General features: G+C 36.0%; 1 protein-coding gene across 1 annotated transcript; it reads right to left on the minus strand.

Annotated features, from left to right (window-relative positions):
* Window positions 1-14,579: 14,579 nt before the first annotated feature.
* Window positions 14,580-38,843, minus strand: LOC132273751 (disease resistance protein L6-like). The gene is made up of 8 exons (XM_059774803.1): window positions 38,323-38,843; window positions 38,133-38,192; window positions 37,461-38,032; window positions 30,664-31,914; window positions 20,949-22,044; window positions 20,555-20,848; window positions 18,105-20,470; window positions 14,580-14,910 (listed from the first exon to the last, which is right to left on the minus strand). Exons 3-7 carry the CDS (start codon window positions 38,000-38,002, stop codon window positions 18,206-18,208), a joined length of 5,448 nt encoding a protein of 1,815 aa, XP_059630786.1. The 5' UTR covers window positions 38,003-38,032; window positions 38,133-38,192; window positions 38,323-38,843; the 3' UTR covers window positions 14,580-14,910; window positions 18,105-18,205.
* Window positions 38,844-72,089: the final 33,246 nt, after the last annotated feature.

The raw sequence follows: 72,089 nt of genomic DNA on the forward strand, positions 1-72,089 counted from the left end.
TTGTCTTGTATTAAAATAAGAAATAAATGATGAATTGTAACTTGTATGTAATTCACTTTAGACTTGATAAATAACATGACCATGACTTGATTCATAACTTATGTTAATTTGAAGTCATTTAGAGTTGTTTTAAAATCTAGAGGGATTAATGAATTAATTTAATTAATTTTTATTTATATGCTCCTATGACTTAAATTAAGTTTTGAAGTGATTTATATAATAACCATGACATGTGCTACAACATATATTAAATTTGGGGCATTTGGATAAGAATTACAAATTTTATTTAATATTTATTTTTTGTGAAAGTTTAATTCACATGGTGATAGCAAGCATGAAATCATGATGTAATGTGATATTTGGATAGGCCTTGGCATGTTCTCTAATATAAATTAAATTGAGGGCATTTGGAATTGTTTAAAAATCTAGAGGGAATTAATTAATTAGTTTGATTAATTTTGTTTTAAGTGTTTTAATCACTTAAATTGTCATTTGATGTTATATATGTGATGACCATGACATGTCCTTCAATATATATTAAATTGAGGTTATTTGGGATTAACTTGGAATTTAGAGAATTTAATTATTTATATTTAATTAAATTTTACTTTATTACTCCATGGATTTAATTGTATTTTGGAAGTTGTTTTTATATTTAAATCATGGATTTGGATTTGGTATATGTTCACTTGATTACTTTTGAGCATTGGATAACATAGTTGTTACTTTTATATTCATGAGAATATGTTTTTCCTTATTGAATATATTATTGCTACGTGTAAGGAATTGCACACTTTGTATTTGACATCTTTCATGTCATAGTAGTTGTAGACTTTGAGCATGTATTGTATAAGTTTCCAAAATTGGATTGTGCTTGGTAAATAGTTGATATCTTGTATATACATGTTGACATATATACGTTGTTGCACAATTTGTTGATTTTGGAAACTTGGGGATGTCGTTGTTTGGCTACGGCTAGGACTTGGTTCTAGTAGGGGGGATTGTCCCTCTATATAGTCTAGTGCGCACATAGGGAGGTTACCCATGGGCTAGTAACCCTAAAGTAACCACATTGTCGGTTTGATCCGGCGTGACGTCCAAGTAACCACTTTAGTTTGATTTCGCATTTAAATTCCAAGTTGTTAACTTTGTGAAATTACATCCCATTGTATCATGTTGAAAGTTCTATTGTCACTTGATAGCATGAATTAATTGGTATTGGATTGTAACTTGGTACAAAGATAAACCCATGCATTCCCTACGAGTAAACTTGTTTACTCACCCCTAAGTTAATGGGTGTTTTGCAGGTAAAAAAGCCTTAGTGTGGGATGCACAGCATTCTTAGACTTACTAGAGTTCTTGAAGTATTTTGATGACATAGAATATGCATATGTTAACATATCTTGTCCTACTTTTGCTTACTTTGATAAAACTTGTACTTATTGTCTAAGTTATGTAATGTGCACTTAAGTGCACCTTTTGACACTCTTAGAATGTGGTTGTAATGAGGCCAAGGGCCAAAGACACTTATGTGAAATGTATGCTAACTTTGAACTTCATTGTTGCCTATGGAAGATATGTGGATTAATGCATTGAAGGGTTCTATTTTGCATATGACATGCCATGAGGCCATAGGCTATTGCAACACATCTATTTTATCACATTAAATATGCTTGCATGCTCACTTTGGCAAACAACACCATCCTTGATGAAACAAAGACTCTAAGTAGCATTTTTAGGGAGTTTTACCCTATTCTGTTCCAAGGGCATTTCAGGTATTTCAAAATGCATTTTTTATTATTTTTCCATGCAAGTCACATAGAAAACACAATTTTGAGGGGGTTTTCTTCTTTGTGTTTTTCCATAAAATGCCATCTTGGCCCTTAAAAATCTATTTTTTTCCGAAAAATCATTGCTGCCAGGTTTTTGCCGACTTTAATGCAAATGTACTTGGTACTATTCATCAATTTTTTTTTTGAAAAGTGTGACGATCGATCCGAAACTTCCAGGGGTCTTGTGGGTGTATTTTTAGATTGCATTTTCAATTTAGGCAATTTAAAAACCTTCCGAAGCCCCATTTCCTTTCCTTAGGCAGCAGCTCGGAGAAATTTTTACCCCCTTGACCAGATTTTCTTGGGGGCATTCTGGGCATTTTACAATGCATTTTTTTTTTGTTTCCATTCGTAATCGGGGTAGGAAACTTGATTTTAGGGGGGGTTTCTTCTTTGACTTTTTCCAGAAAAGTCCGTTAAGATGCTCGTTTTTACTTTCAGTTGCTGCAGTAGTGTGCTGTCCTCGTCTGGCCGCCACGACATCATTTTTGTTTTTGACCTTTTTCCTTCGTCCGGACTCCGAATAATGAAATTCTTGAGTCCATTATGTTTAATTTTTCATTGTCTTCCCAATGGTGTACTCAATAGCACTTGAATCCACCTTTGCAAAATGACCATTTTGCCTCTAGGTTCCTTTTTGTCCGTTTTGAAACGATACTTCCGCATTTGTTTTCCTTTGGGTTCCATGACCTCATTGAGGGTCACATTGGTGTCTTAAAGACGTATTGTATCTCTAGAGACCGTTGTTTCACCTTTCGCTTTCGCATTTCGGATCCGTTATTAGGTCATCTTTTGGTCATCACTGACGCACCGGGTTTACAAAACTTGGGTCGTCACACCTTTGGTTTGGCTAATACACCAGCGGCTTTTATGGATCTAATGAACTGTGTCTTTCACGATTACTTAGACCAGTTTGTGGTAGTTGTTGTGAATGATATTCTTGTGCATTCATGGACTCGGGAGGAGCACAAGATCTATTTGAGTATTGCATTATTGATTTTGCAGGAGCATCGTATGCCAAATATGAAAAGTGTTAGTTTTGGCTACAGGAGGTGAAATTTTTGGGACACGTTGTCTCAGAAGGCGGAGTATCAGTGGATCCATTAAAGATAGAAGCAGTTTTGAATTAGGAGCCTTCTAAGAATGTTTTTGAGATCCAGAGTTTCCTTGGCCTAGCAGGTTATTATCATCGGTTTGTGAAGGACTTTTCCCGTTTGGCAGCACCTATAACTCACTTGACCGGGAAGGCGATCAAGTTTATCTGGAATGTGGCCTGTGAGTCTTCCTTTCAGGAGTTGAAGACAAGGTTGACTTTGGCTCCAGTGTTGGTGATACCTAAGCGTGGCTTGGGTTATATGATTTATTGTGATGCTTCACGTGACGGTTTGGGTTATGTGCTGATGTAGGGTGGTAGAGTAGTGGCTTATGGGTCTTGATAGTTGAGGACTCATGAGTACAACTACCCTACTCACGACTTGGAGTTGGCAATAGTTGTTTTTTCCTTGAAGTGTTGGAGACACTATTTGTATGGTGTGAGAATCGAGGTGTTCTCAGATCACAAGAGTCTCAAAAACCTTTTCTCCCAAAGGGACTTGAACAATAGACAGAGGCAATGGGTTGAGTTCTTAGAAGATTACAATCTTGACTTGCAGTATCATCTAGGCAAGGCAAATGTGATAGCAGATGCCTTAAACCGAAATCTCATGAAACTTTGGCCGGGTTAGCCATTCGAAAGTGGAAGATGCTTGAGGATCTGGCAGAGATAGGGTTATAGTGTTTCAATGATGGCTATAGCAGTGAGTTGGCATTCTTGTTTAGCCGTGTGGCTCAGCCTATTCTTGTTGGACGAGTGATTGAGTCACAGAGACAGGATCCAGATTTGGATGCCATTTATACCTTGATCTCCAGTGGGGAGATAGTGAAAGATTGGACCTTACATGTAGATGAAGGTCTTCGGTTCAAGGGTTTGTTGGTTGTTCCGACAGTTTGTCGTGAGGACATCTTACGGGAGTTTCACACTTCCCGCTTTGTAGTTCATTTAGGTGGTACCAAGATGTATCACAATTTGAGAAGCCAGTATTGGTGGAATGGGATGAAGAAGGATGTTGCATAGTTTATGGCTAGATGCCTTACTTGTCAGTAGGTGAAGACCGAGCACCAGAGACCAGCTGGTTTGTTGCAACCATTGCTGGTAGCGCAGTGGAAATGGGAGCAGATTGCTATGGATTTTGTGACAGGTCTTCCAAGGTTACAAAGGGAAAATGAGGCTGTATGAGTCATTATCGATAGATTGACCAAGACGACTCACTTTTTGCCTATTACGGTAACAGATGACGCAGAAGCTCTTGGCGCTTTATATGTGAAGGAAATTGTGAGGTTGTATGAAGTTCCAATTACTATTGTTTCGGATAGAGATGCCAAATTCACTTTAAAGTTCTAGGAAGGACTTCAAACAGTGTTTGGTTCATCGTTGCACCTTAATACGATATTTCATTCACAGACGGACGGCCAGTCGGAGCGTACCATCCAAATCTTGGAGGATATGCTTTAGGCCTGTGTGCTTGATTTGGGAGGTAGTTGGGAGGATCACCTTCCACTTATTGAGTTTGCTTATAACAACAGTTATCAAGCGAGCATTGAGATGGCTCCATTTGAGGCGTAGTATGGTAGATCTTGTAGGTCTCAGGTTTGTTGGACTGAGGTGGGCGAGACGGCCGCCTTAGGACCTGACATTGTAGTCAAGACTACTGAGAAGATTAAACTGATCAGACAGAGATTACTTACAGCTCAGAGCCGATAGAAGAGTTATGCGGATAAGCAGAGACGACCGCTATCTTTTGAGGTGGGAGACCACGTCTTTCTACGGGTTTCTCCACGGAAGGGTTTGATGAGATTCGGGAAGAGTGGCAAGTTGTCGCCACGATTCATGGGGCCGTTTGAGATCTTGGACCGCGTAAGAGAAATTGCCTACAGACTTGCCTTGCCACTGCAGATGGATAGAGTTCATAATGTTTTTCATATGTCGATGCTACGAAAGTATAAGCCATAAATGTCTCACATTTTAAGTTGGGTTTATGTGGTCATTGATGAGGATGTCTCCTATGAAGAGGGACCAGTTCAGATCCTTGACACACGATAGAAGGTGTTAAGGGATAAGACGATACCATTAGTGAAAGTTCTTTGGAGGCATCATGGAATTGAGGAGGCTACTTGGGAGCACGAACAAGAGGTTTGCTCCAAGTATCCAGCACTGTTTTCTTCCCCAGGTATGGCTTGATTTCGGGGACGAAATCCTTTTTAAGTTGGGGAGAATGTAATATTTCTGAATTTTGCCATTTTCCATTTTCTGGAAATTTCTTTAAGGGTATTTTAGTCTTTTCTCATTTTGCGTGTCGTGTGGGTCTCGATTTTTTTTTTTTTTTTTTTTTTTTTTTTTTTTTTCCGTTACCATGCATTTATCTATTTGTGAGTTAATGTATTAGTTGTGTATATGTATAAATATATATGTGTGTGTGTGTCATATGGGTGGAGATGGATATTTTGTGGCAATGGTGTTGTTTTAGTGAGTTTTTAAGGGCATTTATGGTATTTGAGTTTGGGTTGACTTTTGACCCATTTTAGACTACACATTTGAGGAGAAAATTGGCCAAGCTTAGACCACATTTTCATTTCATCTCCCTAATTTTCAGCCATACACTCTCTCTCTCTTCCATTTCATTTCCTCTTTCTAAAATCTCAAGCTTCTCTCTAAGATTTGAGCTAGCTAAGGAAGCTATTGGTGGGGAGAAAAAAGGAAAAGTTGTTCTATTCTTCATGATCTACATTTCTCAACCGGTCTTGCATGTATTTAAGGATTTTCGAGCTTGGGATTTAGGAGTTTTGGGTTGCATTCTTAAAGTAGGAATGTTTAAAGTACCATGCTTTATCTCTTGTTTGAGTTTCCTTTTTTGATTTCATGTTTTACTTGCTCTAAATGTTAAATTTTAAGTTGAAATGGTGTTGTATGTTGAATAAAAAAAAAAAAAGCATGTTTAAATGTGATGTTGATTATATGTATAATTCGGTTGCTATGACATTAAAAACATGAAGTTATTGACTTTTATAATGCATGATTTCATTCATGGCATGAGCATGGTTTGGGAATAGTGGTTGAAATGTTTTTAAAAGAAAGTGATTTGGGAATGGTTGAAAAAAAGTGATTTTATGAAAGGAACTGGTTTCGCGAGCCCGGGGCTAATTCGACCAAGAGGGAACACGTGCCGGATTTGGAGGTGTAACGTTGATTGCTAGGCCCAATTAGCTGCCGAATTTGAGACTAGAGATGGCTAATCAATCTCGCCTCAGTAAAGTCGGTTAGCGGTTTTCGATGTGCGTTGAGTTGGACCGGGAATGGTGGTCGGGAAAGCATAACATTTCATAGCATGATGGTATGTTTGTGTTGATTGTGGTTTATTGGTATTCCCACGCATGACCCTGATTTCTTTTAACTATTCCTTGTTTGTTAACTCTAGGGAGCCCAAAGTTAATGCTTTAGGCATCCCCTACTGAGCTGTCGTGCTCGCCTGTATTTATCATTTTCAGGACATGGCAAGGATATTGTAGACGACGCACCCTCACAAGCTTAGAAATGTAGAATGGACTTTTGATATCTTTTGAAATGGACTAGTATGGATAATGATTTTGCAATGTAATTATATTCTTTTGTGAGTTTCAAGAGAAGCTTTTAATTATGGCCATGGAGGCCTCATCATCTTGTAAACATAATCTTTGCACTGGTATAAATGTTTCAAAGATGTATGATTGATGATATTTGTAAATTTTATGAAACATTTAATGGTTAATGATGTTCATGGAACTTTAATTTCAGGTTTAGGTGTTTGGAGATTGCATTTGATTAGGTTTTAGGAAGCAGGAATTTTCGTTAGATTCATCTGTGGGCATTATCTAACCGGTTAAATAAGAACACCTAATTGGTTAGATGAAAGGGGGCAGTGTGTTGGTTTGATGGGCTTTTCCCATCTAACCGGTTAGGAGCGGTTTTCCTAACCAGTTAGATAGTTTTTGGGTGTTCTACTACCCGAGTAGGAGATTTTTCGTACTTGGTTAGATGTATGGGGTAGAGAAGGGGTTGGATAATTTTCATTATCTAACCGGTTAGATAGGGTTTCCTAATCGGTTAGACATTTATTTATTTATTTTTTAATTTTTTTTTTATGATTTCTTTTCCACTGGACCATTCATGTACTCGGTTAGGAGAAATCTCCTAACCGGTTACATGTGATCTGATGGCTTGCAAGCTTACTGGATCTCCTAATCGGTTAGATGAACTGATATTTGCATAAAGACTTCATATTTTAATATAATTACCCAATGACCCCAGACCCCAGCCAAAGTACAGAATGACCCTAGAAAATGACAGAATTACCCCTGAAGGGTATGAATGTTGTATTTTGACCAAAAAATGACTCTTTTGCCCCTGAAGGTTTTTATATCACTATTTCAATACAGAAAAAGTCTATTTTACCCTTTTGGGTTTATTATTATTATTTGACCATGCAAAAAGACCATTATACCCCTATGAACTCTAGGAGCACTAGAATGACGTGGTATGACTACGAGGCCCCCAAACCTCATTTAATTCATGGAATGACTCAAGTAAATGACAGTTTTACCGTTAGTGCTCCTTAAATCATTAAATTAATGTGAAATGACTATAGTACCCTTGTGTCACCTCGGGTCAGGGTAAGGACCCGGTTAGCGATCCAGATCCCTGGATTTAGGTCGTTACATTGCATGATATTGATTTTTTAATTGCTAAAATAACGGAAGTTAAAAATACACAAGATCTATTTTTAAAATAATCAAAACTGTCTAAACATTCCGCTGCATACGACTCATAAATTGGTATAAGAGCCAATCTTTATACATTGAGTTGATCCTTGTTGGAAAATTTTGTTTTGATTTCAAAAATTGATTTTTAATTATGTCATATGCGTTGAAAGAAGGTGGTTCTAATCAACATAGTTCCTTGTTTGAAGGAGATAATTACAATTTTTGGAAATGAAAGATAAGAGCCTATTTGCAAAATTCTGGTGGTAAAAACTTAGGCAATAGTTGAATCTGGCTATACACCACCTATAGTAGATAAAACTGTGAATGGTAAAGAAGTCAATGAGTTAAAAGATGCTTTTGCTTTTACTGCTATTGAAACTGAGCGTAATGATGCTAATGGAAAAGCTTTATATGCAATTATTAATTCTGTTGTTTCATCTGAATATGCTAGAATTTCTTATTGTAAAACTGTTAAAGAAGCTTGGGATGTTTTGCAGGTTACTCATGAAGGGATTTCAAAAGTAAAGTCATCCAAAATTCAGATGCTTTCTCATAACTTTGGGAACATTGTGATGACAGAAGATGAATCTTTTTCTGATTTTTTATTCTATTCTTTTTGAAATAATTTCTGAATTACGTCACTTAGGAAAAAGGGTCAGTGATAAGAAAATCTGTGAGAAAATCTTAAGGTCATTACCTAAAAGATTTCAGATTAGGGTTAAAACCATCACTGAACATTGGGATTTAACTTCTTATAAAGTTGATGAAGTTGTAGGTTCATTGAAAACCTTTGAGATACAGAACTTCGATTTAAATCAGAAAGAGAAAAATCTTGTTTTAAAATCAACACAGGTTGAGAATTCTGTGGATGATAACTCTGATGATGATTTTGCTTTTTTGTCAAGGCAATTCTCTCAGATCTTGCAAAGACAACAGAGGTGAAGGAATGACAACATGGCTAATCCTCAAAATTCTGACAAGATGTCGAAATTTAGCTTTAATGAAAAGAAAGTAGAAGAATAAAAAGAAACTGAATTCACTTGCTGGAATTGTGGTGGTAAAGGTCATAGATCTAATGTTTGTCCTAGCCCTAGGAAAGAACAAAATGATAGGAATAAAGGAAAAACAATGAAAGTTTCTATGTCTGAAAATTCTGCTTTAAGTGATAATGATTCTCCTCATAACGATACTAATGATTTTTCTTATGTCGCTTTTCTTGAAAGAGTCCTCATGTCGTTACTTTATCTGACTCTGATATTTCAGATAATGAAGACAATGAAGTTTATGATGAACAGGTCCAAGAGGCTGAAAATGACGATGAAAGATTGAAGAAGATAGTCAAAGAAACCATAGAAGTACAGGTAATCAATAAGCTAGCAAAGGAGCTTATTCAAGCAAAAGGAGAGAATGAAGATTTAAGGAAACAGATTGATGAAGGCAAGAGGGAAGTTTTTGAAAGTAATTCTATCATCACTGAGCTTGAGAAGAAGATCATCATTCTTGAAGGAATGTTTTGCTTTAAAAAATGATTATCTTGAAATTGAATTGAAATCTGAATAAGATAAACTGAAAGGATTCAATATGATTCAAAACAGTTTGAATAAGATAATCAATATGGGAAAGGATGTAAATGATAAAATTGGGTTAGGATTTATTTGAGGTTCATCTAGTGGTCAAGGTAAAACAATTTTTGTTAAACCTGTTGATCTGCCTAAACCATGTTTGTTTGATTCATTGTATTCTGATATATCTTATATGCATAAATTGTTGCATTGCACTTTCTGTAGTAAGACTGGAGGTAAGTATCACTTATGTTTTTAAAGGAAAAAGAAAAAGTTTTTAAAAATTCATTCTCAGAATATTCAAGCTAAGAAAAAGGTGTTTTCTAAAAAGAAAAAGAATTTTATGCCACCTAAGTTTTCTTAAGCTGTAAATTTGCCAAAGAAAGAGGTAAAGAATGAAAGAGAATTTCAAAAAGTGAGAATTAAGACTGTGTCGAACAAAAAGACTGATTTAATTAATTTTGTGCCTGTTGAGTCCATGGAACTAGATTCCAAAAGGACTCCACCTTCAAACTAAGTCCTATAAAATTCAGTGATCATGGCTTGTGCTTAAAAGAATTTATTTTTATTTATTTTTTATTTTTTTCATTGGATCACTTGTAAGGGTTTGGTTAGGGTTTTGAATTTCTGATCATAATCTTCTTGATATACATGTGAAAATTCTTTTAAGGAATTTATGATCTATCTTTGAATGCAAATTGAGACACATGATTATTTGGATAAAAATAGATTCTTGGTCTGTAATCTATACAATAAAAGATGATTTGCATTGATTAGGGAATTTTTAAATTTGAATCTCTTAAGTTCATAGACTTTTGTGCACTAGTCCATCTGTGATAAATTTGGTTGAAAATCTTTTGATTTATTGACTAGGGTTTATTTTTCACAAAAGTTATAAAGGTTATTGTCTAAAAAACAAATAGGAGCTTAAAAAAATTGAAAAATATTCAGCTTGAAAAGAAAGAAAAATTTGAAAGTTGCTGAATACTTTGTTAAGGAAAAGACTACCTATTCAGATTTGATCGAAAGCTCCCATTAGACTGTGAATTGAAGCTAAAAGTGGAGATATGTTGAGTTGGGGAATTGCTGATTACTCTCTAGAGTTAAAGCCACTTTGTTTAGAAAAATTGTTCAAAACAATTTATCTTGATACTTTTCGAGCAATAAGGTTAGACAATGATCTGTTGAAATTCATCGGGAGATGGATTAGATTGGATTTCACACATACAGATGAACTTGCTAGATTAATTTCTAAATTTTTCAGTGAAATTTCAAGTTTAATTTTATGTTGTGATTACTTTTCTGAGATTTAAAATTATTTGAAAAGTCTGTGGAGTCAAAAATTTGTTCTCTTAGATACTTTTAAAATTCTCTGAAAGAGTTTTGAATCATGTGTTGACTGGATGATTTTAATGATTGATGATTTGTTGTTTTAATTTTTTTATTTTTTAAAAATAAATAAAAAATTGAAAAAATTGGAAAATTCAATAAGATTTTTGATTTTTAAGTTTTTATATTTTTCTTTGTGGATTTTTATCACCGATGTGTTAGAAATTTTTTTGGGAAAAATAGAAAAAGTTTTTTTTTTTTTTTTTTTTTTTTTTCAAAACAACACTATGTTTCAAGACTGTGGCTCTTGAATTGGTTCCACATGGCTGAACCGGTTCAAGGTTTGTGTACCATTACACACTGCCCTTTTTGAACCGGTTCAAGAGGGCTGAACCGGTTCAATGGCGCAGGTTTTGGGATTTTTAACCTGTTTGCTTGCTTCATTGTTTCCATATTAACTCTCTCTCTACATGCTCCATAGCTCACACACATACATATATATACATCATCCATAATATATCTTTTTTATCACTCCATGCTATAACATTGATCATTACATGATAATTGGAGATTGAAGACAAGGATTGAAGAAGTTGTGTGAAGAATTGAAATTCAAAAATGGGTTTAAGTTTGAAATTGGAGTATGGGATTGAAATTAAAGAGGATTGGTTAAGAAATTGATCTATGGGAAATTGAAGCTTCTTGTTTGCTTGTTGGGATTACTCTATTGTTTTGGGTTGTTGATTTTGTGGAAATTGGAGATCAAAACAAGTTAATTCTATAACGCTTTGGGGGTTGCACACCAAGTGTTTGATATAATTCCTAAGATAGGTTGAAGGCTTCAAAGTGAAAATTTTTGTAGAACGTGGCACCAAAATTATCTAAAGAAGCCAAAGGTAAAGGAATTGAGGTTCCGGAAGCTCCCAAGCAAGCTAGAACTGGTATTGTCGTCATGATGCATGAATAATATAAAAAATGTATGCGGAGTCTGATGAGAATGATGATATCCTTCTAACATTATTTTTGAGATACTGATGCCTGATATTTTGTCTTACATCATGACATCATACACCTGTTAACATGGTCATTATTTTTTGATATTCTTGGTATATGCTTTAATACATGTTTGGCTGTTTTATTTGCTTATCTTATTTGTCTCTATACTTTGTCAATTTGTTACAAAAAGGGGGAGAACTAATGTGATGTTAAGGGGGAGAATAATTTTTTTTTGGATTTTTTACTTAAAGGGGAGTTTCTATAAATTTTTATTCATTGAACTTCACTGGTAGTTGTTGCTTGATATTGTGCAGGAATTTAGGTTAAATCATATATCCAAGAAGAGAAGAGAACAGTGATATTCCGTGTTTTATCTTTAAACCAATTTGTAATTTACTTTTCTGCTTTGGTTAGATTATTCAAATTGTTTTTAGAGTTTTATTACGAAATTGCCAAAGGGGGAGATTGTAAAATATTATTTTATTTGGCAATTATCGTAAACAAAACAAGTTCAAGTTGAGTTGTAATTCAAGTTACTTGTAATGCAAGTTAATAAGATCGACGGTGGTTATGGAATTGGAAGGTTGTTCAAAGATGCCATAACTGAGATCATCACAGAAAGGAAAGAACAACACTTTAGGAAGAAATCTAAAAAAGTTAGGACACGTTTCATACTTGGTATATTTTTCAAATATTCAAATTAATGTTTTTACTAAGTTTTAGTCTTAGGATTCAAGTCTGGCAGACTTAAACCGGTTCAAACTTTTTAGAACCGGTTCAAGCATCTTCAAAGTTGCTTCTATTTTGCACTGCCACACTTGAACCAGTTCCCATATTCCTAAACTAGTTCAAGCTCTTTAGCTTTGCCGTTGAATTAATTCTGCCATACTTGAACCGGTTCCCACATTCCTAAACCGGTTCAAGAGTCCTGATAGCTTATGGAAAGCTCAGTTTCCTATTTCTGATTTCTTTCCTATGCACGAATTTTACCATATTTTCTGAAGGACTAGGACATTCTAAAACTCTATATAAACGTTATAATACTAATAGGTTTATTTACAGCTTTTGAATTATCAGTTTATTATTCTTGAAAAGCCTTAGGAAGATTTTTGTTTTAGAAATTTTTAAAAAATTGTCTGTTTGTCTTTCTAGAACACATACACATAAACACATAGTGAGTTTAGAGTTTTAGGGTTCAAATCCTGATTGTGATCATTCAATTGCATCTACATCGATAAGACAAAAGAAGATCTACTTCTACATCAAATCCATAAGTTGAAGAACAGAAGTAAAAGCGATCATACTTTGAAAAGGTTGGAATATTCGAGGAGTGTTGTCTGATCTACTTGCTACTCATTTACAGATTAAGCATAAGCCTGAGTTCAAGTTGCTGTTGGATGGAGAGTCGCAAAACCGAGGACTGTCAGCAATTGGTGTTTAGTAGAATGATAGGGTGTGAGCTAGAGTTAAAGTTTAGTGTACTTTGTTTCAAGCATAGGGTTTACTTTGGACTGCATAGTCCATGAGGTTTTTCCCACTCAAATAGTTGACGTATTTTATCAACTGGAGTTTCCTCACTAAAAATCCTAGTGTCATCTCTAACTTTACTTTGCGTTATTTTATATTACATGATATTGATTTATTAATTGCTAAAATAAAGAAAGTTAGAAAAACACAAGATCTGTTTTTAAAATAATCAAAACTTTCTAAATATTTTGCCGTGTACGACTCACAATCTGTTGTGTATGGAAGATCTGGTATTGGTTTCAATGAGGTGCACTTTGACACGTTCAATACTTCAAGGATTTTAAAGCCTTAAGGCTTTCAATCTTACACAATACTTTCAATGATTTTAAAGCTTCAAGGCTCTTAATCTCACGCAAGTTCTCGCAACCTGTCACGTTCAATACTTCTAAAGATTTTAAAGCCTGAAGGCCCTTAATCTCATGCAAGTTCTTGCAACCTGACACGTCCAATACTTCCAAAGATTTTAAATCTTGAAGGCTCTCAATTGTACCCAATTTCATACAATGTGACATTTTCAAAACTTTCAAAGATCTTAAATCCTCAAGGCCCTTAATCGTACGCAATTTCATACAACGTGACACGTTCAATACTTCCAAAGATTTTAAAGTCTAAGGCGGGCAATCTCACACAAGTTCTCGGAACCTAACATGTCCAATACTTTCAAAATTTTTAAATCCTCAAGGCCCTCAATCATACGTAATTTCATACAACGTGACACATTCAATACTTCTAAAGATTTTAAAGCCTGAAGTTGGGCAATCTCACACAAGTTCTCACAACTTGACATGTCCAATACTTTTAAAAATTTTAAATCCTCAAGGCCCTCAATCATTTGCAATTTCATACAACGTGACGTGTTTAATTCCTCCAAAGATTTTAAACCCTGAAGGCCGGCAATCTCACGCAAGTTCTCGTAACCTGACATGTCCAATACTTTCAAAAATTTTATTCACCTTACTATGTGTCAAGAGTCATAATGAAGTTTTAATGGTCATTCCTAACCTTATCGGACCATGCTAGAGTGATAATACTGACTTCGAGTTCGCGCTGGAACCCTAGGTATTACAAGGGTAAAACAATCATTTTAATCATAATAATGAAATGAGACTAGAACAAATGGAAAGAGGACTCAAAATCCTACAATCTAGGCTCAAGAACGACCGTATTCAGGTTACAAATGAATGAGTTATGATTGTTTCAAGTTCAGAGGCAAATTCTAAAAAAATGAAAAATGGGGGATCGATCGCCCACCCACCTGGCAGAATGCCTAATTTGATCTGGACGGGATGATCGAGCGCCCATGATAGGTGATCGATCACCCGTTTAATTTCATTTTTGAAAAATGAGGGTTATTGCCCCTTTCGAATAGTTCTTATTTCCGAGCTTGAATTTGGTCATTTTGATCATCGAACACCTATCCCAACTCACTAATATACACAAATAAGCGATCTACGTCATCATACATAGATTTATAAAATATAAGTACATCATTATACATCAATTTACATGCATTCATTTATACAAAATTAATCAAATTAGATACATAAGTCCAAATCTACGTCCTCCTTAATCATTCATCATTATCAATAAACAAAATGACACCATCATAAATATATACACTTCCCAAAATATACATGAATGAGCCCCAAAAGAATAAAGTTACAAGGTTGAGGCTTTTGTGGACATAATTACAATGCCTTTCGATCATGTTGACAAATCAAGTCACTTTACAAAACAATCATCATTGGAGTAAGCATTGATACAAAAACCAGAGTACTTCACCTACAACTACATTTGTGGAGATGCGTCGTCTACTATATCCTTGCCATGACCTGAAAAATGTTAAAGGGAATGGGTGAGCGCAAAGGCTTTGGACTCCCTTGAGTCAAACAACTAATGAAAAGGGTTAAGGAGTAATCTGGGTCATGTATTGGGGATTTCATAACACCCAAACAATAAATTAATTTCAATAACATTCCTTATACAATCGAAACATATGTACATATATGAAAAATGCCGTGAATGCATGACCATCCCAACTCTGACCTTAACCGACATAACTCATATCGAAAACCATTAACTGACTTTACCGATGCGAGATTAATTAACTATTCTTGGCCTCAAATCCGAAGACCATTTGGGGCCTAGTTAATTCAATGTTACACGTCCAATCCGGCACGCACTCTCTCTAGGTCGTATTAGCTCCATACTCGCGAAATCTGATTCGTTTATAAAAATCATTTCATAATTCCTTAAAATTTATTCATATTTGACAAACCAACTCACTTTCCCCCACAACCACTCCAATGCTATGCCATTCCATGCAACGAGTATGGAAGTAAAATCTACAGTTAAAACCTTCCTTCAAGAATCATTAAAACATGCCATTTCGTCTAACTAGCTCATGCATTTATCATTGGCAACATAACCATGGTAAACAAAATGACAGTATATGTTATCTACTCAACATTGGCACGCTTGGCAACTTCATAAATTAATTCAACATACACTTAATCAACAATAATCATCATAGCTACACACGTCATTCTAAAGTGGAAATCTCTACACATAATAGGCAAGTTGGCACCCAATTACATAAAGCATCGTCACATTTAAGCATAGTTTTCTCATCAAAGTGCACAACTAACATTTCTACTCAAATATTTCCATTGAGAACATGCTTAAGGAGAAATCAAAGCAAGATACTCGATAAAAGGCAAAGGTTAAGGATTTAAACATCCCTACCTCAATAGATATTAACCAAGCCCTAGCCTCAAATTCAAAATCCACCAAAAGCCCTCAAGATTGGTCTCAAAAGATTGCTATTGCCAAGTGGAACAAACTTTCCTTGCTCCAAACCAAATTCACACCCTAAAGTCCTCAAATCAAAGGTTGAAAGGTTGTATATATGTGTATAGAGAGAGAATGTGTGATATATAAAGACATAGAGTTGCTGGCCGGATCAATGGAGGAGAAGAAATGAAAAAAAATATGATTTTTGTGCCTTTGTACTAGTCGTGGTCAAAATTGGTCCAACTCCTTGTACTAAATTGCAAAAGTGACCCCAAACTTTGATACATCTACTTTTCTGCCCCACACAACATGTAATCACATTTATACACACATAAATACACATAATTATATCCACTTAACGAAATGATGAAATGAAATTCGGAAAAGTCCCCGAACACAAAAATCTGGTCCCGGCCCTACACGGATCCTATTGGATCCGCAAACTAAAAAATAACGAAATGCACTAAAATATTTTTATAAGAATTTTAAACTTGAAGAAGTGTCCCCGGCACTCACGTGACACGCAAACGAAGCACAAAAATAATAATTACAAAAATAAAGAAAAAGCACCAAAAAAATCCAGAAAAAGTCCGAGACCTTACCAAAAAAGATAAATTTCCAGGACATTACATAGCATCATTAGCACATCAAAGAGAGGAACTTCATGAATAATAGTGTGATTATATCCCATATAAATGATACCTATTACGTAGATTTTCATACTAAACCCATTTCTACAATTCTAAAGTAGAAACCCTCAATTTATCTTATAGAACATATCATTTCTACATATACCTCATGTGTACATCATATATAACATGAAGAAATCACAAACAATCCATGCTTTACACACACTCACACGCCTACATAGATTAAAGAGTATTAGTATACCCCTTAACTCAAATGGAAGAAAATGCAAAAACCCACCAAAAATGAAAGTCACCCAATCAAGGATTGAAGGAGATGGTCTTGTAGCTTTCAACGAGCCCAACACTTTTTTCATTTTTACTGTCGCCGGAATCAAAATCGAAGGAGCTTAAAAGAAGAGAGAAAATGGATCTGAATGGTGAACTCAGAGAAAAAGAGAAGATGGAGAGAGCATGAGTGCATTGAGTGGCCGGCCAAGAGGGGGAGGAATTGTGGCTTTTCTTTGCACAACAAGCCTATATATATACTCTCTCTCTCATGGTTAAAGACATCCTTACCTAAAAATATAGGTAGAAGGTAAATTAATTAGGCAGCATGTCAGGCTTCAACGACAAGTATTTTATTAAACCAAAAATGAAAAAAAAAAAAAAATTAAAATAACTAATTATCAAACAGAACCAACCTTTTCTTTGAACAGTCTAAAATTCATAGGTTTCACATAAACGTCTTTTTCGGTTTCAAACAATTTAAAATTTCTAATTTCTGATAAGCAACCTTATTCTTGCCTTGTACCATTTCCTCTCCTCTCCTCTAATAACTAACTCCTTACAATATATATATATATATATATATATATATATATATATATATTTTTTTAATTAGTACTTGGTACTCACACACATGCCTCTACTAAGACTCGAATCCCTCATCTCCCTTTAAAAAGTTGAGGCTTGATACCGCTAGATGACTGCCTGTTAATAAAACTAACTCCTAACATTCTTGTCATGGAAAAAATACAAGCAGCCTTGTAGGCCTCGAATATTCCATCTTTTAGTTTTGGATAACTTCGAAGTCGGTGTAAACAATCTAACTATTGACTTTGGAAAACTACTTAACTAATTCCAGAGTTTAGATATCTAACAGTTAATTTCAGACAATCACTTGGGACTTAAAATGTTTTTAACTTTTGGTTTTTTATAACCGTCAAAATTGGCTTGGAATCGTTTGATTATAAATAAACTCATTTGTATCATTGCCGACATTTCAGATCTGACATGTGGGTTAAGGTTCAAAGTAAACATGACGAAACCGGAGAGCAACAGGAGAATTAACATGGTCCTATGACCGATGGTCAATTGAGATATCATAATTTGACTTGCTTTTCAGTACTGATTATAAGTGACGTTGTTGAATATTTCATGAACTCAAACCATAACCAAAATGAGGTATATAACAAGAATATTATTACCAATCAAGAAAAAATACCTTTTGCAAAAATCTAACTAAAGGGGAATGGCATACCATCACATAGATTAATAAAAATATTATATCTTCATCCATGGCAATATTGGAAATTAATCCATACCTGTACACTGAATCAGCAGCATCGATCTCATTCTTGGGTCATGGAATATGTTGTGTATGGCAGATCTGGTATTGGTTTCAATGAGGTGTACTTTGACATGTTCAATACTTCAAAGATTTTAAAGCCTCAAGGCCCTCAATCTTACGCAATACTTTCAAAGATTTTAAAGCCTCAAGGCCCTCAATCCCACGCAAGTTCTCGCAACCTGTCACGTTCAATACTTCCAAAGATTTTAAATCCTGAAGGCCTTCAATATCATGCAAGTTCTCGCAACCTGACACGTTCAATTCTTTCAAAGATTTTAAAGCTGGAAGGCCCTCAATCTCACAAAAGTTCTTGCAACCTGACACGTCCAATACTTTCAAAGATTTTAAAGCTTGAAGGCCCTCAATCTCACACAAGTTCTCGCAACCTGACACATCCAATACTTCCAGAGATTTTAAATCCTGAAGGCCCTCAATCGTACGCAATGTCATACAACCTGACACGTTCAATACTTCCAAAGATTTTAAACCGTGAAGGCGGGCAATCTCATACAAGCTGTTGCAACTTGACATGTCCAATATTTTCAAAGATCTTAAATCCTCAAGGCCCTTAAACATACGGAATTTCATACAGCGTGACACGTTCAATTTTTCCAAAGATTTTAAAGCCTGAAGGCCGGCAGTCAAATACAAGTTCTTGCAACCTGACACGTCCAATACTTTCAATGATTTTAAATCCTCAAGGCCCTTAATCATACCCAATTTTATACAACATGACACGTTCAATTCTTCCAAAGATTTTAAACCCTGAAGGTCGGCAATTTCATTCAAGCTCTCGCAACTTGACATGTTCAATATTTTCAAAGATCTTAAATCCTCAAGGCCCTTAATTGTATGCACTTTTATACATCGTGACATGTTCAATTCTTCCAAATATTTTAAACCCTGCAGGCCGGCAATCCAACGCAAGCTCTCGCAACCCGACATGTTCAATACTTTCAAAAATTTTAAATCCTCAAGGTCTTCAATCATATGCAATTCCATACAATGTGACACGTTCAATTCTTCCAAAGATTTTAAACCCTGAAGGCCGGCAATCTTACGCAAGTTCTCGCAACCTGACATGTCCAATACTTTCAAAAATTTTAAATCTTCAAGGCCCTCAATCATATGCAATTCCATACAACGTGACACGTTCAATTCTTCCAAAGATTTTAAACCTTGAAGGCCGGCAATCTCACGCAAGTTCCCGCAACCTGACATGTCCAATACTTTCAAAAAATTTAAATCCTCAAGGCCCATAATCTCACGCAATTTCTCATTACTTGACACGTTCAATACTTCCAAAGATTTTATGCCCACAATCTCAATCCAACACAAGTTCTTCCAACATGACAGGTTCAAAACTTCCAAAGATTTTAAAGCCCCAAGCCCCTCAATCTCACGCAAGTTCTCATTCTCATAACCAATCAAATCCAAAAATTTCAGTGATTCCAATCCTTCAAGCCCTCGGATCTTATCAAGTCTCGAACAATTTCTAATATATAATATTTCCAACTTCTTTAAGCTTGACAAATCAAGCAAGTTTTTACTAGGTAGCTCCGGACAGTCATTTATGTACAAACTAGTCAAAATTTTCAAATTTGATAGATCTGGCAACGTAACCAATGACCGACAATATGCTAGAGATAAATCAACTAGACTTGAGGGTAGCACTGGTATACATTGGAGATGGTCACAGAACTTTAGATCAAGCGCTTTCAGCTGAGAAAGGAGACCGATATCTTCTGGTAGGGACCCAATTTTGGTATGACGCAACCTCAGTTTCTCCAATTTGGATAATTTCCCAATATCTCCGAGCATCCCCTTAAGATTATGGCACCTAAACAACTCCAATTCCTGTACATTAACCAGACTTGTAAGGTTAGGGATATATCCGACATTCAGAATCCTTAAACTTGAGGGAAGGTCTGGCTGCGGATGAAGCTCTGTGCAGCCTCCAATGTTAAGGGTTTGGAGTTGAGTGAGTCCCGAAATGTTAGCTGGCAGGCTTCGAATTCTGGAACGATAAAAGCTCAAGGATCTCAAAGACAAAAATCTTCCCATCTTACTAGGTATGTCCGCGTCCAGCATACTACAGTTTGTGAAATCCATCACTTCCAACATCTCCAACATCCAAATTTCATCTGGTAACTTCCGTATATCAGTATATGAAAGGTCGAGCTTTTTCAAATTCTTTAGATTGCCAATGGAAGGGTCAATATTTTCTAATTTTCCACAGCCTCGAAGAATCAATATCTCCAAAGGCGTATCTGATGAAAAGTTAGGAGTTCTCGTTAAAGCACAATTAGACACTTGTAGAACTTTTAACTTTTTGGCCATCTGTTGAAAAAAAAAGCAAATGATTAGTTTCAAATAAGTATGTGATGGGACACAAGGAATAAAAGTAGAGTTATTATAGAAGACCTGGATTTGTTTCCAACCCCCCCATTCCTCTGTGATGTCACTCTTTGATAGATCAAGAATGACTAGATTTTTCATATGAAAATTAGTTGGTTTGAAATCCGGAGGGCAACCACGCCAACTAAGCCATCTCAAGGACAACAAAACACGTTTAAAATCCCCAACAAGGTCTGCGCCATCCACTCGGAGATACCTTAGATTTACTAGTCTAGTGAATTGCTCACTTCCAAAGCAAGGCGGCTTCTCTTCAGACTCCAATTTAAAGCAAAGACTTAAGGCCTCAACCTGTTCAGTTCCCTGCCAATGAATAAAATATTTTAATAATGTATTGAGATCTCACAACCTACTATGCTTTATTCAAATAAAGGAAATAAAAGTCGGTTCATTCAGATCTTACCATCCGTTTCTTCAACAAACTTAGGGCTTCCTCATGTTTCCACAACCTACTACGGTTTCCCAAGAAATTTTCATCATTAACAATTTTCTTCCCAAGAGCAATAAGCTGATTGTGCATCCACAACTCATTAGCATCTCCCACTTTCACAAGAGACTTGAGATAAAGATCATTAAATTCTATCTTTGGATAATAGCCACAATCATCCCACATGTAAAATAGAGTTGTTTTATCCATTCCAACAAAAAGACATGCAATATCGAGAAATATCTGCTGTTGCATGCTATTTAATGCATCATAATCTACTCTCAACTTTTTCCGAACGTCATGCTTTGACATTTCTTCGAACCTCTTTGATGCAACTTCCCATTTCTCTAGATCCTTCACCCCAAATAGAGACGAACCTACACATTCAAGAGCTAGGGGAAGGCCTCCAGCAAAGGATGCAATCTTTCTAGAGATTCTATCATATTCGTCTGGAGGAAAGTCCATGTGGAAGGCATGCTTGCAGAATAGTTGAAGAGATTGCACATCATTCATAATTGGGATTTCATAAGTCCATTCAACTTTAAGGGCATTTAAAACACCTTTATTTTTGGTTGTAACTATGATCTTACTTCCATTACCAAAGCAACCAGGCTCTCCCACAAGACAATGAAATTGTGAAATGGAATTCACGTCATCAAGAACAATGAGAGCTTTCTTGTAACGAAATTTTTGCTTAATAATGGTTATTCCGCTGTCAACATTGGCAATCCCAGGGCGCCAATTTAGTGTGTCAGAGAGAAGCTGGTTTTGCAAACAAACAAGAGTACCGTGGCGTTCTTGTTCCATTTGAACATCTGCAACGAAACTACAACAATCAAAGTCCTCCTCCAAGAGTTTATTGTAGATGAATTTGGCAACAGTTGTCTTGCCAATACCATTCATGCCATGGATACCAACAATTTGAACATCGTCAGAGGCGCTCTGTAATAGATTCTTCATTTCATTTTCGTGATGATCCATTCCAACCAAGTTTCTAGTTACATCCATGAATTTAAACAACATTGACAGCACTGCTGGAACAATCTCCTCTGTTATTAGTTGTCCTTCATTCCTGATTAATGCCAAGGGGGTCAAATGAGACCAAATAATTCGTGACTATAAGGAAATTAAAGTAAACAATAAGGGAAAGAAAGGAAAATAAAGTATACAATAAGAGGGGGAAAAAAATTGATGATTTATTTTAGGACAAAGTACAAAAAAATCTCTCTCGACTTGTCTTTTTACAGTAAATTCCCTTTGTCTAATTTTTTATCAAAGAACTCCCTTTGACTTGTAGTCTTTTTCCAACAAATCTCCTTTGTCTAATTTTTTACCAAAGAGCCCCCCTCAACTATCTGAAAGGGGTAAAATAGTTAGTATTTGGACCAAAATACCCTTTTATTTAAATCTTAATTCTCTCGAATTTCAAAAAATTATATCTCACAAACCGTACATTTAAAAATTGTAAATAATATATGCATGGAAAGCTTATGAAATAAGGATTCTAGAAATGTAAGATTTGTACAACAAACCTTTTTAAATACAGAGAAATTGGCAATCTAAAAATCTACTCCAACAACCTTTTTATTCTTTTTTAGACTCACCATTTAAAAATAAATAAAAATGAATATTTGGCCTCTATTGGGGCTAATTTTTTTTATATGTTATGCTCCATATGAAAAATGAATAATTCTAATTTTATTTTATTTTATTTATTTATTTATTTATTTGCAAATAATCCAAATATTTTATAAAAAATAAAATAAAATAAGATTATTCTGTAGATTTTTAGATTATCTATTTCTCTCTGGTTTTGAAGTTTTGTTAAAGAAATCTTATATTTCTGGAATCCTTATTTTATAAGTTTTCCGTACATATATTATTTGCACTATTTGGATGTTCGGTTTGTGATATATGAATTGTTGACCTTAAGGATTTCATCCAATGACAATCTAGGTGTTTTGATGATAACAAACCATTAATGGTGTTTAAGGACTAATGTTTACATTGAGTGTTATATAGATTATTCACATTCAAAGAATGACCTCAATGAAGCACCAAAGATCATTCAAAGTATTCCATTACTCAAGATCACATAAAGGAAAGAAATGGATACAATGAAGACATGAAGTTGCAAGGAACAAAATGCAATGTCCAAAGGTAGCTTGGACTTCAATGAGCAAGAAAGCAACTCAAAGGAAGAAAGAAAGCAATACTACCTCAAGCCTAAACGATCATGAACAATGCATGAAGAAAAGGGGTAGATAGGATGGTGAGTGTTTTGGATTCAATGTCAAAGTATTTATGAATCCATTTGAAGCTCATCTCTATAGGACCATGCATATTATCATCATTCACATATTCCTATATCCTTAGTACTAGACTTTGCACTTCATTGATAGATATTGTCATATGAAGTCTTTGCTAAGAAAGGGTTAGTTCAAGCTTGTATAAGCTTTGAAAGAACTCACAACTTAAGCTAGAAATGCTAGGACCATGCACATTAATCATAAGATTTACTTTGGTGTCTAGAAAGAAAAGGAAAAGGCATTGAACTTAATATTTCATCTTTAAAGCCTTTGTTGTCATAATTTGGTAAATGACTCTAGGACACAATGCACTTGAAATTTATCATCTCCATATGTCCCTAGACTCTTAGAAATAGGTCTTGAACAAAATTGAATCATTCATCAAAGTCCTAGGTGCTAGAAAGATGGATATCTCAAAAGAAGCTATTTTCAGCCTAGAAAATTTCAGACCAGCTTGCACTAAAACTGCTATAATATTTGTGTAGTTGGAATTTTTACACAAGGCCAGTGGCATTGGAAAGCTGACTTCGAGCCCTTGAGTTTAGACTCAAATTTCACCTAAATTGGATTAAAAATGACTGAGATATGAGCTTCACAAAATACATGATTCTGCTCTGCGAAAATTCTGACCAGGTTGCACTTAAATAGCCATAACTTCTTCTGTGTTTGGAATTTTTGAGCAAGGCCAGTGGATTTAGAAAGCTGACTTCAAGGCAATAAATTTAGACTTAAATTTCACCTCATTTGGAGTTTCATGGACTGAGTTATGTCCATTTGAAGTCATGCCATTTTCTGTCAAAATCCAAAACAAGGTGTTGCCTCCATGAAAACTAAAGCAAGCACATTTTATCAATTGGAGCCGCCTCCCATTTTTATTGGAGCCGCCTCCCATTTATTGGAGCCGCCTCTTTGCACTCCAGTAGCCAAAACTTATGTCGTAGAATGCATTTCATGGATTGGAGCCGCCTCCCAGTTATTGGAGCCGCCTCCCATTTATTGGAGCCTCCTCTAATTTTTTGTAGAGCCGGCTCTTCTAAGATATTTGAATCTACAACGGCACTTTTCTGCATTTAAGTCTTCCAACTACTTCTAACAGACATATTAAGCTACGGCTGTCTATATAAGGAAGGCTCATTTTGCTGAAGCAAATAGACCACTATTTTTAAGAGACATAATATTACATTTCAAGAGAGCTTTTGTTCTCTCATCTTCTCATCTCTCTCATTCACTCTTATTCTATCTTGAGAGATTCTAGCAAAGATTAAAAGGGCTTTTGCTCTTGCTTTAATCTTCATAGAGTTTTTGCTCTATTATTCACTTGAGAGATTATAAAAGCTTACATTGTTCACTTATATCATCTTCTCTCATTCATATCATTTATAGAGTTTGAGCTTCACTTATATTCATATATATTCTAGTTGAGAGCTAAAGTTTGTACATCAATCTTTGAGAGATATTTCTTGTGAGCTTGCACTTGTATATCTATCTTGAGAGAGATTCATTCTTGTATTTCATTTACAAACTTTGCTACAAACTTGTAAGGGTTGGTGTGACCCAAAAGAAGCCTAGGAGAATGGTGTTCTCCTAGCAAGGAAAAGAAGCAAGGTCTTGCTTCATGTAAAGGTTTGCTCCCCACCCGCAAGGAGAAGCTATATTGGATTGGGAAGTCTCAAGAGGGATCTTGAGCCGAGGAGTAGGAGTTTCCGAACCTCGCAAAAATCGCCGTGTTGTAGTTTGCAATTTCTCTTCCCTTATCTCTCTTATAATTATGCTTTAATTGCTTATTCCATATCTTGATCTCACATCTTGATTATTGCATAATTACTTAAATTGTTGAATAGAAATTGTATTTCTATATATTGCGAAAATTATCCATTGTTTGGCATTGACTCTATTCACCCCCCCTCTAGAGTCAATTCTTGGGCAACATGAATTTTTAAAATTCGAAAAAATTAAGATTTAAATAAAAAGGCATTTTTGTCCAAATATCAACTCTTTTAACCCCTTAGATAGTTGAAGGGGTTCTTTGCTAAAAATTAGACAAGAAGTATTTATTGGAAATGGTTATAAGTCGAGAGTGATTCTTTGATAAAAAATTAGATGAGGAGGATTTACTGAAAAATGTTATAAGTCAAGGGAGTTTTCTGTATTTGACCCTTTATTTAATTTTGTTTTGGATTAGTTTTTCCCCTTAGGTTATTCATAAGCTCCTAACAAAGACCCACTAGTCTTAAGTTCCTCTAAACTGGACTTGCATCTTCAATCTTTCAAATATCATTTGAAAGGAGGAGATACAGGGTATAAGTTGAAGAGTACTGTATAAATTGGTGAAGTGCAAAAAAATAAAAAATAAAATAAAATAAAAATAAAAAGCTCTACTATTTTTAAATTTGCCCATAACTCTCTAAAATATATTTTGTGTATAATACATCCTGAACTATCATATTTTGTTGTAAATTACCTCCATACTTGGGCAATTTTTCATTAATTGACCATAATGCCATTTCTTATTGAATTACACTTAATTCATTTGCCTCATTAAAATAAATTATATAAAAAAATAAGTTATATAATTTGATGACATACTCACCATTAAATTTGTATAAATTTATTTTTAATTTTTTGAATTAATTGTTTAATAAATCTTAAGTAAATTTTTTAAAAAATAATTTAAGTAATTTATTAATTTTTCATGAATATATTATATAAAAAAGAAAGCATTTTTTAAGGTAAAAAAATTTAAACGTGTATAATAAGTTTATTATAAATAGTAAAGTTTTAATAATAAGTTAATTATATTAAAAAATGGTAGTTACAATTCTATTTATTTTTTCTAATTTTGATGATAAATTGATAATAATAATAAAATAAAGGTAAACGGTAGAATTAATATGTATATAAGAGAAAAGATACTAAAAATAATTTGATAAGAAATGAAAATTTTAATAAAAACGGATAAAATAGTTTTTTTGTGATAAATTTGTTCTTAGTTATAAGTTTGTAACAAATTAATAGTTAAGGGAGCAGTTTGTGATTCAAAATAGTTATTTATAAAAGGACAATAATGTAAGTACAAATTCATCACAAAAGACTATTGCTCTTTTCCTAATAAAAATGATGATTTCTGCTTAATCTGTTGATTTTAAGATCAGTGCTAGGGGTGACTGTCCTTTTACTCTTTCTATTGGTTGAAACAAATTATATTTAATATGCTATTTCCTATTTTGATGCACATTGAACATTTAATATTTTAGGACAATATCATCCTTTTAAATTATTACATCTTTCTTTTTTCTCCCCCATGTAATTGATAGTCTGTAATTAATACTTGTACTGATATCATTAACCATGCTAATATGCATACTATAGCTAACTTTCAAATTTTTTTTTTAATTGTCTACACACGCTCAACGTGGATGGACTCCTCACCATAAATGGACTCTTTCTTCCATATCATCTCGTTTGTGTATAGATAATATTGTTTTTTTTTTTTTTTTTTTTTTTTTTAAAAAAAAAAACTTCTGAAAATGTATTATTTCCTTTCCACTTTCTTTTCTTTTTTCTTTTTTCGCAATTCTTTCTTTTTCTTTGTTTACATATATATACCCATATTGTTTACAAAATTATCCCCATCTCTCTTTAACAAATTAACAAAAACTCAAACTACACAATTTTACTCTAACTAAAATTCAATTTCATAATTTTACCTTGATCAATTAAAATTTACAATAATGAAAACCCCATATTTAAAGAATATATATATATATATATCCGAAATCCATCCACCATCATAATGTTTGTCTAAAAAAGGTGGTCATTTTCAGGAGAATGGAAAAGGGTTTGCGAGCGTGCCAGGAACTGTTGTCGTTTCAAATAGGACTTCCAAACAATATTCCAGTTGGAGATTTTGGGATTAGACGATTGTATAAAGGACTGGAATGACCACCTTCAAAGGTTATTTTGCCTTGAAAAAAGACTTTGGGAGAGTTCTGTAGCTAGTGGAAAGGAAGACGAAATAGAAGGTGTAGGGCTTGCAATTGAAAGAATTGAAAATTGCTTACTGGAAAATAGGAAAAGAAAGTACTGGACTTGTATCAAATATAGTTGAAATACATTACTGGAATGTAAGGATACATGAAATTGAAATTGAATAGCAAAGCACTGTAATGATTTGTTGTGTGTGTTGAACAGGGTTTGCATGCTAGGCCTACGTGCTCTATTTATAGAGTCCTTCTTGCAGTAGTTGGAAATCGCAGTTCTACCAATAGTTGGAGATGTTTCCAAGTGGAACGTATAGATTATGCCATGTGTCCCATGTCTTCCCCAAATTTCTCATAGTATTGACATATGTAAAACCATGTGTTCCCATGATTTACAACTTATTAGGAGTGGTTTTCTGGTTGAATGCTTGTTACAAGCATTTACCCACATTCTGGAACTGCCAGATGGAAAGGCAGTGGTTCTAATAGCAGTTACACCTTTGACTTGGCTTGTCTCTGAACTATCAAGTGTCTCATAACTTGGTAGTTTTTCTCCATATTCGGGGTTTGTTATCAGAATTCCTCTTCTACATTATACCAAAGTTTCATCCACGTTATCCATGATCTCAAACAATTTCCAATAGTTGGCAACAGTAGTTGAATAGAGAAACTGAAAAATTACATCTGGTATGCTTGCATCCTGCCAGGTGTCCCATGATCTTAGTGTGGTGGGAAAATTTTGCTACCCAGTCAGAGTCAACCACCTCACCAAGGGGAATTTTGCACAACAATTCTTTTGAGCCTCCCGATTATAGAGGCCCAAGGAAGTGAGCCGAAGGCAAGGAAAGACTCTATTTCTCAACCCAACAAATGAATACGCCAACCCAATTGCCTATCTTCGGCCCAAGCCATAATCCACAATGAAAGAGGCCCACCTGTGATTCACCAACCACCAGAGTCGTGATTATAGTATGATTCCTATATGGAAGAGACTTAAAGAAGGAAATAATCAACTATGGAAGGATTGTGGGGGTCAAGCAATGCAAGCTCAACCCTAATCCTTCCACAAATCTGTATATAGTTATTACTGGCCTTATATGCGACTTCGCTCAGGAATGTCGATAGGAGAAGCTATAGTCAATCAATAGATGGAGTTAATGCTGAAGATGCGCGTGGAGTTCAAGCAACAGTTTAAGGCACTTCACCAAGCAAATGATGCCAGCACGACTCAAATTGCGCAGCTTCAGTTACGAAATGACGCTCTTCAATCAACTATAGAGCAGATCACGGCACAGCCGCCATGGAACCAAGCTAACCCACTGGATGAGGCTCAAGGAGACCTCCTTAAACTTGCCGCGCCTTGAGCTGCAGAAGCTCACGCCAGCGAGGTTCAAAGAGAGGGATGAGCAGGTCGAATCAAGCCGCAAACTTATGGTATGACCCAATGGCGTCCCGGACCATTTTAATGAAAGAAGGGTGTTGAGAGTACAAATACGGGAGAGGATGGCCAAAGCACATAATTCATCGCTAACGAAAACCCCCTTCATCGATGAAATTTACTACGTCGAGAGGCCAAAAAAGTTCACCATGCCAGTCTTCACACAGTTCGACGGAACCGGAGACCCTTCCCAACACCTAGACCATTATTCTCAAAAGATGGCCATGGACAATCACAACGACCCGCTTATGTGCAAGGCATTCCCTACTAGCCTAACAGGGATGGCATCAAAGTGGTTTAAGAACAGGCCACATAAGTCAATCTCGAACTATGAGACCCTCTGCACTATGTTCCTAGCCCAGTATTGCGGCAATAAGAAGCAGAAGAAGACGATCTCCAGCCGATTCACCATCAGGCAAAGAAGGGGAGAAAAACTACAAGATTTCTTAACTAGATACAACATAGAAGCTTAGGAGATACCGGACTGCCACCCTACAATAGCCATGAAGGCATTCAAGATCACCATAATCCAAGGCACTAAATTTCATACCTCTTTATTCAAGTACTCCCCTCCTGACATGCCTACCATGATTGCCATGGCACGGGTATACATCCGACTTGAGGAAAACATGGCTAATCGGGTTTAGCATGCTACCCTCATCTTAGTGGAGAACAAACCGAAGAAAAGAGCTTCGGGTTCCAAGAATCTGAGGAACTATCCTGGTTTGGCCTCAGTAATCCAAACTACAAAAAAGAGACAGACGACCGAAGAGAAGGTAACCCCCCTCAAAACGACACTAGCCAATAGTTCAAGGGGTTTTTTGCACTTTACCCAATAATATATATATATATAAGTGTACACACGTTTCTCACAATTTTTGGTAACTTCCAATAATCCCATCTCTCTTTAGACAATTTCCTATATTTTAGCAAAACACCCATTCTCTTTAGACAATTTCCTATATTTTAGCAAAACACCCCTAAAATCTCTCGTCTGTAATGTATTTGGACTTGATTCCTTCCATATACATTTCCTTTAACACTTAATAGCAGTTGCATGATATTTGAAGCAATTCCTATTTACATAGTAAGTGGGAGATGTACTAGGAGTGGATAGTTTACTTTAATGGCCGAGTCCACTTTTGGCATTCAATATATGTCATATCCGTTTGCATAATTCTTGAACAATTCTTATAAAATAGGAGATATTGTAGGAGTGGGGAGTTACCATTTTTGATGACTGAAACAAATGTACACATGGCTTTCCCGATGTTTGCCATGTGGCTATAATAGACCCATGTGCTCTTATGGTGAGCTTGTGTCTCACTAAATCCCTTCTACCTTTGATTCATTCTTTAGTGCCACGTGTCTAACGGTTCCATACTTCAAACTAGGGTGGCTAGGTGGATCTACCAACAGAGTAGCATTGTATTCCAGTTGTTGGAATAGTAATTTGGTGTGGCAAGTTGAACTCGCCACATGTCAACTTTCCATTTCTCCAAATTTGTGGTATTCACATACATTGAGCATTTATATATATATTTGTTTTTTTTTAAAAAAAGAAGAAAAAAAAGAAGAAAGAAAGACTGGAGGTTTGCAATATATGTATATATGTAGAGAGAGGGGGAGAGAGAGAGACCCCGTAGACAAGCAAGAGGGGGAGAAAGATATAATAATTTAAAAGGGTAAAATTATCCTAAAAGATTAAGTTTTCAATGTCCATAAAAATAGAAAATAGTATATTAAAAATATAATTTATTTCAACCAATAGAAAGAGCAACCGGAGAAAGACGGTCCTAGATAGAGTTATTTGTCTTGTACTTATTGCAGAAATTAAGACTGATTTGAAATAAAATTTTATGGGCACTAGTTGAAATAAATATACTGAATTCCAGCAAGTTTATAAATGTGTTATGTTATAAATTAAAATAAGAGGTTTTTTTTTAGCAAGAGTGAAGAATTACCCATCAGCGTCTCTCTTCAGATCCCAGCACCAACCCGTGATATTTCCAACCTCCCTCAGTGCATTCTTCCATTTCACAATAGTTTCAGATCCCAACCCAGATTTCTCGTGCTCCTTGAAGGCCTTACCGTAACTCCCAGTTTGATGTTTCACTTCGGAGGGTGAGACATCATAGAAGATGGGTAAAATCAATTGTTGGAACTCCAGCATCAGCTCTAGCTCCATAAGGCACCTTTTACTGGAAGCATAGTTTCTGGAGAATATAGGAATTGAGATCCTTGATTCCCTGATTGCTTTGTTGATCTGTTCTCCTCTGCGGAGATCAATATGGTCTCGAAAGGTGCGAACTCCATTTTTAGTGAGAGAATTGTAGAGGTAATCGGTGAAGCCGTAGCGAGTGTCTGGACCACTAAAACTCAAGAAGACTTTGTATTTGCCTCCTGCATCTGCCTCGGTGTCTATTAATGCTTCATAATCTACATCATCATTTTGCATGTCTTCAAACCTCTTTGATGCAGCTTCCCATTTCTCTAGATCCTTTACCCCAAATAGAGACGAACCTACAGTTTTGAGAGCTAGGGGAAGGCCTCCAGCAAAGGATGCAATCTTTCTAGAGATTCTAACATATTCTTCTGGAGGAAATTCCTTGTCGAAGGCATGCTTGCTGAATAGTTGAAGCGATTGCACAGCATTCATAATTGGGATTTCGTAAGTCCATTCAACTTCAAGGTCATTTAAAACACCTTTATTTTTGGTTGAAACTATAATCTTACTTCCTTTACCAAAGCAACCAGGCTCTCCTACAAGACAATGAAATTGTGAAATGGAATTCACGTCATCAAGAACAATGAGAACTTTCTTGTTACGAAGTCTTTGCTTAATAGTGGTTATTCCGATGTCAACATTGGCAATCCCAGGGCTCCAATTTAGTGTGTCAGAGAGAAGCTGGTTTTGCAAACTAACGAGAGTACCGTGGAGTTCTTGTTCCATTTGAACATTTGCAAGGAAACTACAACAGTCAAAGTCCTTCAAGAGTTTGTTGTAGATGAATTTGGCAACAGTTGTCTTGCCAATACCAACCATGCCGTGGATACCAACAATTTGAACGTCGTCAGAGGTTCTCTGTAATAGATTCATCATAGCATTTTCGTGATGATCCATTCCAACCAAGTTTCTAGTTTCATACATGAATTTAAACAACTCTGACAGCACTGCTGGAACAATCTTCTCTGTTATTAGTTGTCCTGCATTCCTGATTAATGCCAAAGGGGGCCAAATGAGACCAAATAATTAGTGACCATAAGGAAATTAAAGTAAACAATAAGAGAAAGAAAGGAAATTAAAGTATACAATAAGAGGGGGAAAAAATTGATGATTTATTTTATTTTGTTTTGCATTATTTTTTCCCCATAGGTTATTCAAAAGCTCCTAACAAAGACCCACTAGTCTTAAGTTCCTCTAAACTGGACTTGCCGACTTGAATCTTCAGTCTTTCAAATATCATTTGAAAGGGAGATATAGGGTATGAGTTGAAGAGTACTGTATAAATTGGTGAAGTGCCAAAAAAGAAAAAAAAATTAAAAATGTCTACTATGTTTAAATTTTCCCATAACTCCCTAAAATATATTTTGTGTATAATACTTCCTGAACTATCATATTTTGTTGCAAATTACCTCCATACTTTGGCAATTTTTAATTAATTGACCATAATGCCATTTCTTATTGAATTATACTTAATTCATTTGCCTCATTAAAATAAATTATATAAAAAAAATAAATTATACTAATTCGATGACATACTCACCATTAAATTTGCATTAATTTATCTTTAATTTTTGAAATTAATTGTTTAATAAATCTTAAGTAAATTTTTTAAAAACAATTTAAGTAATTTATTAATTTTTCATGAATATATTGCATGAAAAAGAAGCTGTTTTTTATTTAAGTAATTTATTAATTTTTCATGAATATGTTATGTAAAAAAGAAAGTATTTTTTAAGGTAAAAAAATTTAAAAGTGTATAATAAGTTTATTATAAATAGTAAAGTTTTAATAATAAGTTAATGATATTAAAAAATGGTAGTTACAATTCTATTTATTTTTTCTAATTTTTATGATAAATTGATACTAATAATAAAATAAAGGTAAATGGTAGAATTAATATGTATATAAGAGAAAAGATATTAAAAATAATTTGATAAGAAATAAAAATTTTAATAAAATTAGATAAAATAGTCTTTTGTTATAAATTTGTTCTTAGTGGTAACAAATCAATAATTAAGGAAGCAATTTGTGATTCAAAAAGGTTATTTATAAAAGGATAATAATGTAATTACAAATTCATCACAAAAGACTATTGCCCTTTTGATGATTTCTGCTTAATCTGTTGATTTTAAGATAAGTGCTAGGGGCGACTGTCCTTTTACACTTTCTATTGGTTGAAACAAATTATATTTAATATGCTATTTCCTATTTTGATGGACATTGAAAATTTAATATTTTTGGACAATATTATCCTTTTAAATTACTAAATCTTTCTTTTTCTCCCGCATGTAATTGATAGTCAAGGCATTGTAATTAATACTTGAGCTGTTATCATTAACCGTGCTAATATGCATACTGTAGCTAATTTTTAATTTTTTTTAAATTGTCTTTTAATTATATATACACAAGGTCAACGTGGATGGACTCCTCACCATAAATGGACTCTTTCTTCCATATCATCTCGTTTGTGTAAAGATAACCTTGTCTATGAAAAAAAAAAAAAAAACTTCTGAAAATATACTATTTCCTTTCCACTTTCTTTTTTTCTTTTTTCGCAATTCTTTCTTTTTCTTTGTTTATATGTTTTTATATATATATATATATATATATATATATATATATATATATATGATGCTAATGAATGAAAACCCATATTGTTTACAAAATTATCCTCATCTCTCTTTAACAAATTAACAAAAACTCAAACTGCACAATTTTACTCTAACTAAAATTCAATTTCATAATTTTACCTCAATCAATTAAAATTTACAATAATGAAAACCCCATATTTAAAGAATATATATATATATATATATATATATATATATATATATATATATATATATATCCGGAATCCATCCACCATCGTAATGTTTGTCTAAAAAAGGTGATCATTTTCGGGAGAATAGAAAGGGTTGCAAGCATGCCAGGAACTGTTGTCGTTCCAAATCGGAGTTCCAAACAATATTCCAGTTGGAGATTTTGGAATCAGGCGATTGTATGAAGAACTGGAATGACCACCTTCAAAGGTTATTTTGCCTTGAAAAAAGTCTTTGGGAGAGTTCTATAGCTAGGGGAAAGGAAGACGAAATAGAAAGTGTTGGACTTGCAATTGAAAGAATTGAAAATTACTTGTTGGAAAGTAGGAAAAGAAAGTACTGGACTTGTATTGAATATAGTTGAAATACATTACTGGAATGTAAGGATACATGAAATTGAAATTGAATAGCAAAGTACTGTAATGATTTGTTGTGTGTGTTGAACAGGGTTCTTGCAGTAGTTGGAAATCGCGGTTCTACCAACAATTGGAGATGCTTCCAAGTGGAACGTCCAGATTATGCCATGTGTCCCATGTCTTCCCCAGATTTCTCATAGTATTGACATGTGTAAAACCATAAGTTCTCATGATCTACAACTTATTAGGAGTGGTTTTCTATTGAATGCTTGTTACAAGCATTTACCCACATTCTGGAACTGCTAGATGGAAAGGCAGCGGTTCCAACAGTAGTTACATCTTTGACTTGGCTTGTCTTTGAACTGCCAAGTGTCTCATAACTTGGTAGTTTTTCTCCATATTCGGGGTTTCTTATTAGAATTCCTCTTGTGCATTATACCAAAGTTTCATCCACGTTATCCATGATCTCAAACAATTTCCAATAGTTAGCAACAGTAGTTGAATAGAGAAATTGAAAAATTACATCTGGCATGCTTGTATGCTACCAGGTGTCCCATGATCTTATTGGTTTCCTTTAATGTGCAGTGAGGTGGGAAAATTTTGCTACCCAGTCAGAGTCAACCACCTTATCAAAGGGAATTTTGCACAACAATTCTTTTGAGCCGCCCGATTATAGAGGCCAAGGAAGTGAGCCTAAGGCAAGGAAAAACTCCATTTCTCAACCCAACAAATGAATACGCCAACCCAACTGCCTATCTTCAGCCCAAGCCATAATCCACAATGAAAGAGGCCCATCTATGATTCACTAACCACTAGAGTTGTGATTATAGTATGATTCCGATATAAAAGAGACTTAGAGAAGGAAACAATCAACTACGGAAGGATTGTGGGGGTCAAGCAATGCAACCTCAACCCTAATCCTTCCACGAATCTATTTAAATAGAGACTTAGACCTCCAATAAAGATATATTAGAATCTCATTCTTTTTAGTCTATTGTTTTCATTGAGTGTGTAGCTATTATTCTTTGAGTTTTTAAAGTTGATTAATTTTTGCACCTGTACTTTGGTGCCGACTATAGGAATTATTCCTATAGAGATATACCCTCGAAAGTAGTTACTGGCCTTATATGCGACTTTGATCAGGATTGTCGACAGGAGAAGCCATAGTCAATCATGCTGAAGATGCGCGAGGGGTTCAAGTAACAGTTTAAGGCACTTCGCCAAGCAAATGATGCCAGCGCGACTCAAATTGCGCAGCTTCAGTTACGAAATGACGCTCTTCAAGCAATTATAGAGTAGATCACGGCACAGCTGCCACAGAACCAAGCTAACCCACTAGATGAGGCTCAGGGAGACCCCCCCAAACTTGCCGCACCTCGCAGCTGCAGAAGATCACGCCAGCGAGGTTCAAATAGAGGGAAGGGCGGGGACTGAAGCCGGAGCGTCAGAAAATCATCCCCACTAACAAGTACAAGACGAGCAAGTCGAATCAAGCCGCAAACTTATGGTATGACCCAATGGCATCCTGGGCCATTTTAATGAAAGAAGGGTGTTGATGGTACAAATATCGGGAGAGATGGCCAAAGCATATAATTCATCACTAACAAAGACCCCTTTCATTGATGAAATTTACTACGTCGAGAGGCCGAAAAAGTTCACCATGTCAGTCTTCACACAGTTCGATGGAACCGGAGACCCTTCCCAACACCTAGAACATTATTCTCAAAAGATGGCCATGGACAATCACAATGACCCGCTCATGTGCAAGGCATTCCCTACTAGCCTAAAGGGGCGGCATTAGAGTGGTTTAAGAATAGGCCACATAAGTCAATCTCGGACTATAAGACCCTCTACACTATGTTCTTAGCCCAGTATTGCGGCAATAAGAAGCAAAAAAAGACGATCTCCAGCCTATTCACCATCAGGCAAAGAAGGGGAGAAAAACTACAAGATTTTCTAACTAGATACAACATAGAAGCTTCGAAGATACTGGACTGGCACCCTACAACAGCCATGGAGGCATTCAAGATCACCATAATCCAAGGCACTAAATTTCATACCTCTTTATTCAAGTACTCCCCTTCTGACATGCCTACCCTGAATGCCATGGCACGGGAATACATCCGGCTCGAGGAGAACGTGGCTAATCGGGTTCAGCATGCCACCCTCATCTTAGTGGAGAACAAGCTGAAGGAAAGAGCTTCGGGTTCCAAGAATCCGAGGAACTATCCTAGTTCAGCCTCGGTAATCCAAACTACAAAAAAGAGACAAACCACCGAAGAGAAGGTAACCCCACTCAAAAAGACGCTAACCAATAGTTCAAAAGATTTTTTTGCACTTTACCGTATATATATATATATATATATATATATATAAGTGTACACACGTTTTCCACAATTTTTGGTAACTTCCCATAATCCCATCCCTATTTAACACTAACCACTAAAATATTTCTTCAGTAATGTATCTGGACTTGATTCCTTCTATATACATTTCCTTTAACACTTAATAGCAGTTGCATGATATTTAGAGCAATTCCTATTTACATGGTAAGTGGGAGATATACTAGGAGTGGGTAGTTTACTTTAATGACCGAGCCCACTTTTGGCATTCAATATATGTCATAACCGTTTGCATAATTCTGAAACAATTCCTATAAAATAGGAGATATTGTAGGAGTACGGAGTTACTATTCTTGATGACTAAAACAAATGAACACATGGCTTTCCCGATGTTTGCCATTTGGCAGTAATAGACCCATGTGCTCTTATGGTGAGCTTGTGTCTCACTAAATCCCTTCTACCTTTGATTCATTCTTTAGTGTCACGTGTTACACGGTTCTATACTTCAGACTTAGGTGACTAGGTGGAACTACCAACAGAGTAGCATTCTTTTCCAGTTGTCAACTTTCTATTTCTTCAAATTTGTGGTGTTAACACGCATTGAGCATTTATATATATATATATTTAAAAAAAAAAGAAGAAAAAAAGAAGAAAGAAAAAATGGAGGTTTACAAAATATATATATATATATATATATATAGAGAGAGAGAGAGAGAGAGATATATAATACTTTAAAAGGGTAAAATTGTCCTAAAAGATTAATTTTTCAAATTCCATAAAAATGGAAAATAGTATATTAAAAATATAATTTATTTCAACCAATAGAAAGAGCAACTGTAGAAAGACAGTCCTAGATAGAGTTATTTGTCTTACACTTATTGCAGAAATTAAGACTGATTTGAAATAAAATTTTATCGACACTAGTTGAAAAAAATATACTGAATTCCAACAAGTTTATAAATGTGTTATGCTATAAATTAAAATAAGAGGGTTTTTTTAGCAAGAGTGAAGAATTACCCATCAGCGTCTCTTTTCAGATACCAACCCGCGAGATTTCCAACCTTCTTCAGTGCATTCTTCCATTTCAAAATAGTTTCAGATCCCAACCCAGATTTCTCGTGCTCCTTGAAGGCCTTACCGTAACTCCCAGATTGATGTTTCACTTCGGAGGGTGAGACATCATAGAAGATGGGTAAAATCAATTGTTGGGACTCCACCATCAGCTCTAGCTCCATAAGGCACCTTTTACAGGAAGCATAGTTTCTGGAGAAGATAGGAATTGAGATCCTTGATTCCCTGATTGCTTTGTTGATGATTTTATTGATCTCTTCTCCTCTGTCAATCTCGCCTCGAAAGGTGCGAACTCCATTTTGAGTGAGAGAATTGTAGAGGTAATCGGTGAAACCGTAGCGAGTGTCTGGATCACTAAAACTCAAGAAGACTTGGTATTCGCCTCCCGGAAGTGATGTGGATGAAGAGTGCGAAGCACTATCTGCATCTGCCTTGGTGTCTATTACTGGTACAGTTCTGCTCTTACTTGGAGTTGCCTCACTCTCCATTTGAGATACAGTTGTCCCGTGTCTTTCCAGCTATCAGCAAAAATTTTAAGAAGCTAAATCTTTTCTGAATACTGAAAATAAAATTAAAAAAAAAAAAAAAAAATCTTATATGATTATTATGTATACCAACCCTATCAAATACAGGAAGGTCAGATTGATCTTTCTCTCTCTTCAGTTTTGGGCAATGGATCTGCAAATTGAAACATCCAAACAGACGACGAGTTATCTACCGAAGTTATGTCAAGAATACATAACAATTATCAAATAATAATAATAAATAAATAAGAAAAGAACAGCACATCTTATGATCGATCTTTTACCGGCAACCTGTATGCACAATCCCCTGTCTCTCGCTCTCCCAACAATATTATCAAGCTAAATCGATGAAGGTGTAGTGAGTAGTCTCTGGCCTCTGAAATTCAAAAACACTTTGTATTTGCGCCTGTGTCAATTCTCTGTGTATGGGCAGTTTAGGTGATCCATCTGGAAAGATTCGTTGGGAGAAGGAAAGTATGAACAGGTCAATACGTCTAACCAAACAAATTAGCTTTGCAGATACAAGACAAGTGATGAGTCCAACAGCAACAAGACGAGTGCTAAAGCAGCAACATTTTCCAAGCAATTACGCGATACTTAGAATAATGGGTAAATTACCCTCTCCAAAGGTTAACGTTTGAATTTGCTGAGGAAGCTATTTGAAAATTTCCAATTGCTCTCCATTTTAATAAACAAAATTATTTACGTCACACTGAATCATTAATGATAGGCCAAAGTGCCAAAAATCCCTCTTTCACCCGGTGAGTAAAATACTCGGGTACCATAAAAGTGAGCAAATTAGTATATGGAATTTTAAAAGTGAGCAACTTGACCCTTGATAGAGACATTCCAACCAATTGTTGCATCACCTGCGTTTAATTTTAGATAATATCAATATTGCCCTTTAATAGGAACATTTTACCCCTTTGCCTAAAGCTTCTTCCATTCATTTGAGCAACCCATCATCTTCTTCATTCTCATATATCTTCTCCCCTGTTTTCAGAAGGTCTGTTATATATATATATAAAAAAATATTACCAGTTCATTTATTAAGCTCTCTACAGTTCATTTATTGTTTTATGTGATTATCTTTTCTTTTTTTCATTACATGCACACAAAGAACAAGTATAAATTTAGTAAGGTTCATACTTGAAATTGACGGACCTACTTCTTATGATTGAATGAATTTATTGTTTTTGAATTCAGTTATGCAATTTTTACTATTGTAAGGTTCATGAAAATTTGAGATTGGAGCAGAGGATGTACATGGATGGATGCAGCTCCTCTCCACTAAAGTTTCCTCTACGGGCATCTATGAGCATAAATCAATGGACCATACAATGTCACGTCATCTTGTTAGACCAAGAGGGGGAGGGGGTGAAATGACCGACCTACGTTTTTTTTTTTTTTTTTTTCCATCTTTTTTCTTTTCTTAATTATCTTTAAAGTTCACTTACAAGATATCAATACATATGCAAACCACAACTCAAGTAAACTGCAAGTACACAAGATATACAAGAAAAACCCTCTCGATATGTAAAAACCTTGGTTTTTGGCCTCAGCCAATAAAATCTCTACTAGTTGTTGTATCCACTAGTTACACACTCACCTATCTCACACTCTGCACTCACCTTAGTACAAGTTGAAACACTAGTTTTCACAGCCTCTACATACACTATAGCTCCACTAAGTGCACACAACACTCCCCTGTCCATAACACCCTTGCTTGGACCTTCAATAGATCTCACAACTCACTCAATAAAAAATAAAGGTGTCAACATACCAAGTACATCAAATACAAGCTGTTACAAATAATAAGAGTGCAACCACAGCTTTATGATGTAATACAAATGAAACCCTAGAACACAAACCTCTACAAATGATAGGTTATCATAGTCAAACTTTAGTGCAGCTTCACAAGAAGCTCTTGCTAGGTTTCCACATCCTTATCTTATCCATATACACTTGCTTGAATGAAGTCCACAATTATATTAGCAAGGTAAAACAATATTAGTACTCAAAAGGCTTAAAACACAATTATGAAGGTATAATGGTCAGTTCACAATGCAGCTTCACCACAGACCCTTTCTTTGCTTCCTCAGCCTTGAAATCCCTAAATACACTTGCTCAAATGGTATATTCAATGAACACAGCAAGAGAAGGCATTAATAGCTTATAACAGGCTTCAAAACTGAATTATGTGGATAGAGGAGTAAATTCACAATGCAGCTTCACAATACATATGTTACTGACTTCCATAGCCTCTACTTAAACATATGAACTTTCTTAGATGAAGATCATAGCTAGAGCAACAAATTATCTCATTAACAGTGATCAAAAGGCCTTACATCAATACCGGAAAACCCTTATACAAAACTGCAAGAGTATTGCTTGTAAGGTCAAAGAGCTATGCAATACCAATTAGGGCTCAAAATAGGTTTCCACAGTATTTCCTCAACATATGAAACTTAAAATCAACAACACTCAGTGTATAGCAAGATAAAACAAACTTAGCTTGTAATAGCTCAATTCTGCAAAATTACTAAAGTATCACAAGTCTGAGGGTATAAATGGAATTCTGCAATATCTCTAGCCTGTACTGAGTTCTCACATTCTTGAATCATCAAAATACATGTGCTTAAATGTAACACACAATGATATAGGCATGATATATCAATTTCAGCTTCAAAACAGGCCTTAAACAATATTCTGTAGAAACATGTATAATAATGACAAAATTGGAATTTCAGAGCTGCACATGTCTGGACTTGATTCTCCCAGACTTGAATCAATCATATAAACTTGCTTGGATGAAGACGACACAGATATAGCAAGTTACTTCATACTTCACAAATCAAGCCTATCTTAGCTCAAAATCCTACTTTTCAAGGTTTTGAAAGCACAAAAAACGTGGTCATTTTTATGAGATGAATATGAAATTACAGTCTTAATTCATCATTATAAGCATGATCAAATGATAATCATCCATGTAAGAGCAAGGTGTATCAACAATAAGCTCAATGACAGTAGTTTTGCATCAAAAAATAAGATTTGAGTAGGTTTGAGATATGAAAAAGTATAGCAGCTCAAATATGCAAATATAAGCACCTTTTGCAGATGCAAAACAAGAAATTACACTTGTTTGAACCTTGTTCTAGTCCTAGAAATGACCACAGCAACTTTGGACCTCCTCAACCTCTCATTTGCACTAGAAATTAGTAATCTATCATCTCCATAAGATTTATCAAAAGTATAATCTTCAATACATGTATTCTGCGATAGATGTTAGGCTTCAATCAACAATTAAAACTCAAAAATACTTTGCTTATTCTTGACACTCAAAGCCCCTCACATTGCCGCTTATTTTTTAGCTCGAAAGGCTTATCTCAGGTGCACACTTTATCTAGCTGCTATAATAGTATATTTATACTGCAACCTTGTTTTCCTAGTATAGATAAGTGTGAGTCATCATCAACCAATCATTTTAGGGAAATATTCTGACATTCCTTGAGGTGAATAGACCATAGTACCCCTGCATAGCTTTCAAAATTTGTCCTTTTTGTGGACTACCTTACACACCATGTATAAGTATAATAGAAATCTAAATCCAAACCTGGTGCCAAGAATTGCAAAGCTGTCAACACTCTCTCTTACTCAAGGACCACAGAACAATGTGTCATGCAATGAAGAATCGCTTAGAAAGACCAAATTACCCCTCTTTGGAACACATGTCAAGCACACATTGAATTGAGCTCTTTCAACCTAAAGAACATATATTTAATACAATGTACCTTCCACAGTGTAATCCATACATTCACCGCGTATAGGATTGGCTATAATACCCTTGAGGATAAAATTAAATTTCTAAAATGCCCTCAAAGAAGACGTGTTGTTGTAACTTATATTTGTATATCAACCAAACTATGAGATATGTGGTGCAATGCAGCACCTCAAGGAAGTGTAATAAGATCATACACATTCACACACGTATAAAGACTGAAATACCCTTGTGAGTGATACCAATACCAGAATGCATAGCCTCAAACCTTTTAACTTGAATTTGACATTAAAAGAGCAAACCTCAAGATATGTGGCTTTGAGATGTTGAGACCAACAATCTCTATAATGTTTCCAGTTTTTACCGTTTTCCATTTTCTAAAATTTTTGAAGGCATTTTCGTGTTTTCTCGTTTTACGTACTGGACACCGTGGGGTGTGCCGGATGTGTCTGAGAATTGATTGGGGCATTTTCTTTGAGTTCAAAACTCTTAGAAATATAATGGTTGTCATTTTAGCATTTTTTTCATTTTTCGAGCCGGACGATCCCGGGAGGGATCCGCTACCGGAATTGTTGCATACGGGGATTTTATTTTGAGTTCATTGCATATTATAAACATTTATTTTATGAATAATTTAATGGGAATGTGTTATTTGTGTGGGTGTAACTTAATATACATATATATATATATATATATATATATATATATATATATATGTATTTAGTGGTGGAAAATTAAAAAGGGTTGATTCTTTTAAGTGGTGGGACCCACCACTTATTTTATTCTAGTGACCAAGAGGCCATTTTGGCCTCAAAATTCTCTTTCCCGTAAGTTCTCTTTCCCTCTCATTTTTTCATTTTTTTTTTTTTTTTTTTTTTTTTGGCCTTTTCAGATAAAAATTTCAAATCTTGATTACTGTAATGACCTGGTCATTTTTATTCCGTTCCTTTTTCTCAAATTTTACGGATAATTTTTTTTCGTTTAATTTTCTTTTCCGAGTTCTGTTTCTCGTCACAGGGTGTCGTCTCGAGTGCTTGGAAATAGTTTCCGAGACCCTTTCATTTGGATTGATAACTTTCTTTAAGGACCGAGTCATTTCCACATTTTCATTTTTTCGACACTATTAACTTTTCGTCCTTTTCCCTATTTCGTCTTTTCCCCATTTGTCACTTTTTGACACAACCTCACTTTTCGTGCTCGAAGTTGATTTCTGACTTCACATACCTTAATTCTAAGTGGTTTCCACGAAATCCGTATCTCTACTTTTGTAGAAAAGTACTCTAGTTGCTCCCGATGCCCATAGGGGCATGGATGCACAGTTCTTCAGAATTTTTTTCTTTTCTTGGGGTGTTTTTCATAAATATCTTTTGAAGATATTTTATTTTAGGAATTTTTAAGAAAATATTTTTGGAAGGTATTTTCATTCTAGGCTAGTTGTGTAGTTTTCACTTTTTGGAGGGCACATTATGCAATTAACGAAAGTTATTGCCAAATGCCTTGTTTTGAGCCTAGATCCTCGAATAGGATTCATTTTCACTTTTCATCGACTTGAGAACTCTTAGAATTTCCTCCCGGTCATTTTCCCCAGTTTTAGGGATTTCTAACCTCGGTTGCCGCTGAACTTGTTTGAGGCATATCTCTCTGCTCGGGACTCGGTTTTCGACTCCGTTTCTTCCGTTATTCATATTTTCTCATATTGGTTCTATTTGGTTCACAGAGTTTTGCCATTTGTCCTCGTTGGCTCAAATTCCACTTTTTCAGGCCCGACGAGACCCTTTTGGGGCACTTTTAGGGTTTTACTATAAATAGAATATCTTAAAGACAAAAATCAGATTTTTCATCATCTTCCTCCCTCTCTTGGCTGGAATCCATGGCAGTCATGGCTGCCACATTCTCTCTCCTCTTTTGAACCTCTTCCCTTGCGTAAAAAGTCGTAGTGCCTTAGTGTTTTTTGTTCACCTTGACATGCTCTACCTTTCCCCCTTATTAGAATATGTTTTTGGCCATTTTTTGAGTTCGGGTTTGAGGTCAAGTTAGGATTTTGGTATGTCCTCTTTGGAGTTTTATGATCACTGTGTTGTCCCTGACATAACCTAAGAGTATCGTCGAATTCAGAGCATTTTTTTTTCGGTGGGGATTTGAGATTTCATCTCAAATGGAGGTAAGGGGTGTTATAGTTTATAGTTTTGATGTATTGCATGCTATTGATGCTTATACAACTCATTTACATGTCTTTGTATAAAATCTAAAGATTTTATTATTTAATTTTCTTGTATGAGATTTGATTTTCCTGATTGGTTATAACTTGGTTTAAACATGTGGTATGGTATTATATTACACCATGATATATTCATTAATATATATTAAATTGAGAGCATTTGGACAAGTATTGAAGTTTTTATTTAATATTTATCTTGAATGAAAATTTAACTCATGTGGCCTTATCTAGCTTGAAATTAATAGGTGATGTCATATTACATTAGGCTCTAGCATGCTCTTCAACATAGGTGAATTTGAGAGAAATTGGAGACATTTTGAAATATAGAGATAATTAATTAATTTGATTAATTAATTTGTTCCACGTGCACTATTCACTTTATTGGAATTTCGACTTGATATTATTGATGTGCATGCCATATACTCTCACATATATTAAATCGGGAATATTTGATTTGGTTTTGAAACCCTTCATTTAATTGTTTTCTAGTGTTAAAGTTTAGTACTCGTGGCCGTATCTTGAATGGAATTCACTTGTATCATGTTTTTAATTCAAGTCTTGACATGTATAACATATATTAATTTGAGATCATTTGGATGAATTTCAAAACATAGAAATTTTAATTAAAAGAATTAATTAAAATTCATTCAATGGTTCCATGAGCTTGATTAAGTTTCTAACTTGGCATTCATGATTTTCTTGACAAGTTCCTTCGTGCATATCAAATTGAGAATAATCGGATAAGTTTTGAGGCTTACATTTATTTATGAACTTTGTATGGAATTTAGTTCACATGGTTGTGTCTTGTATGAAATGAACTTGTAACTTGTCATTAAAATTGTCCTTGGTATAATCCTTGACATATCTTGTTAGTAAAACATTTGGACCTGCCTTGTAATTTTGATAATTTAATTCCTTAATTTGATTAAATTCCCTTTTACGCTTCCATCAGGTTAATCATGCCTTGATATTGAACTCTTGTTAAACTTATGAATCAGACTTGTATTTCATTGACTTTTATCTTTTATCAAGTATCGTGACCCCTTGTGTCTTGGTTTCGTTAATGTACTTAGTGAACTTGCATAATTGTCTTGGAATGGTTTAATTACTCATGTGTTGTTTGGTAAATTATTAAATCATTAATATTATACTCGTGGTATATTAACATCAATGGATTACTTCTGTCTTAAATCCTAGGTTGTAGTCTATGTAGATGCATACTATGATTTCTTAACATTTCACATGCCATTATAGTTATGAACTTAGTGCATGACTTGTGTGTTCCAAAATCTTGGTTGTGCATGAAATGTGGTTTAATACATTTCTTGTATCTTGATACATTCTTGGTTGCACAACTTTTTAATTTTGGGACTTGGGATATCAATTAAGAATTGACATGGCTAGGACTTGGTTCTAGTACGGGAGATATAGAGCTCCCTATACTATAGTGCGCACTAGGGGAAGGTACCCATGGGTTAGTAGCCCTAAAGTGATCCCAAGATTACGGTTTTAATCCAGGCGATATCCGAGTATCTACATTGGTTGATTTCACCCTTTAAATTTCAAGTTGATATTCTTTGAAGATTTAAAACTTGTCGTGTTATGTGAAATGCTCCAATCTTGTTAATTGCATAGATATTATGCTTTGTCTTTGATTTCATGTATAATTCTTCTCGCATTAATTGGAATGTTCTAATCATGTTAATTGCATCGATAATGTAATCCTTGTATTTAAGTTTCACTCTTGTTGTGTTGTATGGATTATTTTAAACCTTGCTTAATTGTATTGATAATGTGATTCATGTTGATTTATAAACTTGTCGTGTTGCTTGGATTATCCCAACCTTGATTCGTTTCATATGTATATCATGATTCTCGTTGATTTACACTCTATGGTAGCTTAGGATGCTCCCTGAGTCTCATTTTGACATAGACGTTAGGTAGCATGAGCCCATTTGACATGTTTCACCTTAAAGTGATATAATTGTAAAACATTGGGTCTTTGCATGCTCATCTCCTATAAGTGGCTTTATGTTACTCACCCCAAAGTTACCGGGGGTATTTTTTAGGTATAGTATTTAAAATTTGGAGATTGCATTTGCCTTGGGTGATTTGTAGCTTCTTATGACAAAACTTGTATTTTGGTTCAACCTATGTAATGTGTAAGTAAGCGCACCTTTTGATATACTTTGGACGTGTGTGTAATGAGGCCAAGGGTCAAGCATGTTTAATTTAGCACTTGTACTCATTTGGTACCACATTTTGCTTTAAAAATGTATTTTAACCAACTTTGGAGGTTTGGCATATGAAATTCTTATAATTGATGTTTATGAGGCTGTAAGCCATTGTATTACATTCAAATATTCATATTATGCTTGTTGACATGTTCATATGCTCAATCTTCCTTAAAAAGAATCAGTTTTTAACCTATACATGTGGGTAGAATGAATCATATAGGTCCTATTGCAAATCTCACATGTTTAGTAGAGTTTTCAGCAGGATTCGAGGTGTTTCGGTCGTCCGAAATGCCATTTCGGTCGACCGATGCCTTATTTTGGTCTACCGAAGTGACCTCCCCTCAAAAAGATGCTTTTAGAAAAGTTTTTGTCTATTTCGATTGTCCTAAACTCCAGTTTGGTTGACCGAAATAGCTCTCATACACCAGCCTTCCAAATTTTGTTTTAACAATGTTGTTCCGATTTCAGACGGTCATAACTTTTTTTATTTCTAATCCAAATGGGGTGATTGTTGAGCCTATACTCATGAATTTTGAGTCAGCTTTCCAATGGTACCAATTTCATTCTTAGATTCAAATCAAAGTGAGATTTATTCATGTTTTAGTGAAGTAGTGTCAGGATTTGGTTCGAATTGAGATGGGGTTTCTTTTCCTTTGACTTCAAAACTTGATATATATGTTGTCCGAACTCCGAATCAAGTGATTCTTAAGTCTAATTTTGTTAATTTTTTGTTTTATTTCCAATGGTGTGCTCGGTAGCACCCACTTTTATTTTGGAAATGACCATTGTGCCCCTAGGTTCATTCTTGTCCGTTTTTGAAACGTCACTTCCGCATTTACTTTCTTTGGGGTCCATGACCTCATTGAGGGTCATATTGGTGTCTTAGAGGTGTGTTGTATCTCTAAAGACCGTTGTCTTGTGTTTCTTGCTTCCACATCTGGATCCGTTATCGGGTCAACTGTCGGGTCATCATTGAAGCAACGGGTTGAATAAAACCTGGGTCGTTACAGGTGGTATCAGAGCGTCCGGGTTCGAATACCTTGGACGACGGGTTTTAGGTGCATATCATGCTCACGTTGTTTTGCTTTGATATTTCATTTGTATCTTGATAATATGTCTTGTATGATAACATGTTCACATGTTCAGGTGTTTTGAGACATCTATTATTTGTTAATCATGCTTTATGTCTATATATGCTTCCTGATAACATGGTCTGGGTTGCTATCATGTCATGGTGTGATATCATGTCTGCGTGCTTATGTTAGCATGACCGTATGCGACGTATGTCGGCATACCTTATGCTTTTCATTCACGTGTATTGTCGTACCATGTACTTTTGTGCTTCTTAATAACTTGTTTTGATTTGATAACATGTCTGTTTACTTATGTGGCAACTTGTTTAGAAGCTTATTTTCACTATCTTAGCGTATGATATATGCTCATTTGCCTTAGCACATGGGGTATACTTGTTATTTTAGCATGTGGTATATGCTCGTCTGTCTGAGTACATTGTATATGCTTGTTCATCTTGACATGATAATATGCAACATATCATCGTGTTTTACGTTCTCCTGTATACACTGACATGATTTATGTGATCTTACTACTTGTGTGAGTAAATAGTACATTGCTATGTTGCATGTTAGCTGTTTACTTTTATGTCTGGTTTTGACATTATCAGTTAGGATTTGTCGCATCCCTTGGATGCATTCTTGTTTTACGAGTTTCTTCCTTGGATAAGAGAAATTCAATCCATAAGGACCCATGTCGAGAACCTACTTGTTTGTTTTGTTGGTTGGATGTTTCGAGACCTTAGTCTGACGGTTGATGCGAGTAAGGCTCATGTAAGTGTAGAATCGCAGTCCTTGTTTGGTGGAGTGAGACGCGAGCCAGGGAAGCCCCGTTTCATTTCCTTTTCTTTCGTGGCTTTGCGATGTGGTCAAGAAGTGTCAAGGGTGTTTTGCAATGTAGGAGCTGCTGGCTCTACTTATACTGAGGATTTAAGGCCTTAAGCGTAATGGTGCCTATGACATTGTTGTTAGAGTTTTGGGATTAGCTACCCCAACTCTCGCAGATGCCTAGTTCCTATAGTGCTTTTGGTAATGATCATTTTCGACATTGATGTCGTCCATATCGATAGGTTTTCCTGAGTTGACCTGGTTAGGGTAGGTTATGAACTAGTGCCTTATACTGTCATGCTACCTTACTGATGAGTAAGTGTGGGCGGGTTCTGGTCGTTGTTCGTACAACCTTGTCACTCTCTTCTTTTATCATGTTTCAACGTTTCGTTGTCTTGGGATTCTCTCGATGGTTGATGTTGAGTTAACGTGCCGATTCGTATGAGGTGTTGTCTTGGTTCGTGGTTTTGCGTTCCTTCAATTGATCTTGAGACTTCTGGGGTTGTCCTTTAGTGCCTTATGAACTGTCCTTGGTTTGACCTTTTGTTCAGTCCCTATTCTGTTCTTTTCCGGTACGTTCCTAATTTCGGGGATGAAATTCCTTTAAGGAAGGTAGGTTGTAATGACCAGGTCATTTTCCTTCATTTCATCTTTCTCAAATTTTACAGATAATTTTTTTTTCCGTATAATTTTCTTTTCCGAGTTCTGTTTTTTGTCACTAAGTGTCGTCTCGAGTGTTTGGAAATGGTTTCTGAGACCCTTTCATTTGGATTGATAACTTCCTTTAAGGATCGAGTCATTTCCACATTTTCATTTTTTCGACACTACTAAATTTTCATCCTTTTTCCCTATTCGTCTTTTCCCCGTTTGTCACTTTTTGACACAACCTCACTTTTCATGCTCGGAGTTGATTTCCGACTTCACATACCTTAATTCTAAGTGGTTTCCACGAAATTTGTATCTCTACTTTTGTAGAAAAGTACTCTGGTTGCTCCCGGTGTCCATAGAGGCATGGATGCACAGTTCTTCATAATTTTTTTCTTGGGGTGTTTTTCATAAATTTCTTTTGAAGATATTTTATTTCTGGGGATTTTAAGAAAATATTTTTGGAAGATATTTTCATTCTGGCCAGTTGTGTAGTTTTCACTTTTTAGAGGGCCCATTGTACAATTAACGAAAGTTATTGCTAAATGCCTTATTTTGAGCCTAGATCCTCGAACGGGATTCATTTTCACTTTTCATCGACTTGTGAACTCTTAGAATTTCCTCTCGGTCGTTTTCCCTAGTTTTAGGGATTTCTGACCCCGGTTGCCGCTAAACTTGTTTGAGGCATATCTCTCTGCTTGGGACTCGGTTTTTAACTCTGTTTCTTCCGTTGTTCATAATTTTTCATCTTGGTTCTTTTTCGTTCATAGAGTTTTGCCATTTGTCCTCGTCTGCTAAAATTCCAATTTTCCAGACCCGGCGGGACCCTTTCGGGGCACTTTTAGGGTTTTACTATAAATAGAATATCTTAAAGACAAAAATCAGATTTTTCATCATCTTCCTCCCTCTCTTGGCCGGAATCCATGGTAGCCATGGCTGCTACCTTCTCTCTCCTCTTTTGAACCTCTTCTCTTGCGTAAAAAGTCGTAGTGCCTTAGTGTTTTTTGCTCGCCTTGACGTGCTCTACCTTTCCCCCTTATTAGAATATGTTTTTGGCCATTTTTGGAGTTCGGGTTTGAGGTCAAGTTAGGATCTTGGTATGTCCTCTTTGGAGTTTTATGATCACCGTGTTGTCCCCGACATAACCTAAGATTATCGTCGGATTCGGAGCATTTTTATATTCTTGATGTAGTGTATGCTATTGATGCTTATACAACTCATTTATATGTCTTTGTATAAAATCTAGAGATTTTATTATTTAATTTTATTGTATGATATTTGATTTTTCTGGTTGGTTATAACTTGGTTTAAACATGTGGTATGGTATTATATTACACCTTAATATGTTCATTGACATATATTAAATTGAGAGTACTTGGACAAGTATTGAAGTTTCTATTTAATATTTATCTTGAATGAAAATTTAATTCATGTGACCTTATCTAACTTGAAATTAATATGTGATGTCATATTACATTAGGCCCTAGCATGCTCGTCAGCATAAGTAAATTTGAGAGTAATCGGATACATTTTGAAGTCTAGAGATAATTAATTAATTTGATTAATTAATTTGTTCCAAGTGCACTATTCACTTTATTGGAATTCTGACTTGATATTATTGATGTACATGCCATATACTCTCACATATATTAAATCAGGAATATTTGATTCGATTTTGAAACCTTTCATTTAATTGTTTTCTAGTATAAAGTTTAGTTCTCATTGCATGAAATTCACTTGTATCATGTTTCTAATTCAAGTCTTGACATGTTGTATAACATATATTAATTTGAGATCATTTGGATGAATTTCAAAACCTAGAGATTTTAATTAAAATAATTAATTTAAATCCATTCAATGGTTCCATGAGCTTGATTAAGTTTCTAACTTGGCATTCATGATTTTCTTGACAAGTTCCTTCGTGTATATCAAATTGAGAATAATCGGATAAGTTTTAAGGCTTATATTTATTTATTTTCTTTGTATGGAATTTAGTTCACATGGTTATGTCTTGAATAAAATGAACTTGTAATTTGACATTAAAATTGTCCTTGACATGATCCTTGACATATCTTGTTCGTAAAATATTTGAACTTGCCTTGTAATCTTGATAATTTAATCCCTTAAGTAGATTAAATTCCCTTTTATGCTTCCATCAAGTTAATCATGCCTTGATATTGAACTCTTGTTAAACTTATGAATCGGACTTGTATTTCATTAACTTTCATCTTTTATTAAGCATTGTGACCCCTTGTGTGTTGGTTTCGTTAATGTACTTAATGAACTTGCATAATTGTCTTGGAATGGTTTAATTACTCATGTATTGTTTGGTAAATGATTAAATCATTAATCTTATATTCGTGGTATATTGACATCAATGGATTCTTTGTGTTTTAAATCCTAGGTTGTTGTCTATGTAGATGCATACTATGATTTCTTGACATTTCACATGCCATTATGGTTGTGAACTTAGGGCATGACTTATGTGTTCCAAAATCTTGATTATGCATGGAATGTGGTTTAATGCATTTCTTGTATCTTGATACACTTTTGGTGCGGTTTTAATCTGGGCGATATCCGAGTATCCACATTGGTTGATTTCACCCTTTAAATTTCAAGTTGCTATTCCTTAAAGATTTAAAACTTATCGTGTTATGTGAAATGCTCCAATCTTGTTAATTGCATAGATATTTTGCCTTGTCCTTGATTTCATGGATAATTCTTCTCGCATTAATTGGAATGTTCTAATCGTGTTAATTGCATCAACAATGTAATCTTTGTATTCAAGTATCCCTCTTGTCGTGTTGTATGTGATTCATATTGATTTATAAACTTGTCGTGTTCCTTAGATTATCCCAACCTTGATTCATTTCATATATATATCATGATTCTCATTGATTTATACTCTATGGTAACTTAGGATGCTCCCTGAGTCTCATTTTGACTTAGACGTTAGGTGGCATGAGCCCCTTTGACATGTTTCACCTTAAAGTGATATAATTGTAAAACACTGGGTCTTTGCATGCTCATCTCCTACGAGTGGCTTTATGTTACTCACCCCAAAGTTACCATAGGTATTTTTCAGGTACAGGATTCAAGACTTGGAGATTTCATTTGCCTTGGGTGATTTGTAGCTTCTTATGACAAAACTTGTATTTTGGTTCAACCTATGTAATATGTACTTAAGCGTACCTTTTGATACACTTTGGACGTGTGTGTAATGAGGCCAAAGGCTAAGCATGTTTAATTTAGCACTTGTGCTCATTTGGTACCACATTTTGCTTTAAAAATGTATTTTAACTAACTTTAGAGGTTTGGCATATGAGATTCTTGTAATTGATGTGTATGAGGCCATGAGCCGTTGTATTACATTCAAATATTCATATTATACTTGTTGACATGTTCACATGCTTAATCTTCCTTAAAAAAAATCAATTTTTGACCTATGCATGTGGGTAGAATGAATCCTATAGGTCCTATTGCAAATTTCACATGTTTAGTAGAGCTTTCAGTAGGATTCGAGGTGTTTCGGTTATCCGAAATGCCATTTCGGTTGACCGATGCCTTATTTCGGTCTACCGAAGTGACCTCCCCTCAAAATCTAGCTTTCAAAAATGTTTCTGTCTATTTCGGTCGTCCAAAACTCCAGTTCGGTTAACCGAAATAGCTCTCATACACCAGCTTTCCAGATTTTGTTTCAGCAATGTGGTTCTGACTTCAAATGGTCATAACTTCTTCATTTCTAATCCAAATGGGGTGATTCTTGAGCCTAAACTCATGGATTTTGTGTCAAATTTTCTATGGTACTAATTTCATTCTCAGATTCAAATTACAGTGAGAGTTATTCATGTTTTAGTGAAGTAGTGTCAAGATTTGGTTCGAACCGGGATGGGGCTTCTTTTCTTTTGACTTCAAGACTTGATATCTTTGTCGTTCAAACTCCGAATCAAGTGATTCTTAAGTCTAACTTTGTTAATTTTTCATTTTCTTTCCAATGGTGTGCTTGGTAGCACCCACTTTGCTTTAGAAATGACCATTTTGCCCCTAGGTTCATTCTTGTCCGTTTTCGCTTCCGCATTTACTTTCATTGTGGTCCATGACCTCATTGAGGGTCACATTGGTGTCTTAGAGGTGTGTTGTATCTCTAAAGACCGTTATCTTGTTTCTTGCTTCCGCATTTAGATCCGTTATCGGGTCAACTTTCGGGTCATCATTGACGCACCAGGTTGAATAAAACCTAGGTCGTTACTATTACTCTCTCATCCTTTGAAATTTTTGGGTGCCGTTTGTAGTAAATCGAAGAGCTTATTGAGATCTATGCGTTGATAGGAGCAAACCACACTTTTGGCCACCCCAGGAATTTAAAATTTTGGGCATCAAATTGGGGTATTTCTTATTTTGGAGATAGGGGTCTCTAATCCATGCATTCTTATGCTTTTGTGAATTAATTCTATGTAATTTTTGTCAAGCATGCTTAATTTGTATTGATTATTCTTAAAATATTTTAATTGTGGTATATGAAGTTCATGACTATGCGTAGTAGTTGATTTATATGAAAAGTATGCTTAATTGATAATATTTTATGTCTATTATGTTTAGAATTTGCCAAATTTCATGATGTGAAAGCATGATATTTCCTTGAGATTTTTTTTTGTAAAATTATGCTATATGATTTGAGCTTAAATTGGATGTATAATAATGGGCATTGACATAACATGACGTGGAAGGGCATGATGCATTCATGCATAGCATTGGGCAAGGAACAATGGGAAAGAATTGTTTTGAAATGAAAAAGGGACTTTGGGAAAAATTTTGAAAAATGGTTTTGCGAAAAACCCGGACGTCAAGGGGGTACTGAGGGTTCGTGTTGTTAATATAACTTAGAGGGAACTAGGGAAATCACCCTAGCGTGGTTGAGTTATCTAGGCCCCAAATGACACCGTGGGGTTACCAAGGGTCAGGGACAGTAGCGAATCTTTCTCTCGTGTCGTTAAAGAATCACTGAGGGACGGGTTATGTTAACGGTTTAAAAAGTGATGGATTGGATTTTGGAAAAATGGGGAGCAATATACATGACATTGCATCTCATGGCATGAATTTTGTTTCATTATGACTTGAATTTGTATTGTATTTTCCCCTGCATAGCATGATCCCATTGCCTTTAGTTCTATTCGTTGTTTGGATTCACGGGGTCACAAAAGGTGTGTCTTAGGCACCACCTACTGAGCAATTTGCTCACCCCTTTATATTTAACATTTTCAAGTCACGGGAAGGAGGTGGTAAATGATAATCCACCACAAGTTTGAAGGGGAATAGAAGTCCATTTTGCTATCTTTTGTGTATTTTTGAGGTCATTCTTTTTAAAGCATCATTTTGCAATGTACTAAGTTGTGTAGCATGACCTTTGTGGTATAGTTACGATCATTAATACTATTTTGATGAAAATTTGATTAAATGTAAAGACTATGTATTATTTCGTAGTTGAATATGAAAAACAATGTTTTATCGTGTGAAATTATTGATGTTTATGACCATGTCATGTAGATTTATCATTTTTAAGTGCATTAGCGCATGTTTAAAGTAGATTACAAAGTTTCTACACAAGTCATTTATCACTTTCTCAACTTCAGCACTTCTAGTATAATTTCTCATTTCGTAGAGCCATTTTGGCCAACCGAACTGCCTATTTCGGCCGACTGAACCTCCTATTTCGACCGACCGAACAACTGTGCTGCCTTGTTCCATTTTGTTCCTTTCTTTGGTAGAATTCATCCTAAGTTGTAGGAAGTCGCATAGAACCTTTGTGAATCATGATTACAACTTAAGAATGATGTAATGACACTAGACTTGACGGGTTTTGTCTTAGGTGACCTCGGGTTCAGGTAAGGACCTAGTTAACGGTTCAGACCCACGGGTTCATGTTGTTACAGAGTTGGTATCAGAGTTTTAGGTTCGAAGACCTAAGGACGACGGGCAGGGTTGACCTAAGTGGGACTTGAGTTGATTTAGAAGTATTGCATATTAAAATGTTTATTGTTTTGAGAAGTATGTTTACTTGTCACTTGCTTATATGTTTACAGTTTTGGAGGCATGCCTATTTGCTAAGTGCTTACGTGTTTAAATACAAAAATTTATGTTACATGGCCATGCATGTGAAGTAGTTATATGATCCAACTATGAAAATGAAATGTGAAAATATTTGAAAGCATGTTATACGTGATGAGATGGCAAGCTGTGAGTATGGGTTATGACATGTAAGTGATGCATGAAAATGGACGATTTTTTAATTTCACATAATAATTTAATGGACTCATTGTTTAAACTAATATGATAGGACACGATCGTGTCAAGGGTTATGTTCCAGTTATTTTGTGTGTGTGTGTGTGTGTGTGTGTGTGTGTGTGTATATATATATATATATATATATATATATATATATAAGTATGTCATATATGTATGCCTATGTACTTTTATGCATCTGTGCAGTCGAGCATGGGATAGCTGCTAGTACGGTGAATTACTTGTCACGGCATGGAGGGTTATGTAAGTTTTGACTTGAGTAGGCGAGGAGCTCGATTGCTCTAGGGTTATTTGGGTGCCGGTTCTTATCAAACTAATGATGTGGGCTTCTAGCTCGTGGATTGAGCTACTTGGTGTGCATTCATTTTTGATCTTCTTGTTGTATTTAGTGAGGTGCTTAGAGTATGACTTTAGAACAGGTTCATATTTCATGGCATGGTGCCCTTATTGCGTGTGAGTTTCATGCATTGGTGTATAGGTTCTGGTGACCGTGGAGGTCAAGTGTGTAGGTGATGGTTTCGATATGACCTTAAGAGGTTAATGTTTGCAACTTAGGTCATGGTTTGGTGTGGAGGTTCTTTTCGAACCGGTCATGTTAGGTGTGACGGGGGTTGTTTGAGTCAAGAATTTAGTCTATGGATTGTAGGTGTGTATTGTGGGTGTTCTGGCATGGTCTAAGGAAATGTGTTGGTTATAATTGGTTGAAAGGTGATTCCCATTCCAGGGAAACTACGTATGGGTAATTGACACTCGGTGAGTTGGTTGCATAGCTCGGTTGTTGAGCGGGGGTTTGGGATGGCACGGCTGTCTAGAAGGTCTCGAGGTGGTGTATAATGGTTAGTTTTAGTTGTGTAAAGTAGGATTGCACTATAAGGCAAGTTGTTTGAGGTCATTATGGTGCTTGGTCGTTTATGGATGAAATGATTGATGATAAGTACTGTGTCGCCAAATGGATAGTGTTTTAGAAATTGAAAGTTGTGGACTAAAGTTGAATTTTATATTTTGCCTAGAGTATCAGGTGATAATGCTTGTTGCTTGAGGATTCAAAGAGGTAGACTGTCGTATGTAGATGATTGCATCAGGAAGAGTGGTTTGATTAGTCAGTTACATGTTAGTGATTGATTGCATTGTAGATGGTTTTAAGGAGACAATTGGGTGTTGAGCATTCTGATTTTGTGCTCATTTTGTTTTGAGGATTTGTCGGCATGGCATTGCTGTATGGAGGTTCTTTTCTAGTGGTTAATAGTGGTCGTTATAGGGAGTATCGAGAGTAATGCCTATTTTCTTGTTATGATGGTGTTGTCTTAAGGATGTTTGAGGAAGAATTGTTTGGTAGAGGTTTGATGGTCTGGAGGGATGATAGGTTTGAACTGTTGTTTAGAATGAGTGACAGTGAAGGTATAATAGGGTAATGTTTAGTATTGTTGAGCGGAACAATTTGAGGTATGATCTGAATGTGGTTTGGGGGTTTTGAGTTATTTGTTGTTTGTTGTTAGATAGTGGTGGGATTGTGCGCCAGTTGAGGCGATTGTGGTCGGCTTAGTCTTTAGAACCAGTGAGAACAGTGTTACTATATAGGCATCTTTTCTTTAAAGTGTCGCATTGAAGGGTGAAGGTGGAATGGGTGGTAAAGTGTTATTTTTCAGCTTAGAGGTTGTCATTTAGGAGTGACGGGTTCCAAATGGGACAGGATGTGGTGTCCGAAGGGCTATGATTGTTTCTAGTGATTGAGTATCGTGAGCATTTGTGCTCTTATCTGGTTGATTTTGGTTGGTATGAGTATCGCGGTGTAGCGTATGCAAGGTTCCGTGTTAGTATTTGACGGTCCGTCAGTGGCGAGGTCGCCTAGAATTTATGTTCGTAGTCTCGTATGTGTTCTAGTTGGTTTTCCTCCTTCTGTGTAAGGAGTTCATTTCATTTCAGGTGAGATTGGATGTTCACGGTTGGACGATTGGTGAGTAGCGTGTGACAAGGTGTCGGCTTCATCCAGGTATGAGTCGTCTGACACTGGTGAGAGTGGGGTTCGTTACCCTTTCCATTGTTTTAGTCCTGACAAGAACGTCGTTTGTAGTATGTTTTGTTCTCCATTTAGGAGTTGTGCTCATCTGTGGTTGGACGGACCTATGTGTGGTTTGTTATGTTATTAGAGTTCATCGACAAAGGTCCTGGTTGAGTAGGTCAACTCACTCTCATGAAGGGAGGTAGAGTTTTTGGTTTTTGTAGTGCTTGTTTTGAGTGAGGTTTTGGCAGGTGGTATGTGAGGCACGGGTTGCCGAATAGGGATTGTGTTTCCGGTGTTTGGTACTAGCGGTGATAGCTAGGGGATATGTCATGAACGGTAATTGAGGATGATTAGGTGATGTGATGTGAGTCATGTGTTCGGGTGTTTTTATTGATGTCTAATCCGAGTAGTGTTTTAAGGATAGGTGTTGGTATTGTTTGAACGTTATGTAACTAGAGAGTGAATGTGAGATTTCATTGAAGAATAATAGGAATGATTGACTCTGGTTTTGTTGTTTTAGGCATGAGACAGTCGTATTGTGTGTTTTGACGAGGTAAGAATTGAACTGAGTAATGTTATGAGTCGTTTACCTAGTGTGGGTGTTATGAGGAAATTAGAGATCTTTAGTGTTGGTTGATGATCGTGACGTTTGGTGCCGTGTTGTTTTTAGCCTATTACGAGTTGTGTGATTGAAGAATGATTGGGATTCATAGAGCTGGTATGTGATTGTATAGCCCTTATGGTTACGTAAAGCGATAGATGGGTAATGAGTGGATCTTATAATTATTTTATGGACAATATGGGATTGTGTTTGAGGTTTGGGCCTAAGGACAGGAATGACGTCTGTGTTGAGATCAGATCGATGATGAGAATGGCCTGGCCAACCATTTCTCCTGAATCAGTCCTTCTTTAGCACAATGTTGGGTCAAAGGTCCATGATTGTTTTGGTTTGTCAGGAATAGTGAGAGCACGGAATTGCGAGTTGTGTCGGTATGACAGTGTGGGTTCAGATTATTTATCTCGGGTGACGAGGGGTGTTAGATGGTGCTAAGTGTTCGATAAAGGGTTTGCGATATGATCATTGATTATTGAAGATCTTGTTTTGAGGGTTGTGAACTGGGTACAAGATAATTTGTTTTATTGTTTTGGTGACTCGTGATTGTATAGTTGTTGGGAGATTCGTTGTTTAGTCATCTTGGGATTGGTTAGTGTAGTGATTACCGAATGGTGCGATAGGTGGTCGTTGTACGGTTATGTAATGGTGTAGTTAAGTGTTAGATAGTGAGTCCGGACAGAGATATGTAAATTAGAGTTGAGCTTGATTATGTGATGGATGGGGTTCCTAGTTTGGGGTTTTGTGTGTCCTTTAAAGAACAAGTTATATCTAGATGTCGTTTTGTTCAGTGGTCTGACGACTGTTCTTTATCGGGCTTGGAAGCTGATCGGTTGATCAACTATACATCAACCTTCGCAATAGCACGAATCATTGTAAAATAGGGCTATTGGTCGGGTAAGTCGAACCACTGGGACTACGCTAGTCTATGGCAACCTAAGAGTCTAGATTACTTTTAGAATGATGAAGGGGTATATAGAGTTTTGTTGGTTTGTCACTTAGTCATTAGAATTGAAATGTGCATTAATGAAAAACTTGCAAGAATTTAAGAGATGAAAGATGAGCAAAGAAGACTAAGGAAGTGAATCCGCCTCCATCGCTATACACATGCTAGATTAGACCTAAATTAGGGGAAAAACAACATATGTTGGTCAAAAACTACATAGCAACACATACTTGCCATGTAAGTAATCAAGAGGTACATTAGGTCTCAAACAAGTATAATCCATCAAAAGGGTAAACATGTTGAGACTACCTAACTAAGGTGTAGCTTATACACGTTTACTTAAATGAAAGACTATCAAATTCTTGACAAAATGATGAAGCACATGGAGCTAGAGATTAAGCATACACCATCAAAGGATTTCCTAAGCAATGGTCTATCAAAGTCACCTATCAACATGCCATTAAATCATTTCATAACCTTGTTTCCATTCTCACCATGTAAACACAAGCAAAAAGATTAATACAAGACATCACCTAACATAAGATAATGAGCTTGAAGAAATCATCCATACTTATATAAACATTCATTACACCAAATGAAGTGCTCTTAGCTATGAAAAAGACCATAAATATACATTGCAATCCCCCAATATAGACTACCCTAGGACATGCTTACAAGGGAGGGACTTCATCACCTCCCTAGAGAAAGAGTTAGTTACCCATTGCTAAGCTAGAAGAAGGAAGAAGCTCCATCTTCATGGCCATTTTCGTGCAACCTTCTTGGAGCTTGAAGAACACACCTCTTTTACTCTCTTCTCTCTCCTCTAATCTTGTAGAAAATGTAGGATTAATGTATTGTGTGGCTTCCCTCTCTTATCTTCTAGAGATAAGGCTCAAAAAATCCCCACCAACCAACATCTCCAACCAACCATTAAAGAGGGAAATTAGAATTGAGGAACCCAAGATGCAAGTGGCTGAAAATGGGCCATTTACGGATGCAATTCTGCCCTGATTTCGAGCACTCGAAATAAGGGCTCGAGCACTCGAAATTGGAGCAGAATGCTCAATTCTTGCCTTGCTCCGCCCAGACCTACTTCAGTTAAACAGCCATAACTTTGCGCTCCGAACTCCGAATGACGAACCTTCTAAAGATTTAGAAAGCTAATTCAGAGCTCTAAATCTTTCATGTTATGATGGAAGTCTAGTTCTTGAGCTTTCTGGGTCAAAATGGCGAGCAAAGTCCTGACTCCACTGCTGATCTCGTGAAGCAATCTGCCCTAATTTCGAGCACTCGAAATAAGGCCTCGAGCACTCGAAAATTGGCCAGAATGCCCTATGCTTGGTTTGCTCTGCCCGGACCTACTTTGGTAAAACGGCCATAACTTTGCGTTCTGAACTCCAAATGATGAACCGTTTGAAGATTTGGGAAGGTAATTCAGAGATCTAAAAACTTCATGTTTTGGTGGAGATCCAATTCTCAAGGATGGTTTGTCAAAAATGAAGATCAAGGCAGAATTTCATTGCCGCCAGGCAGTTCTGCGCACCTCTGGTAACAAGGCCATAACTCTCTGCTCTGAGCTCCGAATTATGAACCATTTGAAGATTTAGAAATCTAATTCAGAGCTCTAAATATGTCATTTTATAATGGAAGTCCAGTTCTCGAGTTTGCATGGTCAAAATGGCGAACAAAGTTCGGGCTTCACTGCTGCCAGAATTTCAGAATTGGCACCTTTGATGTTCAAAACTCCACAAAGCATCCTTCTTGCTTCTTTTTGGCCAATGGACCTGAAAATGTGCAAAAACATACAATTGGAGATAATCTATATAAAATACACAAATAAAGAACTTAACTAATGCAATTTAGGGCGCTTGAATATACAAGATTCGGCGCTTATCACACCCCCAAACTTACATTTTGCTAGTCCCTTAGCAAAACCAAAATGTAAAACTCAATGGAATGACAAACATGGGACTGCTACTACAAAAATATCTACCATGGTAAAATAAAATAGATACATAGCTCAAATACAACTTGAAACAGACAAAAACTGGAGATGGGGTCATTGGGAAAACTACCTTGCATATATGAAGCATTGATACAAAAATTGGCTAAATACATTTCCACATACATGCATCAACATCAAAGTCTATATAATTAACTCAATTATCATCTCTTGAATGGAAATCAACTCTAGCTTCAGTGAAAGTGAATTGGATTCTCAACATGCGGCTTTTACTTGCTTTTCCAATTCCCAAGCACAAGTTTTCAAATCATTGAATTCCCCTTTAAATGAGGTCCCTAAGGCATGATTTTATTTACAAGACAACTTTTGTTGCTTGTTGACAATTTATTGCAACTCATAAGGGAAACATAGAATGGTTGTGCAATGCTAAAGTCCCTTAAGCTTTCTAACCAACCTATGTAGCAAGTGTTAGGCCAACAACTCCCAAACCAGATGGCTTAAGTGTAGAGACACTCCATAGGGCTTAATAGCTCAAGTTGGAAAGGTTACGAACTCCAACGAACCATGTTTATTACAATTTTTTTGAATGACCGTGCAATGTTTAAGTCCTTTAAGCTTTCTAACCAACCCTTATAGCAAGCGTTAGGCCAACAACTCCCAAACCAGATGGCTTTAGGGTGCTAAGTATATAGACACTCCTAGGGCTTAATAGCTCGAGTTGGAAAGGCTACGAACGTCAACTGGTCATCATTTTTTTTTCTTTCTTTCTCAGTTTTTTTTTTTTTTTTTTTTTTTTTTTTTTTTTTTACATTAGGTCCAACTTAAATCATGCCAAAGATATTCATCTATCAGGTTCATTAAATCAAATTAACTAGGCCAAGGTCAAGGTCAATCAAGTTGCATGCCTCACAGTTAAGTTTCCAATGTGCATCTGTGCATTGTGAAGCTTAAAAGAGTGTCAAATCCAGCGAGAATTTAATTGAGACATTTATACAGACTAATTTGAATCTACATGATCATTTCAACTCAAATTTTTCTTTATTTTCAAAAATGTCAATTGCTTCTATACACAAGGTATTAAACATATGCTTCATCTCCGACAAGTGTCAAGTTATACTATCATTGCTTAGCAAAAATTATGAAACCAAAAATGCATAAATGCACCCCCAAACTTGAATGTCACATTGTCCTCAATGTGAGAAGACAAGTAAATCAAAATAAGAGCAAAAAGGGGGGAAAGGAACAATAATACCAAGTAGAGTGACGACAACGTAGATGTTCAGCCATGTGAGTGCGCAACGGCGTCCCCCAAACTTGGATATGAAGACCTATCAAAACACAACTAATGTACACAGGTAAAAGCATAGGTCTCGTAAGAAAAACCAAAACAGAAATTAAAATACTAACCTAAATTTTAGTGCAAGATAAAAAATCCAAACAAAAGACAAATGCTGACATTAGCCACAAGCGTAAAATGCAAAACAAAATAATGCCAAAAAATTTATTTATTTATTTAGTATTATTATTATTATTAGTACTATTAAAATCTGTAGGAAGACAAATGGTGGAAGATGCCGAGAGATGTGTGCATGCAGGAGGGGTACCCGAGCATGGTGGTGTTGGGTTATGGGTTTGGTTGGTTGATGTTGTGGTTGAGAGGAAGAATGGTGGAAGAGAGAGAAGTTGGTTTGCATGGTTGGCTGCGAGAGGTTGGTTTGTGGTTGATGGGGTGGTGTTGAAATGCATGCATGGTTTATGGAGATGAGGTTGTGGGGTTGGTGTTTTGGGTTGCAGAGAGATATGCCGAGAGTGGTTGGTTTGGGGAATGGAGGTTGATGCAAGGTGGTGAGTGTGTAGAGAGAGGGGAGAGATGCCGAGAGCTAAGGAGGGTTGGTGCATGGAGTGAGTTTGCTTGGGTTAGGATGGTTTGGTTTTGTGAGTTACCGAGAGATAGAGAGAGGTTGGTTTGGTTGATTTTATGGTGGACATTTAGGTGTGGGTTTGTAGGTGGAGGGGTGGTTTGCTTGGATTTGCCGAGATGGGTGTGGTGATGGTGGTTGATTGTGGTGGTTGTTGGCTTGGGTGAGAAAGAGAGAGAGCATGGTGGAGGTTGGGGAGGTTAAAGGTGATGGAAGGTAATTGGGTTGGGTTGGTGAGATTCTATGCATGGCTGTGGAGGTTGTGAGTTGGTGTGGTGTAGTCAACAGGCTGGAGATTGCATGGTGCTGTGCAGGAGTAGGACTTGAAGTGGTTCGAGCACTCGAGCTAGGCGCGACGTGTGCTCGAAAAACAAGCAGAGGGCTCGGCTGTTGGGTGATGGTGTTGGTATGGTTGTTTTGAGAGGGGTAAGAGGGGCATGCATGGGGTGGCTGAGAGGGGTGGTGCCGAGAGGTAAGTTGGTTGTGAGATTGGGTTGTTGGTGCAAGCAATTTTGAGCAATCGAAATGGTATTGCGAGTGCCCGAGATTTTGGCAGAGAGTGAGGGTTGGTTGGTGCATGGAGTTCGAGAACTCAAACCAGAATTTAGAGTGCTCTAAAATGGCTCAGAAGGCTACGGAAGTTGGGCTGAAAATTTGGAGCAATCCAAATGGGAAGCTAGAGCGCTCCAAATACAAGTAGTACCCTCAGAATGATGGTGAGGAAGTTTGGAGCAATCCAAATGAGAGTTAGATTGCTCCAAATTTTGACAGTAGCATTCGAATTGATGGTGAAGACATTTTTTTGCAACTGCTGCACCTGATGCCAAGCAATACATAGATGGATTTTCAGACCTTGCATGCATTATTCCAAACCAATGCATGGATGGAAATCAAGAACTTGGCAACTTTATGCAATGCATGGAAAATTTGGAAAATTCTTCAAACTGGGCAAATTTTTTACAGCATGGAAAATTTTTAAAAATTTCAAATTCAGTCCATTCCAATGCATGGGTGGAATTTGGTCTCTTCAAATGCATGGATGAATGTAGGAAAATTTTTTAAACCTTACAAATTCATTCCATTCCAAAGCATGGATGAAAAATTTTGAAAACTTTTCAACTTCGTTCTAATGCATGGACAATTTTCAAACTTTTGAACTTCAATCCATTCTAATGCAAGGAGGGAAAATTGTCAAACTCTACACTTCATTGCAATGCATGGAAAATTTTGGGGAACCATGATCCAACAATGCGTTGAAAATGAGAGGTTGTGCACATGAGTTGCATGCCAAAGATCCTATGAAATTGCTCGAAAGCGATGGAAATTTTCGGGAATGAAAATTAGAGCTGAGAAGGTCTAAGAGGCCAGTCTAAAATTGCGAAACACAACTGAAGTCCACTTCAGAAAAATCAAATTTTTAGCTTACCGAAACCATTTCCCAGAAAATTTCAAGGCACGAGCAATTTAAGAAGGTAGAGAAGCTTGGAACATCGAAAGAATTTATTCCCTTGCTTTGCTAAATTTAATGTCGATAGCTAGACGAAGTTAGAGCAGGTACTAATCCTCAAAAATCTCGATAGCTAGACACACCGAGATCAGGTTAGTCCTCCTTACCCTATACCATGTCTCTCAAGAGATTCAAGCTTACCCAAATAGGATAATTCTTTTAAAAGCGAAGGAGGAAGAGCTTGAAGACAAAAGTGGAAAAGAGGTAGCGGAAAGACCTCAACCCACTCTTCATCCTCAATGAAGAACTTTGGATTATGGGGCTTATTTGGATTATAGGAAGATGGAGTAGGTGAGAGTGCACCTAGCAAAGGCTTTTGAAGGGTCATATTGAGCACGGGAATGCTCGACAACTTATCCTTCAAAATTTCAACATCCTCCTCACAATTATCCGGCGGTTCGAGCTCAACAACTTGAGACAACTCAAGTGAGGGAATGGGATGAGATGCAAGCTCCCAAGAAAGAGATACATTTGATGTTGACCAAGGAAGAGAATGAATAGGTGGATGAATATTAAGCAAAGAATTCACCTCCGAAATGGAATTGTCAACATTAAAATCCTCACAATTGAAATGAGCCAAACAAGCTTTTAGATGATCCTCCATTGAAGGAGGTGCATCAAGCAAAGGATTATATAGGGGCTGTTTTGGAGTAGGGTAGACAATCTCTACATCATTATTTTTCCCATTTTGAGCCACAATTGCTTCATTTTGATGTGGGGCAACAATTTGATCTTCCACCACCATTTCATCATTTTCACATGTAATAACCACTTGATCATTCTCATGATGAAAGTTACTAGGAGTAATCTCATCATTCATAGAATTTTCTTTTGGAATGGCCATAAATTCAAATGAAAATGTTTCCTCTTCTTCATGATTTTTAGCATTAATCCTTTGTTGAATTTGAGATATTTGGTCATCTATCATTGCACTAACTTGGGACTGGTGATATGGTACCACTTGATTGATAGACTCTACTGTGGATTGCATGCTAGCAAGGGAAGCCAATAGTTGATTGTTGGAGTCCATCATTTGCGTGTGCATAGACTCCATCATTTGTTTGTTAGCAATAATTAGCTCATCCAATGGAGATGGTGGAAAAGGAGAAGAGGGCGGGAAAGGATGATCATTGGGTTGAAAAGGTTGCATATGAGATTGTGGGGTTGAATTTCCTATGTCATGCCACAAGAAGTTTTGTTGGTCTCCCCAACTCGAGTTATAACCATTGAAGTATGGATCACTACCCGGTTCAAAGAAATTTTCATTTGGTTGCTCTAGATAGAAGTCCGAGAATTGTCTCGTTGGAAGACAATCTCTTGTATGATGTGTATTACTAGAGCAAAAAGCAGAAAACGCATGTGGTGTGTAGAATTGAGTTGGAAGATAACTACCCTCCATCTAGGACTTAAACATCAACAACACACAACATAATCAACACAACAATTCTTTATCATCAACTCCACATACGATGTTCCCTTTCTCCTCAATTATCAACAAGATAGGAAATAAATGGCCACGACAAGGACCGATGCTTGAACACGAAATTAAAACAATAATATAGCCTCAACAAGGGCTTGCAAATAAATTAACTACTTCTAAGCTTAACACATGCACAATATCCACAATTCGAAACTAGAAGTCACGAGACTTACATGGGGTCCTCTAGACTTACAATTTGCTAGCAATCCCACGGCGAGCTTCGAGTTTCTAGAATCTCACTTACAACACAAAGATGGTTAAACCACAAAAGAAATATTCACAAAACAAGTATTCACAATCAAACTAAATTTAACCCTAGAACTATGGTCGCTAAACTGTTTGCAAGGCCCCGGCAACGGCGCCAAAAATTGATCGGTTGATCAACTATACATCAACCTTCGCAATAGCACGAATCATTGTAAAATAGGGCTATTGGTCGGGTAAGTCGAACCACTGGGACTGCGCTAGTCTATGGCAACCTAAGAGTCTAGATTACTTTTAGAATGATGAGGGGGTATATAGAGTTTTGTTGGTCTGTCACTTAGTCACTAGAATTGAAATGTGCATTAATGAAAAACTTACAAGAATTTAAGAGATGAAAGATGAGCAAAGAAGACTAAGGAAGTGAATCCGCCTCTATCCCTATACACATGCTAGATTAGACCTAAATTAGGGGAAAAACAACATATGTTGGTCAAAAACTACATAGCAACACATACTTGCCATGTAAGTAATCAAGAGGTACATTAGGTCTCAAACAAGTATAATCCATCAAAAGGGTAAACATGTTGAGACTACCTAACTAAGGTGTAGCTTATACACGTTTACTTAAATGAAAGACTATCAAATTCTTGACAAAATGATGAAGCACATGGAGCTAGAGATTAAGCATACACCATCAAAGGATTTCCTAAGCAATGGTCTATCAAAGTCACCTATCAACATGCCATTAAATCATTTCATAACCTTGTTTCCATTCTCACCATGTAAACGCAAGCAAAAAGATTAATACAAGACATCACCTAACATAAGATAATGAGCTTGAAGAAATCATCCATACTTATATAAACATTCATTACACCAAATGAAGTGCTCTTAGCTATGAAAAAGACCATAAATATACATTGCAATCCCCCAATATAGACTACCCTAGGACATGCTTACAAGGGAGGGACTTCATCACCTCCCTAGAGAAAGAGTTAGTTACCCATTGCTAAGCTAGAAGAAGGAAGAAGCTCCATCTTCATGGCCATTTTCGTGCAACCTTCTTGGAGCTTGAAGAACACACCTCTTTTACTCTCTTCTCTCTCCTCTAATCTTGTAGAAAATGTAGGATTAATGTATTGTGTGGCTTCCCTCTCTTATCTTCTAGAGATAAGGCTCAAAAAATCCCCACCAACCAACATCTCCAACCAACCATTAAAGAGGGAAATTAGAATTGAGGAACCCAAGATGTAAGTGGCTGAAAATGGGCCATTTATGGATGCAATTCTGCCCTAATTTCGTGCACTCGAAATAAGGGCTCGAGCACTCGAAATTGGAGCAGAATGCTCAATTCTTGCCTTGTTCCGCCCAGACCTACTTCAGTTAAACAGCCATAACTTTGCGCTCCGAACTCCGAATGACGAACCTTCTAAAGATTTAGAAAGCTAATTCAGAGCTCTAAATCTTTCATGTTATGATGGAAGTCCAGTTCTCGAGCTTTCTGGGTCAAAATGGCGAGCAAAGTCCTGAGTCCACTGCTGATCTCGTGAAGCAATCTGCCCTAATTTCGAGCACTCGAAATAAGGCCTCGAGCACTCGAAAATTGGCCAGAATGCCCTATGCTTGGTTTGCTCCGCCCGGACCTACTTTGGTAAAACGGCCATAACTTTGCGCTCTGAACTCCAAATGATGAACCGTTTGAAGATTTGGAAAGGTAATTCAGAGATCTAAAAACTTCATGTTTTGGTGGAGATCCAATTCTCAAGGATGGTTGGTCCAAAATGAAGATCAAGGCAGAATTTCATTGCTGCCAGGCAGTTCTGCGCACCTCTGGTAACAAGGCCATAACTCTCTGCTCCGAGCTCTGAATGATGAACCGCTTGAAGATTTGGAAATCTAATTCAGAGCTCTAAATATGCCATTTTATAATGGAAGTCCAGTTCTCGAGTTTGCAAGGTCAAAATGGCGAACAAAGTTCGGGCTTCACTGCTGCCAGAATTTCAGAATTGGCACCTTTGATGTTCAAAACTCCACAAAGCATCCTTCTTGCTTCTTTTTGGCCAATGGACCTGAAAATGTGCAAAAACATACAATTGGAAATAATCTATATAAAATACACAAATAAAGAACTTAACTAATGCAATTTAGGGTGCTTGAATATACAAGATTCGACACTTATCAGAAGCCTTTCGTGGCAGTGTAGAGTGGATCGATGTCCGTTTTTCTGAGTATAGTGTAGAGCGTACCAGTTGGTTTTATGTTGCAAAGTTGTGAGAAATGAGTACTCTAATAGGATGGTGAACATTGTATTTTAATGGCAGTGGTTTCTAATTGCTTGGTGACGTTCGGTGTCAAAAGCAATAATGTTGGTGAGTTCGTGGTCACGTGGTTTTGTGAGGTGTTCTCGGGAAGGTTTGTGGATGTGAGCTTTCTTCTTTAAGGAGGGTAGATTTCGAGGACGAAATCTTTTAAGGAAGGTATAATGTAATGTTTCCTGTTTTTACCGTTTTGCATTTTCTGAAAATTTCGAGGGCATTTTTGTCTTTTCTCGTTTTGCGTACCGGACACCATGGGGTGTGCCGAGTGTGTCCGAGAATTGGTTAGGGCATTTCTTTGAGTTTAGAACTCTTAGAAATGCAATGGTTGTCATTTTAGCATTTTTTTCATTTTTCGGGTCGTACAATCCCGGGTGGGACCCGCTACCAAAATTGTTGTGTACGGGGATTTTATTTTGGGTTCATTGCATATTATGAACATTTATTTTATGCATAATTTAATGGCAATGTGTTATTTGTGTGGGTGTATCTTAATATACACATATATATGTATTTAGTGGTGGAAAATTAAAAAAATGTTAATTTTTTAAAGTAGTGGGACCCACCATTTACTTTTTTCTAGTGGCCAAGAGGCCATTTTGGCCTCAAAATTCTCTCTCTCCCGTAAGTTCTTCTCCTCCCTCTCATTTCTTGTTTTTTTTTTTTTTTTTTTTTTTTTTTTTTTCCTTTTCACATTAAAATTTCAAATCTTGATTACTCACTTATCCTATGGAATTTTTGGGTGCCGTTTGCGGCAAATCGAAGAGCTTATTGAGATATACGCGTTGATAGGAGCAAATCACACTTTTGATCACCTAAGGAATTTTGAAATTTGGGCATCAAATTAGGGTTTTTCTCATTTTGGAGGTAGGGGTCTCTAATCCATACATTCATGTGCTTTTGTGAATTAATTATATGTAAATTGTTATCAAGCGTGCTTAATTTGTATTGATTATTCTTAAAATGTTTTAATTGTGGTATATGAAGTTCATGACTATATGTAGTAGTTGATTTATATGAAAAGTATGTTTAATTGATAATATTTTATGTCTATTATGTTTAGAATTTGCCAAATTTCATGATGTGAAAGCATGATATTTCCTTAAGATTTTTTTTGTAAAATTATGCTATGTGATTTGAGCTTAAATTGGATGTATAATAATAGGCATTGACATGACATGACATGGAAGAGCATGATGCATTCATGTATAGCATTGGGTAAGGAACAATGGGAAAGAATTGTTTTGAAATGAAAAAGGGGCTTTGGGAAAAGTTTTGATAAGTGGTTTTGTGAAAAACCCAGACGCCGATGGGGTACCGAGGGTCCATGGCGTTAATATAACCTAGAGGGAATTAGGGAAATCACCCTAGCGTGGTTGAGCTATTTGGGCCCCAAATGACGCCGCGGGGTTATCAAGGGTCAGGGACAGTAGCCAATCCTTCTCTCGTGTCGCCAAGGAGTCACTGAGGGACGGGTTATGTTAACGGTTTGAAAAGTGATGGATTGGATTTTGGAAAAACGGGGAGCGACATACATGGCATTGCATCTCATGGCATAAATTTTGTTTCATTATGACTTGAATTTGTATTGTATTTTTTTCGGCATTGCATAATCCCGTTGCCTTTAGTTCTATTTGTTGTTTGGATTCACAGGGTCACAAGAGGTGTCTTAGGCACCACTTACTGAGCAATTTGCTCACCTCTTTATATTTAACATTTTTCAGGTCACGGGAAGGAGGTGGCGGATGATAATTCACCATAAGTTTGAAGGGGAATAGAAGTCCATTTTGCTATCTTTTGTGTATTTTTGAGGTCATTCTTTGTAAAGCATCATTTTACAATGTACTAAGTTGTGTAGCGTGACCCTTGTGATGTAGTTACGATCATTAATACTATTTTGATGTAAATTCGATTAAATGTAAAGACTATGTATTATTTCGTAGTTGGATGGGAAAACTAATGTTTTATCGTATCAAATTATTGATGTTTATGACCATGTCATGTATATTTATCATTTTGAAGTGCATTAGCGCATATTTAGAGCAGATTGCAAAGTTTCTACACAAGTCATTTCTTACTTTCTTAGCTTCAGCACTTCCAGTAGAATTTCTTATTTCGCAGAGCCATTTCGGCTGGCTGAACTACCTATTTCAGCTGACCGAACAATCCAGAGGTCTCAATTACTGTTGAAATCACAACTAACCGACTAAAATGCCTATTTCTGTCAACCGGTATAGGGGAGGTTGCTTCGGTCGACCGAACTGTGCTGCCTTGTTCTATTTTGTTCCTTTCTCTGGCAGAATTCATCCTATGTTGTAGGAAGTCACATAGAACCTTTGTGAAACATGATTACAACTTAAGAATGATGTAATGACACTAGACTTAATGGGTTTTGTCTTAGGTGACCTTGAGTTCGGGTAAAGACCCGGTTAATAATTCGGACCTACGGGTTCGTGTCGTTACAATCTCCCCCTTTTTCCTTTTAATGTCAAAACCTTAAATTTCTCCCTTTTTTTTATATTGAAAGTCAAAAGGGTCAAGAGACCAACAATGATATGAACAAAACCAATTTCACCAGTGTTTAAATCTTGACAGATTCTTCAGAATGGATAAAACATTATGGGCTTAACACAAGAATATAGAGGATTCAACAAAAAATATAATCAAGCTAGGTTTGAAAGTTCAGAAGTAAAACTGGATATTTCACTATTTAGAACTAGACATACAGAGTCTTGTTTAAGTGAAACATGCATGTTCAAATGTTGTATACTTAAAATGTTTTTTATCAATCTAACTATTTGAGCCTTCCATTGATCAAGGTATGCATTAGTTCTATCGATGTCATCAGCTTGCTTTATTGATCGATTGAAAAGTGATGGGCTGGATCGAGACAGCTACAACATACTATTTTTGACTTTTTTGCTTAGTGATTGACTTAAAATAATTATGCACATGTTTAATCATAGTAAAACGTGCAAGAAGGTTTTGAAAGTATATTTTCTTGATGCATACTCATACATAGTGTCTAAGGTAACTTAGAACTTAGCAAAATAACATATATGCAATCTTTTGGAAAATATTTCTTTAATGCTCAAAAATATGTTAAAACATCAATATGGAAAGTATTAACATTCTTAACAAAATGGATCTTAAGTAATATTTACCTTCTATATATTTTAGGAGAATATATATGTAAATATATATCATGTATATATTTAGTAGAAAGCTCTAGAAACTTAAAATATATAAATAAACAAAATACCATAGGAATTGCCATGTACCTAATAGCATATGATCATAAATACTATATATATGCATGAACCTAAATGGTGATAGATGAAATTCAAGTGTGATTCTTACCTTTGAAACTCATCCTTGAAAAAATTACAACATTACCCTTTGAAGTTGATCTCTGGACTAATCTACCCTTCGTAGTAGAATTATGGACTATTTTTCCCTCTTGATGGTTCTTGTACGATTTTTCCCATTGAGGTAGAACTCTGCTCTATTCTTCCTTATGGTTTTTCTAGGACCATTTGGCCATTTGAAGAATAACTTTGACTAAATTTCCCTTTGTAGTAGTTCTTTGACTGATTTATCCTTCGTAAAAGATCTTAGACCTTATTGTATTTTTGATATAGCTTTCTTCAAGCAACTTTAACCTCACACTTATCTCATGTAACATATTACATTTCTATCTCACTCACTAATCATATAATCATCAAATTACAAGAGTGAGTTTTATACTACTAAATTTGCCAATTACAATATTAGAATTGCAAAATTCTAAACAACCCTAATCCTCTATCGATCGAAGGTGCTATAGGATTACCAAGAGCCTTGTAGCCTGATGGTAGTTCTTGAATTTTCAAAGTAAATGGTTGAGGGTTCCTTCGGGGCAAAAGTAGGTACGTGAGTGTGTTTCTTGCCAATGAATAATAAGAATGTGTTATAGGATTCAATCAAAGGATATGAGAATTGAATGATTCTAAAACGTGTTTTCCAAGTTTTTTCATACCTAACATA

Source organism: Cornus florida, unplaced genomic scaffold (assembly GCF_030987335.1).
Source record: "Cornus florida cultivar Cherokee Brave unplaced genomic scaffold, ASM3098733v1 CherokeeBrave_3.0.0_Hap2_Chr01, whole genome shotgun sequence".
Classification (NCBI taxonomy): domain Eukaryota; kingdom Viridiplantae; phylum Streptophyta; class Magnoliopsida; order Cornales; family Cornaceae; genus Cornus; species Cornus florida.

Coding starts and splice junctions, on each gene's coding strand:
- LOC132273751 (XM_059774803.1), bottom strand. CDS start 38,002: ATGGAGAGTGAGGCAACTCCAAGTAAGAGCAGAACTGTACCAGTAATA. Junction 31,915..37,460: donor CTGAAAAGAGACGCTGATGG/GTAATTCTTCAC, acceptor GGCATTAATCAG/GAATGCAGGACAACTAATAA. Junction 20,471..20,554: donor GGGGTTGGAAACAAATCCAG/GTCTTCTATAAT, acceptor TTTTTTCAACAG/ATGGCCAAAAAGTTAAAAGT.